Here is a 69,670-nt window from a genome sequence, read left to right on the forward strand (position 1 = left end):
TTTTTCCCCCAAAATTAATGAAGCCAGCTAGGTGTGTGGTACACACCTCTAATCCTAGTGGCTCAGAAGGCTGAGGCAGGAGGATCACAAGTTTGAAGGCCAGCTTCAGTGACTTAGCAAGGTCCTAAGAAACTTAGTAAGACCCTGTATCTAAATATACAAAAAATGGTTGGGTCCAGGGGTGATGGCACACACCTGTAACCCCAGCAACTTGGGAGGCTGAGGCAGGAGGATCGCAAGTCAAAGCCAGCCTCAGCAATGGCAAGGCTGGAGATGTGGCTCAGTGGTTAAGTGTCCTTGAGTACAATCCCTGGTACAAAAAAAAAAAAAAAAAAAAAATGAAGCCAGCCATCTGCTGGAAAGAAGTGGCAGCTTGTCCACAGGCAGTTAGTGGCAATCTCTCAGGGTGAGGCTTGGATCTTCCCTCCCAGGCAAGGCTAACCTACAGCACCAGTCCAAGGTTATTGATGGTGATTTTGTTCTGAATGGGGCAGGCAGCCTCAGGCATGTGCAGATGGTGCTTTAGAAGACATGTCCCTCTACATCCCCCATCTCCTACCCACCCAGCTCAGATGGATTGGCGGCTCCACACCAAGTAGAGTAAGGACCACAGAGAAACCTAGCCTAGCCCAGCTTCAGCTGAGCACGAAGCTGCCTCACCAAGAAATCTTCCTCCACCTCTCTGGTCCTCTGTTTCTGTCCCCTAGCATCCCTGCCCGTCTTCAGGCCCCCAGTAAGAAACTCATTCCCTCCCTAGTATAAGGGATCATCCCCGGAAAACAAGTATCTCTACAAAAGGGTTAAGGAAGTGCCCACCCCACCTACAGAGGCAACCCTCTTTCCCCTCCATCACCCCACCTCATCCTGCACCCTGGCAGTGGGGTGGGCAGAGGGGGAATGGGAACACAGAGGTAAATACACACTGTCTACCCAGTAGCAAGGAACAGCTCCTACCCAAGGGCAGGGGAAAAAAAATGGGCATCTGCGTTTGTCCGTGTTTATATGTTTATAGAGCTCATATGTCAAAACTCTGCACAGTGAATACCGTCAGCCTCTGACCCACCCCTGTCCTAGACACTGTGCCCCACCCTGTGCACAAATGCATCAAACACAGTGGCCACTTCAGCCCGTGGCACAGGACCAGTCCTGCAGGGGGAAGGCCAGGGAGGGTGGGGCTGCCCTTAGTGCCCATAGTCCGAATCGAGTCCCAGCCCTTGACCTCACCCAGCGAGGACAAAGGGGGCTTGGGCTCCCCAAATTAGTTCATTTAAAAGCCACCACCCACCATCACCTCATCCCTGCCAACTTGCTCTGGGCACAGCCATGTCCAGAAACGTAATAAGTGGAGCTGGGCTAAGCACCGCAGGGTTCAGGCCCGAGAGCTCAGGGTGGTGGGCGCCGCGTAGCGCTGGCGGGCATGCTTCTCACAGTACAGCTCGTCGCCCACCCAGAAGTGGCCTCGCATCTTCAAGTTCAGCCCACAGTCTGCGCAGGTGTAGCAGCTGGGGTGGCGATAGCGCCCCTCCTGGATGCGCACTGCCTGGTTCCTGCAGGGTAAGGAGAACGTCAGGACAGGGACAGGATGGATGGAGACAGGGTCAGGCATAAGGTCACGTATCCCAAGGAGCAGAGTCGAGACCTGGGGCAAGTCAGAAGCTTAGATTTTTTTATTTTTATTTTTTGGACTTGGGATTGAACCCAGGAGCCCTTCATTACCACTAAGCTCTATACCCAGCCCTTTTAATTTTTTTTATTTTGAGACAGGGTCTCATCAAGTTGCTGAAGTTGGCCTCCAACTTGCAAACCTCCTTCCTTAGTCTTCCTAGTAGCTGGGATTACAGGCATGTACCACTGTGCCTAGCAGAAATTTGGAAATTATGGAAGAGAAACCCAAAGCGGTAGCATTTCTCATTCCTCCAGGGAGAAAGGAGGAAATGGGGAGGAGGAAAAGAGGAGGAGAAAAGGAGGTGCTCAGGAAGAAGCCAGCGCAGTGGTTCATTGTGAGAAGACTGCAGACAGTCTGACTCGAAGCCACGGAGACCATAGCCAGGGCTTCCCTTCAGAGCCCTTGACTGTTGCCCAGCCCTGCCCGAGGGCACCCCTGCCCGGCCCCCCCAGCTGCACCCCACCTCCATGGCCCTCCCACACTCACGCGATGCTGGTGCTGCACTTCTCACAGGTGTGGAGCTTGGGTGGGGTGGCCAGAGCCCGGGACGGGGACAGGGATGTCTGAGGGCTCAGTGAGCTGGGCAGGAAGGCAGGCGTCCCACCTGGGAGTGGGGAGGGACAGAAATTTGAGAGTTCACCACCTACAGCAGCAGCTGTGTTTAGTGAAACTGCTGTGATTTGCTCCGGGCTGGGCTGTAGCTCAGTGGCAGAGCACTTGCCCAGGGTGTGTGAGACCCCGAGTTCCATCTCCAACACCACAATGTTAAAAAAAGAAAAAAACTGCTCCAACTCTCACGCAGCCTCCAGGTATCTGTAAACACTCCTAGGAGCTACACATCAGAGCTGGAACCAGCCACCAGGGACTGGTCATTCTGTACCTCCAAATCCTCTCCTGCCTGTTCCATCATCTCTCTCTTCCTCTCTCCCCTTGGATGAGGCAGTCTCTCTCTGTCTCTGCTATTCCAAAGTGCATTCCTCCTGACCGCCTGAAACACTGATCCTACAGCATCCGCTTCCTTGAGAGCTGGCCAGGCCTGTTTGCCCCAGTACAAAGAGCTGTTCAGGAGCAGAGGGTCACATCTGCACATCAGTGTTCATCAAATGAATAATAAAAGGCTGGATGGAGCCCACACGGTCCTGTTTGCTCCTGGTGGCACCTCACCAGGCAAGGGGACCTCCCTGACTCTCCTGGTTAGAGTGCTCCTCAGCCTAGCTCCAGAGGCCCTCATCACAGGGACCTTCCTCCCTGCTGCCAGGCCAGGCTATTCTCTCGTGCCACGCCCATCAGCCCTCTGGCTGTAGGCCTCCACATTCCAGTGTTCCCAGGCCACCTTCTTAAGGCTGTTGATTGACATCTCGGTCTCCTTTCAGGGCCAAGTTGAATCCCTCTTCCTCCAAGAAGCCCTCATAGAGACCCAGGCCCCAGTGCCCAACTGCCCACTCCCTTGGCACTTTCCTGGTCCCAGCCAGCACAGCCTGCCACCTTCTGTGTGCATACTTGGTAACTCTGAGATGATTGTGAGCTCTTTAAGGACAGGGACTGTGGCTTGGCATGTGCTCCCCTGGCCCCAGTCCTGTGATGAGCACTTAATAGACACTTAAGAAACACCACTTCCTTCGCCTGTGAAGTCGGATCCCCAGAGGCCCAGGGCATCACCTTCCCACGGAGCCCTGCGGCCTCACCTCTCTCCTCAGCCTCCAGAGCTTCCTGCAGGAGCTTAAAGGAGCTGGACTGCCTCGGGGCCACCCGCGATTCACGGTTTTCCTGCAGCATCTTGAACACTTCTGAGTCCTCTTCCAGGAGGCAGCTCCCTGCCTCCGAGTCCACACTGCAGGGTGGGGCAGCCAGGAATGAGGGTCCCAGGCCGGGGTGTTCAGACCACCCTCCGGTCAGAAGAGCATGGGGGAGGGTGTTCTGGGAACTGGAGGAGAGCCCACCAGGCTTTGGGGGGGCGGGGACCCCATCCCAGTTTCCCACCTGTCCTTCTCAGGTCCTCCAGGTGCCCATCCCACCCTGCAAGGTCTGCTGGTACCTGAACCTGGGGCTTGAGGACCGGGGGTCCGGAGAAGGCGGCAGCACCCGCACAGCCGAGTCGCCAGCACGGCCGAGACCAGCCTGTGGGAGGAGAGCAGCGGGAGGAGTCAGAGCCGGGCCCTGGCCGACGCGCCCACGGGCGCTGCCAGATGCTGCTCCCCGGACCAACGCCAGGGGGCGCCCGGTCCCCACAGAGCAGCAGGACCCTTGCAAGCAACAGGCACCCTGCCCCACCCTCAGGGCCAGGGCACCAGGGCTGCTGGGTTCCAGCACCCAAGGGAGGCCAGTGACCAGCTACTGAGGCATGTGGCTTCTGCTAGGGGACTGAGCAAGAGGCAGAGATAGATGCCAAGCGACCAAATCCTGACACCCCTCTAGGCAGCACACCCCTCTCTGTTAGGTCAAGCTACCTGTTAGGGCTCTGCTCCCACAGAAAAGCAGAGGAAGCCAGCTGTGGTTCTGCAGTGAGGCCATGGAAACAAAGGGGTGGAGCCAAGGAGACAGGACGGGGCTGGGCAGGCCTCCTGCCACACATGCTGCGCTGCCCTGCTGCTCCTTCTCAGGAGAGGGCCAGGCTCTGGGCTGCCTGGGCCTCGCCCATCTGCCCTGGGAGGTCTGATCCTGCCCCACAGAACTTCAGGAGCCAAGCCCATTCGGAGTCCACACCCTGGCCCCAGGGATACCCATCCATCCAGTCTCCAGAATTTCCTCACCTTCAACCTCCTTGTCAACCCTTGAGGCTGGTTTCTGGCCAGCACTTCAGTATCCTCTCCCATTCTGTCCCCTTCCTTGCCAACCCCATCCAGAGGCCACTAAGTGGAAGACGGGGTACCAGCTAATGAAGAGGAGATAACCAAGCAGGCCAGGGAGACCTGGTCCCAGGGCAGAGATCCTGACAAGCCCGGTTCCCGCACTTTACTACTCAAAGTCAAGGACGCATTATGAAGTCAAAATTTAAAACGGCACGAATCTTTCCTTAAGCCGGAAGAACTTCAGAGTCTTCAGAAAGACAGCCCAAGACCTTCAGCCACTGGTCTGCTTTCGGCAGTTCCATTCCTGCTCCTGGGTCTTTCTGTATGCTTTTTTGTACTAGGAATTGAACCCAGGGGCACTTTACAACTGAGTTACACATTCTCAGCCCTTTTTATTTTATTTTAAGACAGGGTTTTGCTTAGTTGCTGAGGGTCTCCCTAAGTTGCTGAGGCTGGATTCAAACTTGCAGTCCTCCTGCTTCACCTCCATAGTAACTGGAATTACAGCATTTACCACCATGGTCAGCTGCTTCTAGGGTTCTTACCCACAATGCTCCATAGGTAAAGGGACTGAGGGTCAGGAGGGAACAGTAACTGGTTCAATCCACCTGGGTGTCAGAAGCAGAACTGGGACTTCACACTCAAGTGCCTAGATACAGCCCAGCTCTGTGTGGTTGATTGAAGAACTGGGCCTGGGGTCCTTAAGGACAGTGTCTCAGGCTGTGGTTTAACTGGGTGGTAGAGCACTTGCCTATTCTCAAAGGACTGAGTATTCTAAAGCCTTGGGTTCCCTCACCAGCACCACAAACAATAACAATAACATCATCTCTCCAGACAGAACAGCACATGCCCTCCACTGGGCACCAGCCTGCAGCAGATGAAGGGCTAACATCCAGCTCAGGTCCCCTCAGGAGCCAAGCCCTCATTCCCAGACAGAGGGAGGGAGGGAGCCTTGGCATTGGCTCCCCAAGGCATGTGCTTGCCCACAGGGGTCAATTTGCAGTTTCCAGAAGGGCTACGGTGTCCTACACCCTAGATTCTCGACATCTCCAGCCAGTCAGGAGCCACGGCCAGGTCAAGGTACCTCCACATCCTCCATCTCCCAGCCCTTTCTGGGGGGCCAATACTCTCATTTGGAGAGGGCCTGCCTTGCCTCCTCCCCTCCCTTCCCAGAATGACCCTTTATCTCCAAGACCAGGAAGGCTTCTCCCTCCTCACCTGCCTAAAAGCACGTCTGCGGCCAATGCCCCTCTAGTTCTGGGGAACTTGAGTGGCAGGTATGGGGTAGGGGAGGGATGCCAGGAGAAATTCTGTGGTTCAACAAATTTTGGAAATTAATCAGATCACATGTGCTTCTTTCTCATAAACTTTGAGCCTTGAAGACACTGAAGTGCAATGACACTCAAGAGGAAGCTGTGGGACCCTGTGACTCCTTGCCCAGAGGCAAAGTCTGTGGGTTATAGGAATTTCTGGTTTTCTACAACAAACCATCCTCAGAGCCCAGAGGGTGCCTGACACTAAGCAGCTGCTCCATGAATATTTGTCACAGGAGTGACAGGAATCCTCAGGGTCAAAAAAGGGAACTCAGACCATCTAGTCTGGCTGAGGCCAAGAGAGGAAGAGGGTCTATGGCAGAATTTACAACAGAGGTGAGACTGATCAGGGTCCCCCTGCCACCCCAGCCCTGGGCTCCCCTTTAATATGGGGACTTGTTGAAGTGCAGATCGCTGTCCCACACCCACCCGTGTCCCATTCAGCAGGTCTAGACTGGAACTGAGAACGTGCAATTCTAACAAGTTCCCAGGTACTGCTAGTTTGAAACCCACTCCCCCAGGCCACCCACATCCCTTCCTTGCTCGTGGCTAGGGACATGAAGGAAGGAGACCAGGAAGGCCTGTCCATGAGTACCAGAGTCCTACAGAGATGACAGTCCCCAGGAGAATCAGACAGAAAGCAGCCAGGAGGGACATGCCCTCCTCGAACCCTAAGCCAAGGTCATTCCCAGCTTGTCTGGGACAAAAACTCAAGATTCCCCCACCCCCAAACATACCAGGTCTCTCCTGGGTCCCCATGTCCCCCACTCCCAGAGTGCCTATTGCCCATCATCCTATAAAGCCCATCCTGTGTTCCCTCCAGTGACCAGAAAAATTCCTAATGAAGCTTTTTCTGCCGCCCCCCCACATTTGTCTCTCCCCTTCCAGAACACCTCCTTCTTTTGTAATTAATATCACACTGTCTAGTGCTTAATTGTTCCCAAACTGCTCTGCATATTTGTCTTATCTGGACAACTGCGTCTTAAATTCTTTAAAGACTGGGATTTCATGGAGCACCTCTCTACTCCCATAGTAGCCTCAGGCTGACAATGAGGCAGGCACAGGGCTGGTTACCAAGGAACCCCCACTGGGCAGCCCCAGAGGACCCTTCCCATTCCTTCTCCAAAGCTCCCAGTTCCTAGAGCCCTCCCCAGCCCCAGCCCCATCCCCACCCCCAGGCTCTGCTTTCTGGAAGGAAGAATCAAGCCGGAGGTAAGATTTCAGCAGCTGGGCCTCATCCCCTTCACCCTAAAGGCTGGACATGCCCCCACCCATGCTGCCCCCAGCAGCTGTGGCCCAAGACTCTCGCTGCCTCACTCCCTCACCCCTGTCCTTGGGGAGGAGAAATGCCACCAGCGGGCATGGGACCTGGGTGGAGGAGGAATCCAGCAAAGAAGGGAGGCAGACAGAGAGCAAGCCAAGGGCAGCCTGGGGCAGAACCACAGTCCTGAGGGGGTCATCAACAGTGACCTGACCAAGAGCAGAGCGGGAAGGAGGAGGGGGATGGGAGCTGGGGGCTTGGGGAGGGGAGGAATGTGTTCGAGAGATGCAGCCAGAGCCAAAGGGATTTATCCCAACAACAGCAGCAAAACTATGTCAGCCCCAGCCCAAGAGAAACACACCGAGGAGGGGAAGCCAGAGGAAGGGGGGGAGGGTGGCCCAGCAGGGAGCAGGGGGGAGGGGTGCCAGCAGGACTGGGGTGGACGGGGAGGCAGGTCTCAGGCACTCCATGTGGCCCACCAGAAGCAACAGCCTCTGTCACTAGGAGATGGCCCCACAGGCTGCCCAGGTGGCACCAGCTGCCTGCAGCCCCGGGCCACCTAGGCTGCCAGGGGGAAAAGGAAGGCGCTCCTCCTCCGCCTGGCCTCCTCACCTGTCGGCCTGCGGGGCGGCCCCCATAGGAGAGTCGGTCAGCAGCAGCGAGGCCGGGTGAGTGCGTCAGACTCTGGAAACTGAAAAGGAAGGAATGGAGAGTGGGCACAGGGGTCCGCGCAGCCTGCCCCGGGATGAGGAGGGGCCTTCAGGGTCCCCAAATGTAGCTACTGAACTCTGAGGGGCCTGGCCCAGGTCCTGTGGCCAGGAGGTCAGGGTACCTACCCACCAGCTGCACCCACCTGTGGGCAGTCACTACCTCTCCAGCCGGGGCCAGCGGGCTGGCGGGAGGCGGGGTGGAGAAGGGGCTGCCTGGCCGGGGGCTTAGGGAGGCTGGGCTGGAGTAGGCAGACCTCAGGGAAGACTGGCTGTCAAGGTGTGTCCTCAGAGACCCCTGTGGAGAGAAGAGCGGCTCCCTCAGGCCTCATCCCTGGTGTGGTCAGGTGACAGGGCTCCTGGTTCCATGGCTCTGGCTTACCTGGAAGCGAGTTGCCAGCACTTCCAAGGAACCCTCCCCGTTGGTCTGCCCAGGAGAGGCAGCCCCAGACCTGAAGGAACAAGAGGAAAAACAGTGTCACAGGAGTCCTGGCCTCCAACCCCCTACAGCTTGTGACTATGCTGTCCCCAGAATCTGGTTCTCAAGACTTGCAGGACATCCAGGACACTCGGACATCAGGCAGTCAGCTGTAGACTTTGCCAAATTCAAAACAAACAATGTCATCAAAGACCACCATCGTTTTTTAAAAGGACAGAACAGCTCCAAAATATAGAAAAGATGTGATTTTAGCAAAATATTCAATAAATTCAATTCCATTAGAAACTCCTTACATGATCCCACTCCTTTTCCTTTTTCCCCACTCCACCCGGCCTTTTCACTGGTCTACATCAGTTTGTAGGTCAATGCTGGGGAAGATGACTGAATTCACAGAAATAATCCTTTAAGTTTGTTTGTTTTTTGGTATCGGAGATTGAACCCAGGGGCACTCTGAACCACTGAACCACTTCCCCAGCCCTTTTTGTATTTTATTTAGAGATGAGATAGGGTCTCTTTGAGTTGCTTAGGGCCTCACTGAATTGCTGACTCTGGGTTTGAACTCACCAGCCTCCTATCTCAGCCTCCCAAGCAGTTGGGATTACAGGCCTGTGCCACGGCGCCTGGCAATCCTGTAAGTTTTAACCCATGGAGAAACTAAAGCTGAGAGACGGAAAATGAACGGCTGAAAGTCCCCAAGCCCATCAGTGACAGGGCCAGATGCTCACTTTCCCCCACCACTGGTGGCCTGAATGCCTCTGAAAGGTCCCTCAGGGTCCCTTCTTCAGGATTCACCCTGAAGGGGTGGCCCTCCTCTCCCTCTCTGGCAGGTAGCTGAAGGGCCTGGAGAACCAGGAAACAAGTAGATCCTCTCCCCACCAACAGTGGCAGCCGGCGAGAGGGCTTCCCTGCTCCAGGGGCCCTCTTCCAAGCCCCTACCAGGGTGGCCAGCTGAGACCTTAAATGGGAGGTGACCAGAGCCCCCACTTCCCATCCCTGCCACCCCAGGACTGCATGCTCCATAGTTCCCGGACTTCTAGCCATTGCTGAAGAAGTCAGTCAGCAGGAACCTCTGCCTCCTTGTGAGGAATGGAGACCCTGCTTCCTGCCCCAGAGCTTCTGAAGGCCAGTGGGAGGGGTGAAGAGGGGGTTCAGCAAAGGAAGCACAAGACCTGGAGCTGTGGCTTGCCTGGGGTGGCGCTGGAGGCCGGGGTACGTGGTCCCCAGAGGGACCTGAGAGGGAATGATGGCGTCAGCAGCTCCCATCCCTCCCCTGTCGCAAGCTGCCACCTCCTGTAGATTTTGATTCCATCCCCAGGTGCCATTAGGTACTCTCCCCCCTCCTTCCCTGGGTCCCACTCCCCAGAGTGGCACGAAGGGAGCCAGCTTCTGCAGCACCTCAGGGCAGGGCCCTTGGGTGAGGAGGGGGCAGGCAGAGAGGGCCTGGCAGGAGGAGTGATGGCAGAGAGGAGGGAGGTATCTGACTCAGGTTCCAGGCCTGCCCAGAGGGCTCTCCTGACTGTGGAATCTCCCAGCATTCCTGATCCCTGACTCACTGTGCTGTCCCACCCCAGGAAGCCACCTGTTCCCCCACAACCCTGGCCTCCAGGTTCAAAATCCCATAAGCCCAGGAATCGTCCTTCCCCAGCAAGGGCCCAGATTGGTGATGGGGAAGGATGCATGAGCTCCATGAGAGGCCCAAATTCCTTTCCTCCACCTGGATCTGAATAAAAGGCACCTCCTCTTATAGGCAGGGGTCCTGGAGACCGTAGGACACACCTTCCTTAGAAGTTTCCCCTCTTCAATCCACTTCATGCCCACACCCTGCACCCTCTCGGGAACCTGTCAAACCCGGGCTTCCAGGTAGCTGGTGCCAGCTTACCCTGCCCAGCCTGTGGCTGCACGCCCAGCCTGGCGCCCACCTTTCCCAGCTGGCCAAAGGGACACCCTTCAGCTCACCCAGCTTCCCTCTCCCTCTGCTGTGGGCCTGGAGCCTTCTCAGACATGTGCCAAAGGAGAACAGGAAGGCCAGGTGGAGTGAGGCAGCTGCCTGGCAGTGGGCCTGCGGAGGGGCAGGGGAGGCCCACAGGCCTGGGGAAGTGGAGAGGCCTACCTGTCCAGCTGTAGTCTCAGGGGTGAGGCACTCTGACGGATCTTGCTCTGCGCCTCAGCATGAAGCATGCCCTCTGCACTCTCCCCATTAATGGCCAAGATGATGTCGCCAGGCCGGAGGTCAGCGGCCTCTGCCTTGCCCCGTTCAGTTACCTGCCAGGGATAAGGAGCAGGTGAGTCTCCAGTACCCACACTGAGCCCATGGAGCACTTGGGGGAGAAATAGAGCAGAAGAAGACTCCCCTCTGCTGCTCAAGAAGCACAGAAGAAGCTGGGCTGAACCTTTGACACCCACACCCCTCTCTGTGCCCTTCACTGTCTGTCCAGCTAACCAGTTAGTTAATCCCCTCCAAAAGCTCCAGTGGCAGCCCTCTCCTCTCAGGCTCAGCACACCACTCAGCTCACCAGGGCTTCAAACCAAGGCCTCCCAGGAATGTGTGGTGGCAGACTTTCAGGACCTGAGCTGGGAAATACTTTCGGATAAAGAGCTCTGCCTGTGCAAATCACACCTTGCAGGTGGCGGCCTGCACACCACCCTCTGTGGGAAAGCTCCCGGCCTGGGTCAAGAGGAGACTGTCAAGAGCTCAGGAGGCCTCTTGTCCTATAACCACCCAAAATGACTGTCAGCAGGTGTAGGATTAGTAACCAAGGAGAAAAGGGCAAGCCCTCTCCTTGGCCCACTCCCTTTCACCCCCTAGAAGCTAGTTCCTACAGTGGCCCCAAGTCCCCACGGCAACAGTGCCAGCCTTCCCCTGCCCACACTGCCAGTGGCAGGGCTCAGACTCCAGTACAAAACAAGAGAGGCATTTGTGGGGCCCCGGGTAGACAGGGCAGAGCGACTCTGGGGGGTAGCTCCTTATCTCCCCAAACCAGTCCTTACCTTGGTCACCCTGATGGGCGTGTGGAAATCCCTGCCCCCGGTGATGCGGAAGCCCCAGGGTGCTGGCCCCAGCACATCCACTGTCAGTGCCATGCTTGAGGAAGAGAGGACTGGAAGGTGGGGTTCACTCCCCGCAACCTACTGGAAGTAAAAGGGAGAAGAGGGTGACAGGTCCCCAAGCAGAACGTCAGGGGCTAGGGGTGGGTAGGGTGGGTAGAGGAAATGACTAAGTCCCTCCCTCACCCCAAAGTTTCACTTCCCCCCACCCTGGGAAACTGTGACTCCGAGTTCCCCCTTCCGAGGTCTTCAGCCCAGGAGCTCCCAAGAGGCTGCTGTCTCCAGGCCACACAGGGCCTTGCTGGAAAATGGGTGGGCAGTGACTGGCAAGTGGTAGAAGATGTCTGCATTTCCTCCCTGTCCCCTCCTCCACCATCAGAACTTAGTCCCTCAAGTGCTTGCTTCCTGTCCCCAAAACCGACAGCACAAGGTACTTCCTCCCCACTCTGGGGGAGGGCAGGAGGGTGGCCTGGGTAGAGCCAGGCTCTGGCACAGGAGGGACAGCAAAGAATGGGGTGGCCCCACCAGACTATGTAAAAATCTGACCAGGTTGGGGGCTGGCTTGGGTCAGGTCAGGTCTTCAGAAGGGCCTCCTGGCTGCCTGCCCAGGCCCTGACAATGTGATTCAGATGGACAAGATCCACTTTCCACCGCCCCCAGGGGCCTGCTGCCCTCTGAACAGCCCCAGCAAGGAGGCCAAGGCTCATCTGCAGAGCGGGGCACACCCACCCCCGCTACTGGCCAGCAGGGAGAGAGGGCTGATGCTGCCTGCCAGCTGGGGCCACAGGCCTCCCATCCACTGCCCCCTCTGCTGGGCAAGGGAGTGTCCTTGCAGACCAGGCCCTTGTGGGATTTCCTGAGCCTCTAGGTCTGGAGCCAGGAGCCAACCCTGGCAGGAAGCTGCAATGCCAGGCTGAGCACCACCCAGCCCAGCACCCATCCTGAGGCTGCCCCTGGGGAGGTCCAGAGCCTGCAAGGGCTGCCTGATCTCTCATGAACACGGGGCCCCTGGGGAGGGGGATACTCTGGCTGGCGAGTCTGTCTGCCCCTCCCCTATCAGTTGGCTTCCCTTTTGCCCAAGCGTGGGCTCTATCCCTCCCCAAGTCCCCAGGTTCGCAGGCCCTCAGTCCCCAAGGCCTGGTGCTGGTGGCTCGCAAATGCCCTGAGATTCCCAGACCTTTGCGCCGGCCAGTGGACTCCGGCTGTCCGCGCTGTTGGTGCCGCAGGGAGGAGCCCAGCCTGTCGGCCCGGCTCTCCCAGTTCTGGAGCTTTCTTCCCTCTAAGGCCAAAGTACCCCCGCGGGCAGGGGGCTGGAGGTGGAGCACAGGCCACGGGGTGGGGGGCACGCCGAGGACTGGCCGCGGGGAAAGGGGCTGTGGGCCGAGGACGGGCCGGGCCCGGGCGAGCCGGCGCTGGCCGCGGAGGGTGCGCAGGTGGGCGCGCGCTCACCTGGCTGCCGCTCACCTGTCGGCCAGGGCAGCCAGGCCGGGGAGGGGAGGGAAGGAGGCAGGCAGGAAAGGAGGGCGAGGACCCGCCGCCGCTCCGCCGCGCTGTCCGCCCGACTCTGGGGAGAGCCCGCCCGGGGCTCCGGGACCTGCCTCCGCCCATGTGATCCCGGGGCCGCCCCTGCCGCCGCCCCTGGCCCGGGAAGCCGCCTCCTCCGCGCCGCTGAGCCCAGGCGCTGCCACCTGGCCGGCGCCCCGCTGGAGAGATGGAGGCAGACTCTCCCCAGAGACCCCTCAAGGCTGCCGTCGTCCTCCCGAGGTGCCCGCATCCTCCCGAACGCCCCTGAATGCAGCGGAGCTGTTCAAGTGACAACCCCTCTCCCCCTCTGCAGACAGCTCCCTCGGGCAGGTCCCATGCCCCTTCTACAAAAAGGGCCCTCGAGCCCCCCAGCCCGGGCCTGGAGCGGGAGAGGGCTGGCCGGTCTGTTGCGGTCTTCCAGGCTCCTGCGCCACCCCAGCTCCCACGCTGGCGCAGATGCGGTCTCGACACCCACAAATCCCAAGCCAGGGCCACCCTTCCGCCCTCCCTTCCTGGACGGCCAAGCCAGCCGACTTGCTGGCTTGGCATGGCCCGCGGTCGTCCCTTCTCTGCAGCTTCCCTGCTTGAGATACCCCATAAGCCTGCTTTGCGCAGGGTGGCCTGGAGAAGATGAAGTGGGACTCATGACTGGGGGTCACCAGCGCCTCTCCTTTCCTGCTGACCTGGCTGGGGTGGACCATTGTGAACAACCACCCCGGGTTCTGCCTGCCCCTTCTCCTCTACCAACCATTTACAATCCCAGCTCTAGGGATCAGGACAGGACAGCCAAGAAGGAGCCTCAGGTGTCAGCTTAAGCAGGAGGAGCCATCTGGCCAATGGTTTCCCCGGAGTCATACCTGGCAATCCTCACCCTGGAGAACTCTGGGCCCTGGGAGCCTCCTCCTGCACCCCCGGCTGGTCTCCCAACTTGGCTCTCTGGGGAACGCACCTGTGGGCACAGCTGTAACCTGCCTGCCTCAGGTGTGAGTCATTCCTCTGAGTTCCTCTGTGAGGAGTGCCCTCGGCACCTCCTCACTTACCCTGTCCCCATCTCATCCTCCTGTACTCTGTCCAGCCACCTCTGCCCTGCCACCTCCCTGGCCCCACCTCCCACAGCCTCTGTCTGGGTGTGTAAACCACTCTCCTGTGGAGTAATCCTGGGCCTCCTGGTGGGGCACTTTGCCTGCTGCACCTGCTCTACCTCCCCGGCTAGATTGGAAGCATCCACCACCTTTTTGTGTGTGTGTCCTGAGCATGGAAGCTGGGGCCTCCTGGATGCTAAGCACATGCTTTCCCACTGAGGGACACCTCCAGCCCCTGGAAGCCCCTTGAGGGAGGCAGAAATCCAAGCAGGGCAACCACAGCCTTGGGGGTCACACAAATCTAGCCTCAAATGCCTCTTACTGTGTGACCATGGGCACAGTTCCCGGCTCTCCCAGGCCTCAGTTTCCCCACGTAGTAATGCCTAGCTTACCCTCCCATCGTGTAGATTACTCTTCATAGGCAAAGTCCAGGGATTACAAAGAGGTGTAAAAACAGAGTGCTTGCCACAAATGAGAGGGTGGAGGAGGTGGGGGGGGGGGAGAACAAAGGAAGGGACATTTATCTATTCAACTCAATGATTCAAAGATTCAAGCCAGGTGTGGTAGTTTTCACCTGTATTCCCAGCTATTTAGGCTGAGGAAGGAAGATGGCAAGTAAATTCAATTTAGTGAGCCCCTGTCTCAAAAAAAAAAAAAAAAAAAAAAAAAAAAAGGCTGAGGTTCAATCCCCAGTAACACACACACACACACACATTCATTCATTCAACAAATATCTTGAGTGTCCACTGTGTGCCAGGCACTGAGTCACGTGGTCCTTAAGGGGCTCGTCCTCCAGTGTGCTTTGGACAGTCTATAAACATCTACAGGTTCATCTGCAGCGTTTCCTGCTCTGTGAGTTGTGCATTCACAAAACCCACCACAAGGACAAGTCAGCTGACCTGGGTCATGACTGTGACACAGAAGAGATCTGTCCTGCTCTAAGTGACCCTCTGCCCCGGGTACAAGTCACTGTCATCACCTGATGGGGTAAACCATCCCCAGAAATCTCTGACCCTCCCTTCACCTACGCCCTCATGCCAGCCACAAAAGTGACTTTCTTACAGACTAGAGTGGTGGCAGCCTGCGGGGAGGGGAGTAGAGGGTTCCTTTGCTGCCTGGAAGTTTCCAGGGTCCCATACAAAAAAGCAAGGGTATGGATTTGGCTCCTAAAGGAAAAGGAGTCTCAACCCTATGATGTTTCATGAGGGCTTCAGGGAATGTAAATAGAGCCAGGATGGGGGATCCAACACAGACTAGCAGGTTCCTAAAGAGTGGTCACTTCTAGTCAAGGACAGGAACTGCCAACTTGGAGTCAGGTGGAGGTAAGTGTTGGGTGGAGGAAATGGATGGAGAGCAAGCTGCCCCACCCAGGCTTAAGCAACCTGCAGGGCCAGGCCACTGCCCTGTGGGCCCAGGCCCTCCCCTCTGTCCTGACAAAACCAGGCATCTCCACCCTTCACTTCAGCCACCAGCTTTCCCCACCCTGGGGTGGGGGCATCTTAAATGACAGACCAGAACATAAAAGCAGCCTGAACCTGGGCCACCCCAAGGCAGTCCCTGAATTCCTGGGTGACCCACCTCAGAACCTCTGGAAAAGCATTACCTGGGCATTACATCAATTGTGCCAGCATTTAAGACTGATGTGCCCCAGACACCTGACAATCTCAGAGCCTCAGTCTCTCCTGTAAAAAGGAAGCATGAGGGCTGGGGCTGGGACTCAGTGGCAGAGCGCTTGCCTAGCGTGTGTGAGGCACTGGGTTTCATCCTTAGCACCATATAAAAATAAAATAAAAAAGCTCCACCGACAACTAAAAAATACATATAAAAAAGGAATCGTGACCTGCCAGCTATTATGCTTACAGCACTCCCTGATCCACTCTCAGCAGCAGCTCAAGAATGGAACTTTCCTTTCTTGGAGGAGCAGTTAGACCAGGGCTGTGCCATCATTGATGGTCCCCAGGAGCCACCCAGCCTCAGGACTCTAAAACTGAGGACAAAAAGAGTTGCTTTGCCTGGCTGTGCCCCACCACTCCCAGCTTCCTGAAACCAATTGCTCAAAAACTTGATCCCAAAGAATAAACACACAAGGGCATCAGTGTGGAAATGGAGTGCACAGAAGGAAAACATTAGCAGAACAGTTAGAATGTCATCTAGTCCAGCAACCCCACAGTGGCCATTCCAGAATCAAAACAGTCTACAAACAAGGCCACATTCAGTTCCTGGCTCTGGCGACTTCCACAGACCTTGTCCTGGCCCCTGTGACGTTGGTTCTCAGCACTTCTTGTCAATCAGCTGCCCAGTCCTGGGGGCTGCCCATCCCCCACACCCTGAGGGCTGAGAACTCACGCACACCTACCTGCACAGCCCATTGCAGAAGGAATCCACACAATCCCAAGCAGGAGGCCTCTCCCACCCCAGAGGAAAAAGACTCAAGAGACAAGGGCCCTGGTATCCAGATTTATTTTACATCATCTTCCAGAGGGACTTTGAACATGGAGGAGAGCTGGGAGGCAAGAGCGCAGCAAAGTCTCCCTGTGGATTGTCTGGGAGAAGCCAGTGGTGCTGGAAACAGTGGCCACAGGAGGATGTGCAGAACCCAGGCCCAGACCTCGCAGCCTCTGGGAAGCAGAGGCCTTGAGGCGAGACCTCTCGCTAGTGCTTGAAGGCTAAGAAGGGGCTGCATCTGTCCCCCACCTCGCTCCCAGGCCCAGCTGGAGGCCATAAGGCAAAGGGGCAGCAGGCTAGCTGGCGAGAAAGGGGAGGAAGTCCTGCAGGCGCTGGAGGCCTTTGGTCTGCATCAGGTTAGGAGGCTGGTCCTTGTTAGAGGAACCCCAAGGGGGTGAAGCCCGGAGCCGGTCCCTGTTAGAGGAAAGGCAATGGCGGGTGGGGGTGGGAGGCTAGGAGTCTGGTCTTAATAAGGCCTGGAAACAGTCTCCACTTCAAAGCAGACCTCTGTATTTGGGGAGCGGGGGTGGGGGTGAAGGGGCTTTCAGAGGAATGCCTGTGAGTTGTGGGTGGGAATCAGTCCATGGGGCTTTGAAGGGGCTCCAAGGGAAGGCTGCTGGGGTCTCTGCAGATGCTGGGAGAGCAGGTCTGGAGGAAGATGATGTGGGGACCCTACTCCCTCCTGTAAGTGCTACTGCTCCCCACCCCATCCTGGCTGGCTCCAAGTTGCCATGGAGACCACTCACACCGGGGCTACATAATTTCCAGGGAATGTCCCAAATTTCTGGGTCCTCCGGGAGACACCTGAAAGAGGAAAGACAGAAAGAGCATCCCCCAGGCTCCTTCATGTAACAGCAAATGTAGGGGTGAGGGACGGGTCCCCTGCTGGCAGGGCCCAGAACTGCAGGGAGAGTCCCAGGGAGGCGTGGAATTGGTTTGCCTTCCTCATTCCTGCCCCCTAGTGGCAGAAGCTTAGGTGGGCGAAACTACACTCCCTAAATTCCACAATCAAAGAATCGGAGCAATTAACAAACGTGCACAGCTTTGCACAGAGCACTGCATACTCCACTGTTCTTCCGGGAAGCCGCAGGATGAATCACAGAACTTATATTGGGAGGAAACGCTCTGGTTTAGTATGGCACCCGCGTTTCAGAGATGGGCAGGTAGGGCCCAAGAGAAGGTCCAGGGAATTAATTCCCCCAAACCACTTGGCTGCTTAGGAATAGAGTTGGGACTGTCATCTAGGTCTCTGGTCTGCTGCAGTCTCAAGGAATCCTGTGTTCTGGGGTGAAAGTGGGATGCTAGAAACACAGGAGTACAGAAAGAAGTGAAAGGTACCCCAGAACTTGGGTGGACTCCCTTCCAGGCTGCCATCTGGACTTCCTGCCTCCTGAACTCTTGCTCCACCCAGAGTGCCTTGTTTTCCCATCAGCCTCCCCAAGTCAGTCCCCTGCCCATCCAGGCCCCGCTTCCTCCAGGACACCTCCCTGGCCTGCACTGTCCAAACATGACCACAGCTGCAGGTGGCAATAAGCACGTAAAATGTGCAGGTGCCACTCAAGAACTTTTTTATTTTCTTTCATTTCAACTAATTTAAACCCAAGCGGCTACACGTGGCTAGTGGCTGCCACACAGACAGAGCAGGTGCAAGCCATTCCTCTGGAGCACTGTGGCTTACACCACAAGAGCGCTGCTTTTTCTTCTTGACTATAGAAATGTGTAAAATCTTGTTAGTCGTGTTTAAAAAAAATAACTCAAAAGCATAAGTGTACAGAGTAAAATGAGAATGTGCTCAAGCCATCTCTCAGCAGAGAAGGACTCCTAACAAGTTAGTGCTTAATAATCCTGGGTGTCAGAAGCTTGGTCAGCACTGAGGTATCGGGATTCAGATCAGAAAGCGCAACCTGCCTAGTCAAGGGACTACACCCATGCCCCCCCCCCCAGGTAGTCCCCTAACCCTTTGGCTCCAGAGCCCATTTAGTGCAGGGGGTGGGGGGTGATTCTGGCTCTTCACTCTACTTGGCCCATACTTTGAAGCTGAGGCCTGGGGGGCAGGTCACTTTGAACCAGGCCAGAGCCAATTGAGGTTTCTTATATTATCCTCTGCCTGAACTGCCCTGGGACAGTTACTCCTTCCTCTCCTGAGGCTGGAGGAGCAGGCTGGGGCAGGGAGGTGGGGAATATGCCCCTGTGTGAGACCTGGTCCCCACCACCAGCCCTCCCCAGGAGTCTGCATGCCGTGAGAAGGAGCAGGGGCCGGGGCAGACACCTGCCCTGAGCAGACAGTGGCCTGTCGACGGTCCTGCACCGGGACCAGTTTCCTTTGGCCTCATCCCTCCTCAGGGCACCAGGAAGGCAGCTCAAAGAACACTGGCTTTGGGAAAGCTCCGGAGTCAGGTCAGATGCTGAGTGGAGGTGCTCAGGCCAAGCATCTTTGCTGAACCGGCGTGGACAGGCAGCAACAGCCCACAAATGCCCCTGGGGACCCGGAGACACCTTTTGTGGCCAGTCCCCAGCCCATTCCCCAGACCCACATACCCACAAACCAGCCATCATCACACTGCTGCATGACATCCACTCGGTCCCCCTCACGCAGCTCCAGCTCATCCTCATTCTGGGGCCTGTACTGGTACATGGCCCGGTACCTGCAGGAGACATCACTATGGCAGCCAGAGACTTCACCCCTTTGTCCCAGACCAGGTGGGCGGTTCTACCAGGAGTTGCCACTTCCTGAGTTTCCCAAGGCCCCTCGAGCTCTCCTGCCTTGCCCCCAAATCACCTATAAACTTTGCAAGGACAAGCCCCACCTAGTACAAGTTTCCCAAAGGTGGGGAAGGGTGAGGTATGGGTCAGTGTGCTCGGCACTGCCTGTTGGTGATCCCCACCCCTGGCCAAGAGCCCTCAGATGGTACTCACGGAGTCCAGTGTATCTGCATGGTGTTGGGGGAGGAGGCTCCCATGTCCAGGGGACGGCTGGACCCTCGAGAGTGGGACAGGGATGGCCCAGAGGTGCTGAGATTCTGGGGATCCACAGGAGGAAAGAAGGGTTCCAGAGAGGAAGAATGAGGGAAGAGAAATGGGTGGCCCGCCTCCCTGTTGAGCATCGTCCACACTGCCTCAGGTTGTCCCCCAAGTCCCCTGGTCCAGGTGGGGTCAGAGACTGGATTTTCAGGTGCCAGCATGGACAAAGCTGGGACCTAGGCAGAGTCCCTGCTCGTTATGTGTGCTCAGCCCCTGGCGAGTGGATGCACATGGGAGCCAGCACAGCCAGGAGCATGCCAGCTCAGGAGTGGCGCTGTCTTGCCCTGCAGCTAAGAGAAACCTCAGCCCACATCTCCCCTACCACCCACCACAGTGGGATCATTACCCCGCTTCACAGGGGGAAAACCCAAACCCACAGAGCACAAGTCACCTGCCCAGGTCACACAGCAGGCAAATGACAGAGCTCTGACTCCCTGCACCTCCTTCCCAGAGATGAACACTGGCATCAGGACAGAGTGGTCTGGTGTGACACAGTGGGTGGCTTTGGGGGACCTACCTAGAACTGGCTGGTTGCCCTCGTTTCCCTGGGCTGGAGCTCACGGGCCACCCTTAACTTAAGGGGCCTGGAGTTCCCAAGGTGGGAGTGGGGCTGCAATGCTAGGTTTGGCCCAGCTGCCTCACTCCCAGTGTCAGATGGGGGACAGGGTGGGGGACAGGCCACCTCACCTGGGTCTGGGGTCTGGACTCCTGGATGGGGAAGGAGAAGCCGGTGCGGCGGGGGGAGGTCCGGCCCCCCCAGTCGGTGGGGTCAGCTGGGTTGCACGGTACGGAGGGAGAGGTGGGGTGCCGGGCCAGATGGGCAGTGGTGGTCAGGCGGGGAGATGCAGGGAGCTGGGAGCTGTCTTCACAGACCCGGAGCCGGGGCTCGCGGGACACCTGCACGTAGCTAGCAGGGAAGATGCCCTGGCGCCCCGTGCCTGAGATGCGCCCCTCGTACCAGTTCTCGTTCACCTTGCGGATCAGGCAGATGCGCTCCCCCTGGGGGACAGGGAGGAGTCAGTGTCCCCAGGGTCCACCTGACATGCACCCGAGGATGCTTACCTGAGCCGCATCATTCAAGACTAACACCCGGAACACAGCACAGACCAGACTCGGAGGGGGTCAGCAGGTCATCCGAGATCCCACAGATAGAAGAACAGAACGGGAGCCAAACCCACACCCCCCGGGGGAGCAAGCAGAAGTCCAAGCTCTTCCTCCATCGGGCAGCACTGGGCTCCAGTCAGGGCCTGCCTCCTTGGGAAGCACATCTGGCTTAAGTGTCCCCCCTCCACACACTGAGCTCAGAGCACTGTCCCCTCCTAGAGCTCCAATCATAGGGGAGCCTGTGACCGATTACACAGATGCAAACCTGGCTCTGCCAAGCTGTGTGGCCTTGGGCAAGCCGATTTGCCTCTCTGAGCCTCAACTCCTCGTGTGTTCAGTGGGGTAAACATGCTGCTGCTGTGAGATGCAAGAACACTTACAAGAAGCACTGGACAGGTGTTAGCCACCACTGCCACGGCTCAGTCCTGTCCCTGCCTCACCCTCTGGGTAATCCTGTCATGAGTGCATCAGAAAACAACCCCCTCAGAGCAGGTGGTTTCCTGCAGCCCCCAGGCGGACAGGGTTAGAGCCCCACCACCTTGGTGGGCTGTCCCCAGGGAGGATGGGCCCCAGCCCTCAGCTTACCTACCCTCTGTCCCCTCCCCTCCCCATGCGGCCCCTCCTTTCCTCTCTGTGCCTGGGGCTGGCTGGCTGGGTGGCACTGACTACAGGTACTGATGGCCTCTGCCCCCCAAAAATACCAACCAAAGGGAGACCAGGCCTTGCTTTCCAGGACAGCATTTTTCAGACTTTTTTTTTTTTTTTTTTAAACCACAGTCCACATTTTAAAAATGTCTTTTTAGGGGCTACAGTTATGGCTTAGTGGTAGAACACTCGCTGAGCACGTGTGAGGCCCTGGATTCGATCCTTGGCTCCACATAAATAAGGGTATTGTGTCCACCTCCAACTAAAACATATATATTTTTAAAATGTCTTTTTATTCACACCCACAGCTGCCTATAGTTGGGAACATACCCTTTCTTTCTCCACACAGTGCAGTCTAATATTTCTATCTATTCCTTTAAAAATGCAGATTATAGCCAGGCCTGGTGACAGGAGCCTATAATCTCAGCCACTCTAGAGGCTGAGGCAGGGGGACAGCAAGTTCCAGTCTGCCTCAGCAACCTGGGGAGACCCCATCTCAAAAGAGAAAATACCAAGGGCCAGAAATATGATTTAGTGGTTGAACGTTCTTCCCCAGTACAGAAAGAAGGAAAGAAGAAAGTGGAGATTCTGATCCTCGTCATCTATCAACATGCAGTTGAAAAACACACTTCTAGAAGTTTATAACAATCTTTTAAAAATGGATTAAATTAAGGGGAACAAAATTCTAAGAGTTTTGGAAAAACGTGAAATACGGGGTGCAGATGGGTGTGCCTGACTAAATAAAACCTTTTAGGGTTTGGGCTGGAGATGTGGTTCAGTGGTACAGGGCTTGCTTAGCATGCATGAGGCCCTGGGTTCAATCTCCAGCATTGGGGGAAAAAAGAGTTTATCTGTCTTCATCTGTCCCCACCCCACCCCACTTCTTCCCTCTTGGTCCCACCTTGCGGAAGGATAGCTCCACCTCCAGGTCTCCCTTGAAGTTGTACTGGGCCACAGCTTCTCCGTACTCCACCACCTGGTAGGTGGGGGGTTTGATGGGCTTGGGGATCTCATCTGCAGGCAGCACCTGTGGAAAGAAAGGTAATGAGAAAGATCTGGCCCGGCATCTACTGGGTGTACCCCTGGGGCTGATGGGAGGGCGAGGCACCAAAAAGAAGGTGGTAACACGCAAGAGCTGCCCTGGACAGAGAGAAGACATTGGCTGTGGACACTGACCCCAGACAGAAGCCCCAGGGGTGGCCAGGGTGAGCCAGCCAAGCAGGTGAGGGGGTTAGTCCAAGAAGGCTTCCTTGAAGAATTTCCAACAGAGGTCTGTGGAGGAAGCGTTAGTGGAGGGGGTATGACAAGTGCCAGGTGTAAGATAGGCCAGTTGGAAAGCGAGGCTGGACTGCAGAAGGAAATGGAGTGTTTGGAGTTGTAGGGAACAGATGACAACCTCTTTGAAAACTGAGGATTTAACTTTTTACCACTAATGGGAACCAGGTGTTCCTTGGTTCAAGTGTCTCGGTTCCCCCTCCCTTTCTACCCCATCAGGTGCCCAGAATCCCCATGCGGCCTTTGCTTCACCCTACTCATAAAAGTCAAGAAGCCATCTGGGCATAGGTTGGTGGTACAACCTATGATCCTAATGACCTGGGAGGCTGAGGCAGGAGGATCACAAGTTTGAGGCCAGCCTCAGTAACTTATAGAGACCCTGTCTCAAAATAAAATAAGAAGAGCTAGAATTGTAGGTCAGTAGTAAGAGTGCCCCTGGGTTCAATCCCCAATACTGGAAAAAAAAAATCAAGAAGCTAATCAACAATTTCACACTAAGACATAAATAATTGGGGGGATGGAATATTGTATACACTTGTGAAATTTCAGGATCAGAGAAGTTAACCTGTAGGTAGGGGATGCCTTATGATGGCTATCAAATCAAGAACCTGAATGAAATAACAATCCAACCCATGAGTCAAAGAGGAAGTCACAAAAGGAAATGATAAAATAGTTCAAGTTGAAAAAAAAAATTTAAATGGTCAGATGCAGCTAAAGCAGTATTTAAAGGAAAAGTTATAACATCAAATATTCATATCAGGAAAAGTTTCAAATCAACAACATAAACTAAGAAATTACAAAGGTTAGAGCAAATTAAACCTTGTTATTATATATTATTAAAATAAGTAAAAAGACAGAAATAGACGGGCGTGGTGACACAGGCCTGTAACCCCAGTGGTTCGGGAGGCTGAGGCAGGAGAATCACAAATTCAAAATCAGTGTCAGCAACTTAGAGAAGTACTTATCAACTCAGCGAGACCATGTCTCTAATAAAATATTTTTAAAAGGGCTAGGGATGTGGCTCAGTGGTTGAGCACCCCTGAGTTTAATTCCCAGTAGCAAAAAGAAAAAGAAAAAAAAAAGAAAAAGGAAAAAATAATAAAAAAGCATAAATCAATAAAATTAGAAACAAAACCAATAGAGAAAAATTAATGAAATAAGTTCTTTAAAAGGATCAAGAAAATAAATAAAAGGCTGGAACTGAAGCTCAGGGCTGGAATGCTTGCCTCACACATGAGGCACTGGGTTCAATCCACAGCACCACATAAAAATTTAAAAAAAAAGTAAGGGCACTGCGTCCATCTACAACTAAAAATATTTTTAAAAGAAAATAAAAATAAATAAATCTCTAACCAGAAGAAAACATAAATTGTCAATATTGGTCATTAGAGGGAGGTCATCACTACAGATTTTACTGACATTAAAAGGATACTAAAGGCTTGGTGCAGTGGCACACACCTGTAATCCCAGCAGCTTGGGAAGCTGAGGCAGGAGGATTGTAGTTCAAAGCCAAGTTCAGCAATTTATCAAAGCCCTAAGCAACTTAGCGAGACCCTGTCTCAAAAAGCTAAAAGGGAAAGCGAAAAGGGTTGGGGATGTGGCTCAGTGGTTAAGCACCCTGTGTTCAATCCATAAACAAAAAAAAAAAAAAAAAAAAAGATACTAAGGGAATAATATGAACAACTTTATGCCAATAACTTGACATTCCTCAAAAGACACAAATACCAAAGATAACTTATAGGCCTCTAGTAAGACCTGTCCCTGGAATGGAAAGATCACATTCAGATTCTAATCTTCTACTTTGTAATTTGTCGCTGAGCCCTATCAGTAAAATGGGGATTATCTGTCACTCCCCAGGCAGTGAGGAACAAAGGAGGTAATATATCTGAAAGAGGTAATGCATTTATATATAGCTCATAAATGGCCACACACTTCCAATTCTTGCTGGTTGCAATTAGGAGAGGGATTCTGAATGGTGGAAGTCCAAGACACTGATAGGGCTGTGGCTTCTGGTTGAGTAGCTGGACTACTTGGTCTCCCCTGGGCTGGCTCCACCCTCATTTAGCAACCCTTTCCTGGGTGAACGCAGAGCATCCAGCCAGGCTGGTGGTGGTGGGGGGCATTTGTGCCCCTCACAGTTTTACATATTAGGAAACCAGGTTTTTTCCAGCCCTGGGCCCTCCCAGCCTGGCTCCTACTTGCACCTGTTCCTCCCACTCACCTCCACATAATTAGCAGGGAAGATACCCAGTCGGCCATGGTGTTCCCCCTCCAGCCAGTTCTTGTCCACCTCCTTATGGATATAGACAATGTCACCCTTCTGCAGAGTCAGCTCCCTGCAGGCCAGAGTAGAAATGTCACAGCAAGCTGGGCCTCCTTTTCCTCAGACCCTGCCGAGTACCCCAGGTCCCTTCCACCCTCTGGAGATGCATACTGAAAGCCCTGTCTCCCACCCAATAGTGTAGAGACTACCCAAAGTGGAAGGGAAAAGGTTGAGAAAAAGCCACTTACTTGGGGGACTGTGCCTGGAAGTCAAACTTGAGCCGGGCAGCCTTTCTCTGGGCAGGGGAAGAGAACAGTGGGCTACCTCAGTCAGGCAGGAAACCTGCTCCATGCACCTCCTCCTGCACCCTGACCCTGATGCACCCTCCTTACCTTCTTCTCTTCCTTTCTGGCTGGGCTGCAGCCTCGTTGGGAGGCACTAGGGTCTGTGGAGAAGCACCACCTCAACTTGGGGAGGTCATATCTGGGGGGGTGTCTGGGTTGGGATGGGTTATGCTCCCTCCACCCAGGACAGACACCGAGAAGCAAGGGGCTCTGTGATCTCCCTGCCTACCTGCATATCTGGTAGGTGCACATCTAGGTAATGGGGCCGCGGGGTCCTTACCTCGGGCTGAGGAAGGGTAGACAAAATCTCTCCGACCTAGAAAGGGGCTTCCTCCTCCATCCGCCATTCTGTGGGGGCTCAGGGGTTGGGTGGGACCCAGGTAAGGTGCATGCGGGGCGCTGAAGTTCCAGGCTGAGGCCGGGCTACACCGACACACAGAGTGAGCACCGGTTTGGGACTCCCCTCCAGACTTCCCTGATCTCCCAAATCTTCCCGCCACCCCCACCCGGGCCACCTCCTCCCAAGGCGTCTCCCAGGTCCCGAGTTCTCAACAGGATGTCCTACTTCCCTTGCAGCCACGGCCGGGAAAGGGTGAGGCCTTGGGCAGGGAGAGGCCGGAGACGGCCGGTGGCGACAGTGTGCGTGGGAAGTGGGGGTCCCACCGCCGCCACCCAAGTCCCCGGGTCGGGCAAGTGGCCCTCGGGACGCTGGAGGACGGCCCCTGCAGAGAGCGGCGGTCCCTCCCGGCCACTTTCCCACTCTCCAGGCCCCTCCTCCGCGCACTCCCCCGGGTCCGCGCGCGTCCCCCGCACTGGGCCGGGCCAGCGCCCCCGCGCCGCCGCCCCGCCCGCGCCACGTCCGTTCCCGTCCCCGGCCCCGGCCGGGACGGACCCCTCCTCCAGCCCGCGTCTCCGCACTCACCCGACCGGCGGCCGCTGCTCCGGGGCCCGTCGGGGCGCCTGCGCGCTCTGTGCGGGGAGACGGGCGCGATCAGGGCCTGGGGTCCCGGGGCCCAGGCAGCCGAGGCCGCCGCCTCCGGAAAAGTTCGTGGCTCGGGAGGGAAGGAGGGCGGGGAGGGGCGGCGGGACGCGGGGTCCTAGAGTCGGCCGCGCGCGGGAGCCGAGGAGCCGGAGGCGGCGAGCGGCGGAAGAGGGAGGCCGGGCCGGGAAACTAGGGCCGGTACGGGTCGGGGTCCCTGGGGCTGCGCTAGGACGGGGCGGAGTGGGGCGGGGACCCGGGTCCCAGACGACGGGCTGACGTGGAGTGGGCCAGGAAGGTTCCTAGGGGTCACTTGGAAAGTCAACGCCCTGAATAAGCAACAGGCTGAAGTTGCCCAAGGTGGCCGCAGCCAGAGTGCCCGCCCGTCCTCCACCCAGTCCCCGCCCCAGTGGCCACTGGCATCCCCCAGGAGGACCCCAGGAGACCAGTACCTTGGGGGACGCAGGCAGCCGGGTCTCAATCGCCCGCAGGTCCTTGTCCAGCTCAGCGCTCAGCTTGGCTAGCTCTCTCTCCAGCAGGACCTGGGGGTGGGGAAGGCTTAGGCAGTGGGGGGAGGGGTGGGAGGAGAGTAGCACAGTGTGCGTGAGTGTGTGTAGTGGGGCTGCTCAGAGGTCAGATGGGAGCAGCAGGGCAGGTCACACCGTGCTTGGGTCAAGGGCATGCCTCAGCCAGTGTCTGCTGTGGCTTGGGAGGGGTGTGGCTCCGGGTATATGGGAGGGCATTCCTGCCCCCTTTGCGCCTGCACTTCAGGGTGCTAAGATGGTAGTACTTCCTGATGGCACCTCCCTACCTTTTTAATTTTTATTTATTTATTTAATTTTTGCCATGTCAAGTCTCTGGTCAAGAGCCTGTGAGGTCCATGCCATCGTTTTCTATGGCTTTCCATGGTCTGGCTTCACTGTACCGATCCAGCCTTCCCCCTCAGTGCCCACTCTAGTAGACCAATTACACATGCACTCACACACATATGCATATTCCCCTCCTCCATACTTTCCACTTCAAGTCTCTGCTTACATTCATATATGTCTCCCCTAAGCAGCTCTCTTTTGGCTTGGCCAAGCTCTCTGATCTCCCTTTGCCCCTACTGAGGACCTAACCCAGCTAGATAAGTACTTTATTACTGAGCCCCATCCCCAGACCACCCTTTGATCTTTTTAGAGCTGAGTTTTAGTGCTTGGCATGATGGATGCCTGTAATCCCAGTGTCTTGGGAGACTGAGGCAGGAGGATCACAAGTTTGAGGACAGCCTCTGCAACTTAGGCCCTAAACAACTTCATGAGAAACTGTCTCAAAAAAATTAAAAGGGCTGGAGATGTAGCTCAGTGATAAAACACTGTACAAAAACAAAACAAAACAAACAACAACAACAACAACAAAAAAAATCCCTCAGTTCTGTGTCCAAGAATACTTCCTGGTAACTCCAGTCCATACTGGACACTCCCTCCTCTGCTCTTGCTTTGGTCAACACATGTTTATTGAGTACCTACTGTACACCAGGCACTGACCTGGGTGCTGTATGAGAGCGGAGAGTGTCTGGGCCTTTGGTCCATGACTTTTGCCCATGGTCATTGGGGCCCATATGACCCAGAATCTCTCTCCAGCCCCGATGCAACACTTACCTCGATGCGCTGCGAGGGTTTGTCAACAGGGTCATCCACCAGCGGTTTCTTGGGCTGAAGGATGGGAAGGGGAGTCAGGGGGTGAATGCACTTTCCAAATGCTCAAGCCGGGGGGTGCATCCACACCCAGAGGACCTGGTCCATACTCACCTTCTGCCCAGTCTCTAGTTCCTGCAGAAACTGGTTCCAAGAATCTTCTGTCCAGACATTTTCTGCTTTCTCTCGGCGTCTTTCTCTCGGCACCTGCACAGATGTGGATAGCCATTACCTTGAGTAGAGGGGCACTGGGGCTCTACCCAGGCTCAAAAGCAGGCTCTCAGGCCCTGCCCTGTCCTGTACCTATCCGCCCTCCTAAAGATTCAAGCTGTGAATTTCAGCAGAGAGACCTGGCCAGACCATGCCGCTGGGGTGAAAGGGGAGCATACTGGATGAGCTACCTGATGTGGGGGCTGGAGCTCTGAGGGCAGTTCTCCAGGATTATAGGTGAAGGTGCTTCTGGGTAACTCTTCAGAGTGGTCCCAGCTTCTCCTAAAGAAAGGGAAGAACATCAGTCTCCTTTTAGGGAAACTGAGGCACAAGTGAGAACACAGCCCTGGGAGAAGGTGTAGCATCACTTCTTTCTATTCCGGCCCCATCTGGCCAAGGGGCCTCTGCTGTCTCTGCCTGCCCCTCTTCCTTACTGCAGAAGCAGTGTTAAATAGTGCCAAGTGTGCAAGCTCCAAGTGCAAATCCCAGCTCCATCACCTTTTGGTAAGTTGTATGGAGCCTCAGGTGCAGCACCTGTGAAGTGGGAGTGATTGGGTAAGGGAATTCATACCAGGTGCTCAGGAGAAGGCCAGACATACACCTCTGCTGCAGGGCAGCTGGGCTTTTCCCATGGGCCTTAGGTATCCTGCATTTGCCCTGGTATATGTCTGTGCAGCTTCCATGAATCTGGTCTTTCCTGCTGCCACAGCTGAGTGGACTTACACACATCCCAAGAGAACAGTCTGCATCCTATTCCAGGAAAAACCTCCTGGAGGTCTGGGCAAGTTATTTCTGTTCCATGGAGGTACTGGTTAGATTCAGTGACCACCCCAGCTACTGAGGCATCCTGCTGTCTTCCCTCCAAGGGTCCTTTCCTGGCTGGCTTTAATGTCCCAGCCTCTGTTTTTAGTTTGAAAGTTTGTACCAAGGAAAACCACTGTATCAAGCTTATCAAATGATGGAATGTCTGCCCGGAGGGTCAGGATTTCTTGGCTATAATTATGATTCTATTCTGATTTTAGGAATAACAAAAATGATCATGAGAATGGAATGTGTCGTGGCTAATCAAAGGAAGCTCTAGTCATAATTGAGCTTGTATATTACTAATGTTTGTGTAGACATGCTGTGTGCCAGTCGTGATGAGGATGCCAATGTGATCTCATTCCGTCCTCACTGAATGGTCCCCGCTTACAAGACACGGACACCCAGGCTCAGAGTGGGTAAGTGGCCAAGGTCACATGGCTAGTAGCAGAGCACTGGCTTCAACCCCAACTCTGGGTCCAATCTGGAGCTCTTCAGTCTCTATTGATGGTGCCCAAGAGCCACAGGCTGGTCATGGCCATGCTAGTGAGCAGGATCCCTCCATGTAAAGGCACAAGAAGCTCTTGGATTTAACTCTGAGAGCAAAGCTCCAGGTTCCCATGGGCCTGAGCAGTCTGCAGAGAGGAAGGCATTTCCTCCCTCCGCTGTCTGCAGTGTGTCTCACAGCTGCATGTGGATGGGAACCTGGGTTCATCCACAATGATTGCTTTTTCTCAGGCTTCAAAGTGGAGGGCCCCAGGACCAAGCTGCCCTCAACAGCTCTATCTGTGGGTGCCTGGGAAACCCCACCAGGCACACATGACCCATGGGTTTTTGCAGGGGATGAGTTCCTCCTGGCCACCGTGAACACAGGGCAGGTGTTCCTGACCAGAAATGGATGCCGGGCCCATTCCTGGCCACCTTTCCCCTTTTATCTTGGATGGATGGAAAAATGTGACAGGATGGCGACAGGACAGAGCCCAGCTGAGGAGCTGACCCCATCCTGCGTGCTCTGAGGCTGTGCTGGACGTGGCCACGAGGGGGCACTGGTCCCTATAGGGAAGCTAAGGCCCACACAACCTCTGGCCCCAGCTCTGCCCCCAGCTCACCCGACAGAAGCTGCTGCAGGGCCCCCTGGCCTGGAGGATGTTCTTTGCGGTGGCCCTGGCTGCTTGGGGTTTGCAGAGGAGTTCCACGAGGAAATCACTGAAGGTGGAAGAAGAAAGGCAGGGGCTGGGGTTGGGTGACCCTGTGAAGCTCCAGCATCCACTTCCTCCCTAGCTTCTGGGTGGCTGGCTCACAGGGGACAGAGATGGTTCTTGAGGCCACTTAATGTGGACTTTTCCCCAAGAGTTTTACAGCTCCAGGGTAGGTGGTATCCCCATTTTACAGATGAGGAAAGGGAGGCAGCCCATTCAGCCAGGGTGTGGCAGAGTGAGGATTCCCAGGATGAGGAAGGAAGCTAAGACTCCCAATTACCACTACACCTCCCAGGGGCTTCGGAGTTTCCCAGAATGAAGTACAAAACCTCTCAGGTTGAACGAAGCCACCTGGGGAGCCCTGGAGTCAAGCTTGGGGCTGCTTTCCCTGCTTCAGGCAGCCGGCCAGGGTGGATGAGCCGGCCCTCACTCCCTCACCTTTGGGTGGGTCCTGGAAGGTCCAGTCAGGCTGCAGGTCTGGGGAGCAAAAAGGACCAGGTCACAGATAGGGCAGAAAGTGGGGATGGGACGCCCTGGCCACTCCCAGCCTCCCGCCAGCCTAGGGCTGAGCGCTGAGTCAGGGCCTGTGGAATGTCCCAGGGAGGGGAGGAATTAGGAGAGCAGCTCTTGGGAGGGCTTGAAATGCCTCTGGCAGGCTTATGGCCTGGGCGAGCTGAGCAGGCAGCCGCCTGGCCCAAACAGTCCTGTCCAGCTTCTCCCTCCGGGTTCCCACACACGCCCTCTCCTGACCTCTGCAGACCTACCCTGGCCATGTCAGGTTGGATTTCCCCATCGCTTTCTGCGTTCTCTTTAAATGCTTTGCTTTCCCCTTGCCCAGACTCACTCTTCTGGGGCTGGGAAGGCCCTGGAAGAGCTACTGACCAGCCTGCCCGCCTTTCCCTCAGCAAACCAAAGTTCCCCTCTCAGGAGCCCACCTTCCGCTGGCTGCTGACTGTTCTGCTTCTCTTCACAGCAAACCTTAACTAGCTGAGGATCACAACCTCCCCGGCTGCCCCTTCTCTAAATAGGCCTTCAGCCCACCACTCCTGCCCCCACCACTCCTGTCCAGGACCCCACTGATGGGGCTGAGGCAGGGGCTCAATGGTGAAGTGCCCCCTGGGTGGTTCATTCCCTGGTACCAAAAAAGAAAAAGTATATGGGAGGAAGGGTAAGTCATAGGCAAACACTATGTCATTTTAGCAGCGATTCAAATCACACCTAAGTAGTGGGTTCAGGCTGGTACGATGCCACTTCATTCAAGGGACTTGAGCATGAGGGGATTTTAGTATCTTCAGGGGGTCCTGGAACCAATCCTTATGGGATACTAAGGAATAATCATTTTTTTAATTTTTATTTTTTAGTTGTAGATGGACACAATACCTTTATTTTATTTATTTATGTGGTGCTGAGAATCGAACCCAGTGTCTCATGCATGCAAGGCAGGTGCTCTACCACTGAGCTCCCCCCCATCCACTGAGGAATAACCATTTTACCCTCTATTCTGGGACTCAGAACCTTGGCTGCACATGAGAATTACCTGGGGAACTTGAAATCAAAATCTCATTTTTCAGTGAGTCCCAGATATTTCTACCTGCATTTTACCTTTCCCCTAAACTACAGTCTTTACTCAACTGCCTACTCGACATCACTCAGATGTGACATGTACCAATTCTGAATGCTGCCGGGCACAGTGGTGCACGCCTGTAATCCCAGCTACTTGGGAGGCTGAGGCAGGAGGATCACAAGTTTAAGACCAGCCTGGGCAACTTATCAAGACCTTGTCTCAAAAAAAAAAAAAAAAAAAAAGGCCCTGCTCAATAAAGGGCCTGGGAATACTGCTCAGAGTAGAGTATCTCTGGGTTCATTCCCTAGTATGGTAAAATTGAATGCCTCTTAAACCTGCTCCTCCTTGAGTTCTCTCTGCTCCTATAAACGGCATCTCTTTCAGCCTGCTCAGTTTTGAATCATTCTCATGCCTCTCTTTCAGGTTGTGTTCAATCCACCAACAAATTCCAATGACTGATTGGGCCAGTGGCACAGGCCTATAATCCCAGTGGCTCAAGAGACTGAGGCAGGAAGATTGTGAGTTCAAAGCCAGCCTCAGGAACTTAGTGGGGGGGATGTTGTTCAGTGATTAAGTGCCCCTGGATTCAATCCCTGGTATAAAAAAAAAAAAATAGTCTAATGACGGTCCCTGGTTGTATTCAGAATCCCCAAAGGATTCTAGCAGGTTCACTGCTCCTGCCCTGGTCTAGGTCTCGTTAAAGCAGGGCTTTCATGGCAGCCATTTCCTTCCCAGCCTTACCAACCAGGGAACTGATCCCCTGCTCCCAACAACTCTTCTGCACCCAGCAGCCTCAGAGAGCCTCTTCAGCCATCACAGTCAGAACATATAACTCTTCTGCTCAGAACCTCTCTCTGGCTCCTGATCTCTTGCACAGTAAAAGCCAAAGTTCTCATAACAAAGCCCAAAGTACCTATGACTTCTCTGGCTCCATCTCCCAACAAAGGCCCCCCACTATGGTCCAAGAGCTCCTTGCTGGTCCCCAACATGCCACGCATGCTTTTCCTTCCAGGTCTTTGGAGTTCCCTCTGCTGGGTGACCTCCTTTATTCCCAGGGCTTTCTGCACCAGGGTCCATTCACAGGGGCCTTCCCTGACCATCCTGGGTGAAGTCACAGCCTTTTTGTACTGGTCACTTCCCTGGCCTTTATTTTTCTCCCTAGCCAGTTCTGCCATATGCCATCTAGAAGGTTCCTGTTTATTGTGTGTCTCCCTTTTAACTTCAGCACCTAGATTAGTGCTCAACACAGTGAAGTGCTCCACAGTCAGGGACTGATTGGATGAGTTGGCCTCATGTCCACTAATGTTGGAATGTCAGCCCTACAGAAAAGTCAAAAGAAGGATTTCAGGGAAGGACTGCCTTCGGGTACCCTCAGAGGACACTGAGGACATCAGTGGCTGCTGGAGGGTTCTCTGGAGGCCACTGCTAGCCCCCAATCCAGGGAGGGGACATGGAGATTCACTTCTTTGCTTAAGGACCACTGACTTTAAAGCCTTGGGGTTAGATAGGTGGAGTAAATCCCTGAGGAGGAAAGTCTCTTTTTCTCTCCTCCCTCCCCAGGCTTTGGATACCAAAATATACTCTGGCAGGAGAGGGTGTCTAACCTGGTATTTTCCGGTGAATCTGCTGGAACATTTTCCGATACCAGTCTCTGGGGCTGTCAACACTCTGGGATCAGAAGATATAAAGTCAGGCCTCTGTGCTCAGCCACCCCCCCTATAGCAAGTCACAAAAGGTTTTCCTTGGTGAGCCCTTTCTCTGGCCCCTGGTGACGGCCCTGTGGGTGGACTAGGGAATCTTCTGTGGTGTCTTTCCAGAGCAATAACTTCAGTAGCATGTCACATATGCAGGGCCTCCATCAGTATATACAACCACGATCCCTACACACTGTGGATTTGGGGTGATTTCCACGTTACCTTTTGCTTTTCTACATTTCTAATGCTTCTAGAAAAAAACATGAAAAATAAAAGTGATAATGGACAGGGGGGAGATGATATTTCCCAAACAGCCCTGGGAGGCAGGAAGGGTATGTTCACACCAGCTTCCTGGTGAAGAAGCATGTTGCCTCAAGATATGGAGGCAGATGGAAGAGGGAGGCTGTGGCAGTGCTGAAGGGGTCCTCAGGTCCTTCAATGCTTGCTGTGCTACGAGGCCTTCCCACTTGTACAACTCAGACTCACAAGGGTGCCCGTAACTTTATGGGGTTCATGATCCCCTGCAACTCATCATGGTTAGATCCCAGCTTAGTCTGGAATGGTCTGGGTACAGCCTTTATTGCCCATCTCTGATTTATCCAAACAATAGAGCTCTTTGTCGGTCCCATCTGTTGGTGACCCCCAGCCCTGACTCACAGATCGGGGGGCAATGGGCATGCCGCTCTCATCCACAGGCCCGATTCCCTCGTACTTGACCCAGCGCTTGTCCCGCTGCTTGTTGTCCTTGGTCCATGTGGCTGACCAGTTCTGGGCATCCTGTGGTGGAGAGGCCTTCGAGTTCTCAGAGGACCAGGGGCCAGGGCCTGGCCAGGTCTGATACCATGCAGGGTCTGTGGGGTATGTGCAGGAGAGCATTAGCTAAAGGCTGGGGCCTCTACCTGACCTTGTTTGTCGCTTAGATCCTCACAGCATTGATCCCTGTGGGTTCAAAGTTTCAACAGCTCCTTGTTTGTTTGAATGGATGACGCAGGCTCTTGATCCCTGGCAGCACCACAGGCTTCTGTTTGTTTTCTTCTTAAAGTGAATTAAAATGGATTTTGTTTTGAGAAATATGTGTCCGCACTCAACCCCTCCTGCTTTCCTGGGGCTGTCTTAAGAGTCTACAGAATGAGGGCTGGGAATCATTACTCAAGAGAATGCTGGGGATGGCTTAGCGGGGGTGTAGCAGAGAAGAGGCTGGGCTCCCAGGGAACAGTCCTGAATTCAGACCCCAGCTCTGCCACCTACTGGCTGTGTGAATTCAGGCACATCAGCAGGCCCTTAGCACCTCAGTTTCCACTTCCGTAAAAGGAGGGTACCGGTGGGAAGGATTCAGTGACATCTACTTTGTGAGGCCGTGCACACACAGCCAAGGACAGCGAAGACAGAAACTTGTTTCCTAGTCATGGTACTGTGTCAATTTCCCCAGGATTTTTAGCCCCTAAGTAGGCAGTGTAGCAGCTAAGGGCTTCAGGGCCAGACAGGCAAGGGTAAGAGTCTCAGCTCTGCCTTGGTTCCTGAACCTAGCTTTGCCAGAATATGGAGGGATTCAATAAGATGAGGCTTGTAAAATGTGTTTGCCTGGCTATGTGCTGCTCTAAGTGTTCAGTGATTACTTGTTGAACGACGGAAGTGCTTTACAATGTCTCCCTCAAGAGAGTGCTCAACAAAGATGCCACCTCCCTCAGGGCAGGCCTACATCCAGAGGTTCCCAGGATCTTGGGGACCCTGGGACCTAGGTGACAGGCTCTCAAACAGCCTCTCCAACCTCCTGCTGGGCTCTGTGAGTAGAGACCTGAACAGCCCAGTCCAGCCATTCCCTGGCCTGCTGACTGCACCCTTGAACCTGCACATTCCCTTCCCCAGGCACGAGGCAGGAGTGGGAGGGAAGGGGTACCTCAGCCTGCTCCCCCACCACAGCAGAGGGAGGGCCCTGATCTGAGCCCGCAGGCCCCTGGGTACCTCATGATCTTGAGACATCCATCCTCCTCTGCTGCCCCTGTCTCTTGACACAGTGGTGCCAAATGGCAGGGTCCAGGGGTTCAGACCCCCCACCTCCCACACAGGGCTCCTGGAGCAGCTTTTTCTGTGCAGACCCACCTGAGAGCTCGGAAGCTTCTCTCCTCTGTGGGATGTAGCCATTGCACACAGTCCTGGGCGCAGGGTCATGGAACTGGAAATTAAGGGTGTTGGAGCCACCATTCCGGATCACAGGCACCTGTAGGAGGGGCCAGGAGCTGCAGCTCAGGGCCCAGAAGGTTCCACAGGAGAAAGGGCGGGATGGCTACTTGGGCACAGCCTGCACCCCACAAAGAGGGTCCAAGGACCAGCCTTGCCTTTCTGTGGGCAGCTCTGCAGCCTCCCCAGAGCTCTCTTCAGACCCTCCCCCCTCCCCCTTCAATTCTCTGCTCCCCTGCCTGACCTGCAGTCCCTAATAACTGGACCCACAATGCACCTGCTTCCTTGCCGTCCCACTCACCCGTGTTCCCCGGGAGGATGACCCTACATGGGCCCGGAGGTGGCCAGGGATGAAGTCATCTAGGCTGAGCTCAGCAGGGAGGTTGCAGGGTGGGCCTTGCATGCTCAGGTCAAGGCTGGATGTCTCCGTGTGTACAGACTGGTCCTCTGCAAGTTCTCTGCAGAGAAGGGAGAAGGAAGGGAAAGGCACTGTCTATAGGCCCCTGGCCGGACCCTGGTGTGGGGGAGGAAGGCCAAACTATGGGAGGAGGTTGGGGCCAGCTGGGTGGGAGCTCAAGGACCCAGGAAACAGGCCACTCCAGGCACCCGCCTGCAGGCTGCCCGTGCCGGCTCCCAGAAGCACAATGGGCCCTTGTTAGGTCTGGGCAGGAGCTCCGGGTGGGATGGGGGATGGGGAGGCCCAGGCAAGGAGGGAGGGAGGGAAGGCTGGCCAGGAGTGGGGCTGTGGGCCTGCTGGCTAGGCCCTCCGGGGCTCTCCTTGCCAGCCCAGTCTGCTCCCCGGAGGGAAGGCACAGGGGATCTGGGGCAGCTGTTGGAGAGGGAGGCACACATGACTTTGTTTCAGTTCCTCTGCCTCCTCCAGGCTCTGTGCAGCATCTGCTTGCCCACAAGCACAAGGAGTCACTTGGGCCTAGGCCAGGGGAGAGGCCCTGACCAACAGCAAGGCCAGCCACCCACTGCCCACTGGGAAGTAGCCAGCAATGCCCTGATCCCTACCAGGGCCCAGGGGAACATTTCCAGGAAGCGGAACCACTCCTGAGCTCAGGGAGAATGGCTCCCTCTGGCCTCCTTCACAGGAGCCCTGGAGACCAGGGCTCAGGTGCCAGTGCTGGTGGGGCGGAGAGGGAAGCAGTGGGTGAGGGCAAAGGTGTGCATGGCCCTGAGTGCTCCTCTGTGCACACACATGCTCCCCTTTGTCCTGCACCTCCAGGCTGTGTTTTGCATGGAGGGTCCTCCCTGAAAGAACTGTGTCCAACTAGCCATGAAAAGCTGAGGTCAGGGGACGGGGGCTGCAGGCACCCAGGAAATGGAGGTACGCAAGAGGGGCTGGGATGTAGCTCAGTGGCAGAGCACTTGCCTAGCAGGTGTCAAGCCCTGGGTTCTATCCCCAGCACTGCAAAACAAACAAAAGGAGGGAGCCCAGAGACAGGTTTAAGAGAACACAGGGAGATCCTGGGTCGAGCTGTCTGAGGGGGCTTTGGTACCCAAAGAGCTCCATGGTCTGGAGTAGGCCCTCTCACCTTTGCTGCTGGATAGGCCAGGAGGGAGCCAACCTCCACCGCCTTATGGACTAGACTGAATCAGGCTTGTACGCACCTGTGGGGTCTGGGGGGCTTTCACCAGGGAGGCAGATGCCTAGAGGCGCCCTGCACTGTGTGTACACAGTGGAATATAGATGCAGTGCTACGATATGGCTCTTGGGGGATATCACTGGGGTCATGTGAGCCTCATGGGGTTTGTGGTTAGAGGGGTGTCAACTGAGTAGCAGTTGGGGGAGTATGCAGCGGACAGTCATATGAGCAGCATAAGAGTTGTGGGGACCCTGGGGGGATTGAAGCTACAAATAGGGGGGCTGTGATTCCTCATCTGTATCCAGTTTCTGCTCAGGTCTGGGGTGGAGGGGGTGACAAGGCTGGGTGGCAGACTATTTCCGGTCTGCATTTATGGGGATTCCTTCTGACATCAGAGTGGCCAACTGGGGACATAGATCTTCATGCCAAGCCCTGACTGGAGAGCTGAGGCTGGGGGAGAGGCAGCTCACCAGCTGGATCCAATTAGGATTCTTACCAAAGCAAAACATGCAGACACACCCCAGTTCCTGCTGCCCAGCCTCCCTTCATAAGAAAAGTGAGGCAGGCAAAGTAAAAGGTCAGAGGCCTGGGGCAGGCTAGTTCCTAGCAGCCACCTCTTCTTGCCCTGCTGACTGCCAGGAGCCAAGTTGCCAGATCAGCATCTGCAGTCCTGACCATCAGCTGACTGAGCCCTCCTCCTCTAGGGTCCCTTCCCACCCTTCCAGCTCAGAGAAGTACCCTCTTGTAGGAGGAGCAGGGCAGGAGGTTCTCCCAACAATATCCGTTCTCAGGGTCTGCTACCCATTGGTGCCCCAATGTGCTCCTTCCCCAAATCTGCTGCACGTGATACACCCCAGCAATATGCAGGGGTAGGTGGTCCTAGTTTTTCTCTTGGCGTCCCAGCCAGGAGACATTAGGAGGTGGAGCATGCTGGGGGAACTGGTCCCCTGCCTAGCTAAGGACAGAGGGTGTTGGAAACTCTGGAGTCCTCCCAGAATTCAGGCAGCCCCCCTCACCCGCGCAGCCAGCACCAAAAGGCTGGAAGTCAGGGCAGACTCCTTCTCTGAGTCCCTGACCTTGGGGACTTGGCCCTATGCTTCCCCAGTTACTTTCCAGCTACAAGTCCACGTGGGCAGGGACAAGTTTTCAAGGCTTTTGCCTTTTCTGGATAGAGGTGGAGGAACTGCTCACAACTCTTCCCACTTCGAGTTTGGGACAGGGACCCTGGGGGAGGGGCTTTGTGCCTTCTGTTAGGCTGGAATCACCCCCAGCTGGGGCCTCGCCTCCTCCCCGCCCCTCTCCTTCCCTGGGACCTACCTTCCCCAGCGAGCAGGTGGCAGGGCCTCAGGGCGCCTGGGTGGGTTGGAGCATCCCTGCCCAGCTCCTTTCTGGCGCGGCCGCGGCGGGCCCTTGGGGAGCGAGGGCAGGGAGAAGCGCGGGCCGTCACGGCCCTCGTGACCGGGTCAGGACGCCGGGGCCAGGCTGGGCGCCCGAGAAGGAAGAAGGAGGCCGAGGGGGCGCGCAGGGAGGCAGGACCGTGCGAGTGGTGCGGCGGGGGAGTTCGGGGCTCGGATCTGCACCGGGGGCCGGCCGGGGTGGGGCGGAGCAGGGGGTCGGCTCCCCTCCCAAGCTCCAGCGGGGCGTGCGAGTGCCCTCCGTCGGGGCGCGCCACAGGGACTCTGTCGGCCCTTCCAGAAGGGGCCGGGCCGGCAAGGAGGCGGCGCCGGGAGGGGCCACCAAGGGTCCCCGGGGAGCCCGCTCGGTTTCCCAGCTGCCTCCCCTGGCCCCCACCACGGGGCTGGCGTCGGGAAGGGGGCGGGCGGGCCAGCGAGGGCCACTCAGAGTTTCCAGCGACATTTCCAGGGTGTGGGAAGCGAGCTGCTGCGCGGCAGAGCCAGGACAGAGGGCAGGAGTGATTAACAAGAACACGCTGAGTCCCAGGGACCGGGTGGAGCTTTCAGCTGATACGCCTCCACCGCCCGGGAGAGGAGGGAGACAGGCCCGCAAGGCTGACAGGCGGGGACCGAGATAAAGGCGCCCCACAGGCAGGGTGGCCCAGGAGCCAAGGCCCCGCCGCCTCTCCGGCTCTTGGGGAGGAGGTTTGTGCACGCATAAGCGCGCGCCCGGAGTGGGCAAAGAAAACTTGCACGCGTGCACTCGCAAATGTGCGGATGCTCACACGTGCAAGCACTGGGAGGAAATCGGCTTCAGGCAGCGGCCCAGGGCATGCCGCGCCCCTAAAGAGGATGAGGGTGGGGTCCCTTGGGTGGGGATGAGGTTAGGAGGGTCTTGATGTTCCCATACACCGTATTTGTTTTGATCTTCCTGCTTCCCGCTGTTCCCGCTACTCTGACTCGAGTCCCCAGAGCCCCGCCTTGTTCCCTCTGGCCCTGGCTTTTCCCTCCTTCCCGCCAAGCTTGTATGTGGGTACAGGGCCTGTTACAAAAACATGAGGGTGCTTCATGACTGTTTACTGACAGTGGAAGTAAAGTCTAGAGTGCATCTAGCCTTTGGCTAACCTCTGGGATCCCCAAATCTCAACCAATCAACCATCAAATAGCTACTGATCTACTTCAGATACTGTTGGGAGTGATCAATAATAATTAGGGAAATATGATAGTATCTATTGGATACCTACTGAGTGTCTAATTAGCACCCAAGGCCACCATGCACTTCAGAGGGTTTTTCAAGTACAGCATTCAGCCCAAAATTTGAAAGGGAATGGAGCAAAGAGGAAGCAATTTCAACCCCTACCTCCCTGACTGCTGTTAGCTCTCTTTTCCCAGTTGGGGTAAAGAGCTATACTGGCAGCATTGGAACAAGATAATATGGGGCTGCTAAGGCTGAGGGGGAGGTCTACAAAGAGGCAGCCAGGGGCTTCCAGTGTCTGCCTGCTGCTGTGTGGTCACAGATCAGCAGCACTGGCAGAAAAGGGACCATCAGGCACAGGTCGCAGAAGCAGATCCTAGGCTTCCAAGAAAGATTTAAAAATGATTATGGGGCTCCAGGTCTGCCATTTGTGAGGTAATTTTACAGAGGCAACTATTGTACTGAGCAGGGGCTGAGCAAGATAACCTTTGAGGTCCCTTTCAATAATATCTGCCTCTCCTGATGAGGATGGGGTGGGTAACAGTGCCCTTAGAAGGTGGCTGCCCTGGGACACTCCTTGAAGGCAGGATACACCCACCCCTTAGCACCAGCCTTTTTCCTCCCTCAGGGATAAATTACCCTTGTCCCGAGATTTCCCACCTGTCAGGGTCCTTAGGTATAAGAAGGGCCACATCACTTTCATTATCTTCCTTGTTCTCCAAACATGGCGAAGCTGAAGATCTTCCAATTCCAGGAATCCTGGCCATATCCCTCACCAGCAGCGAGCTTCTCTATTCTCTAGGGCTCTGACCTGGACTCCAAGATAAATATTTAATGTAGAGGGTGCTGCTGAGCCGCCAAAGGTCCCAACTTCCGGCTTCTCACAGAGGGAGGTGGCAGCCATGGGCAAGGAGCTGGGGACTGGCCACCAGGTCCATCTCTATGGGAATGGGGAGTTAGGTAAACAGCTTTGGAGGAGTACGGGGAAGGCTGCTAGAGACCTTTCCTCAGCTCTGCCTGTCTACTTAGGCTTGGGCCTGTCTGGCCTCAACACCTGACCCTGCAGTTTTGAACCCACCCTGTTCCCTGGGGCTCAGCTGGCCCCACAGAAGACAGGATGGAGCAGAGCATGGTGGTGCAAGCCTGTAATCCCAGCGACTTGGGAGACTGAAGCAGGAGGATCACAAGTTCAAAACCAACCTCAGCAATTTAGGGAGGCCCTGAGCAACTTAGCCAGACCACCCCCCCCCTCCAAAAAAAGAGCTGGGGATGTGGCTCAGTGCTTAAGTGCCCCTGGGTTCAATCCCTGGTACCAAAGTGGTGGTGGGGGGGGGAGATGGAGATTGTTGGGACCCCTGGGCAAGAAAAACAAAGGAAACTTGAACATTTCCTCCTTTTCTGCCCATATTTAGGGAAAATTCCTCTTTGAAAAGTAGATTAAGTAGGAAAGTAGCAAGGTTCTGAGATTCAGCCAAGTATCTCAGGTGTCAGATTTCCTACCTCCCACCCCTGACTTCAGTTCCTTGTGGCTGGTCTGCCTCTGTGGCTGGAACAGCTTCCGGGCCAGGCTGAGCTGGTGAAGGTGTCCCAGATAACAGGCCCTGATCAGCTCCAGGGCAGATTCCTTTCATCCCCTGGGCATGGCCCACTTTCTTGTCTGGGGGGGACTGCCCTCCCTGTGAGCCTGCCACTTACCAACTCTGCTGCTGCCTTTGGTCAGGGGCTGCCTCAGCCTCCTCAGCCACCTGAGCCCTAGTAAACATAGTCTCAGTTATATAACTGCTCTGTTTTCTCAGATATCTGATTCCAGTCACCAGGATCCCCACCTGTGCCCAAGGCCACCAACTTTTAAAAATTCTTTTTCCTCTTGGTACTGCAGAATGATCCCAGGGCCTCGAACATGCCAGGCAAGTAGTCTAACACTGAGCAACATACCCAGTCCTTTTTATTTTATTTTGAGCAGGATCTTGCTAGTTGCCCAGGCTAGCCTCAAACTTGCAATCCTTTAATCTCAGCCTTCAGACTCACTGGGATCACAAGCATGTGCCACGGAACCCTGGCAGTTAACTTTTGTTTTGCCTGTATCCCCCCATAGCACTCTTGTCCTCAACCCCAATTTCAGGGCATCATGAGCCAAGCACCACCAATATCCTCATGTGGAGGGAGATGGGAGGATAAAAAGCAATTCATTCTGAAAAGCAACTTCTGTCACCAACAGGAAGTGTAAGTTACCCTTTCCTCTCACAGGGAAGACCAGGTGGGTAGGGGACAGAGAACTGGGATTCTCTTCCCAAGTAGGGAAAGAGAAGATAGAGATCACAGAAGACAGACACATAGTCACTCCATGTCTTTCTCTAGTGCTGGGAACTTGCCATTAGTTGCACTCAAATCTCTCCTGCACTGGGCCCCAATCTCCTCACATTAGATAAAAGAAGAGCATCTGCTGTCCCTTTTATTCTCCTGCCCAGGGATGACCTGGTACATTCTTCAAGTAGATTCTGAGCCCTTTTTTATTTGTGCTCTCACAAGAGTATTTTCCTGCAGACCAGAAGGGCTTAGTAAAGAAGTCCAGCAGATAGGACTTCTCTAAAGGGGTGACCACAGTGACACAACAGTGAGGAAGAGAAACCAAGTCACCTTGGACACATCAGGGGCTCTGGACTCTGTTTCATCCCCTGGGCCCCATCCTTTCTCCTGGGCCCTCTGCTGATTCCAGCTCCTGCAGTGCTGGCCAAGTTCTACTAATGGCCCTTGTCCATGCCAATCACTCACAGGAACAGGGTGGAGTAAGGGAGAAAAGTGAAAGTGACCCACTTTGAGGCTTCAAAGGCCCTCCTGTGCTAATAATGGCATGACCTGGCCCATCTGGAATCCAAGTTTTTTTGGGTCTAGTCACTGTGAAGTGACTGTGAGTGAAAAAGCACCCACCAGTACTGGCCAAGCAGGGTCATGTTGGGGCCATGGAACCCCACAGAAGTACAGAATGAGCTTCCCATAGCACACCCGTGATGTAACAGGAATCTATCTAGGGACCTCGGTCAGTCACATCCAAACTCCTAAGGCTGTGACAGAACTTAGCCTTTCATCCCGTTTATCCGGCCTGTCCCCAAAGGAAACCTTGACAATGACGTCACGTGATTTCTTTCTCCCTTTTCATGGACAAGCAAATGAGCACAATGTGCAGATGGGGTGTCTTTGAGAAGAACTAAGCTGGAGGAACCTCTTTTAGTTCCAAAAAAGGATGAAGAGCAAGTGGCTTCAGCTCTTTAGAAAGTCAGCTTTATAAGAGAAGGACAAATAAGCAGTGACCTCAGAGGGGAAACTATGCCAAGTCAAGCTGGCCACAGAGAAGGGCACAGAACCAAGAGCTGGAGAATGAGGTCTGCCTGAGCCTTTTTCCCACTAGGGTAAACTGAGACGGGGAGGATGATAAGGCTGACTGGCCAGGGGACACCATGAGGTAGTGCTCCGGCCTCCAGACAAAGGACAACCTTGTCTTCCTGCCTCTTTGAATTCTGTAATGAATTTTCTCCTGCATCGACATTAAAAGGCGACTTAATTTGCCATTAAATTGTCAACCCACTGTATCAACATTAAATAGATTTTCTTCCTAAGACCTGAAAGTTGTGATTTTAAAAAACAACCAATGCCAAAACAAAAAAAACTGTGCATTATTAGAGCAGTGGGGACTCCATCTAGATCTAGTGCAAGGTCCACATAAATTTGCATTGCAGCCCTTCATTCCCAGGATCTTAAAAAGCTCCCTACAACCCTGCAAATCAGGGCAAATATCACCTCATTTTCCTGAGGCTTTAGCTAAGGAACAGGATGCTGCTAATTCAGGATACCACTAGGATAACAGAACCCACCACACATACTTAGCTTTTGTGCCATTAGATATCTAGGTACTTTTTTCTGGCCTGTAAACTGCACCATGACCTTAATGTGGCTATATTTAACTTCATGATTGCTGTTTGGGTTTGTTAGGCCTGGATTTAGCCTTTCCACCCAACTGCCAGGATCTGTAGAGTTCCCTCTCCAGGCCCTGGTGCTTCCCATCCCCAGTCTCCCACCTGCCCAGAGAGCTTATTTGTCCTTGTGAATCCATAGCACCTTCAAGACATTTCTACTTTTCAGAGAAATTGAAAGGCTGTTCTTGCACTTCCTGTTCTTGGTAGTCCAGCTCAACTCCTCTCTGGCTTTGACTTCTTCCAAGTTGGAATTCATCCACATCTATTGTTAGGATCACATGCAGGGTTATTAAATTACTATAATAAAAGCCTATTTTTATCTTTTGTAAAGACTCGAGATTCTTGGGATGTCTTTCTTCCTTTTCTTCAAGTAGTAGCCTCTGTTGGAGAAGCCACAGGAGGAGAGGGTGTGGGGTTGAGCAGGACTTAGTGGTGGGCAAAAGACCAGGAGGCAGCTAGGAGCAAGGGAGTGGATTTCGAGTGGGAAAAACACAAAAATACAAAAGTACTTTAAAACGAGGGGTGAAGGAGAGAGATCCTCTATTGCTATGGGGAACTCCCTTGAGAGCATTGTCCAGAGAGTAAGCCAGATATCACAAGCCAGGCTTTCCCTTTCTCCTGGAATTATTAAATGAGTAAGAGCCAAATATCAACACCTCCACCAGGAAATAAAGACACAGGGAGCCAATAAATTATCACTCAATTATAAGGAAGTTTCCTTCTTCTTCTTTTTTTTTAATCTTAAAGACAACTTCCAATTTACAGTAAGAAAGGTCTAACAAAGCAATTTCTTGTTTACAAAAAAGACTTATTAACTGACTTCTGCCAACCTAACATTTCTGCCATTTTCTTTAACGTAACTGAAAGCAAGAAAAAGCAGGTCATCTCTAAGTGCTAGCAGATAAGCCATCATTCAGAAGAACCTTAAAAATTTACACCAGCAGCCAGCCTCAAACATCTGACCACTTCCCCACCCAGGAAGCAAAACCAGGGAACTTCCTAGCAAAAGTTGGCCGACTTTTCTATTAGGAAACACAGCCACTGGGTACAATGCACAGAGAAGGGGAAATACTGTATCCACCATAGCCTCTTCAAAAGATTCTGTGACAGAAAAAGCATGGCTTTATTGCCCCAAATCAAAAACCTATGGCTGCCTTGTTACTTGTGCTTCGTTTTAACATGCAAAAAAGGGTGCTCGGTGGGCAAGAGATGTGACAAGGGTATGAAGGGAACCTGGTCCAGAACTTACAGGCAGGCAGTGTGCACGGCCTTACTTCAGAGCAGCGCTGGGAAATGCGCTGAGTCCTGCTCTTGCTTCTTGATCTGAAGCCACCTTGACTTGTCATGAGGGCACTGAGGAGAAGCTGCATAACCCGTCTCAGACAAAGGTGTTATTTGGCAAGTCTTGCCACGGTTGCCAGGGCGTGAGGCCAAGGCCTCCCAAGAGGGAGTATATGCTCAGGATCATCTTCACCTTTGTGACTGCATAGATGAAGGCAGCTAACATGACCCCATTCACTTTGGCTGGATAGAGGCAGAGCAGGTCCCCAGTCCCAGCGTAACACAGGTTCTCACTCACACAGTCAATGGCCCAAAGCTCTAATATGGTTCTCTGCTGGCACCCCAGATACTAAGAGTAACAACCCTGTCCTTTGGCTACACAACTTTCTCCACTATACATATCTCCATTTTTTTTTTGTGGGGAGGGGGTACCAGAGATTGAACTCAGGGGCACTTGACCACTAAGCCACATCCCCAGCCCTATTTTGTATTTTTATTTAGAGACAGAGTCTCACTGACTTGCTTAGTGCCTCACTTTTGCTGAGGCTGGCTTTGAACTTGTGATCCTCCTGCCTCAGTCTCCTGAGCAGCTGGGATTACAGGTAGGTGACACCACACCCAGCAACATCTGCTCTTTCTTGAGGCTTTCCTCTGATCCTCTGATCATAGCAAGGCTCAAAGGGTCCATGGCAACACCAGGCTTCAGAACCATCTACCACGTAACCCAGACCCTTCTCAGTCTCTGAATAGCAAGTTGTAGATGGCCTTTTACTCCAGGTCTAGCAGATTTCAGAAAAGATGGGGCCAGGTACCAGACAAGATGGAACCCATGGTCTATAACCACAAATAACTTAGGAAACTGGAGCCTCATACCCATGACTGGGGCTCTGCTCTTTTCTGCCTAGGCAGGGAAAGCTGAGTGTCTTGAAAGAAACTTGGATTCCAGTGTTACTATAACAACTAGACTAAATATGGGGTATTCTAGAATGCCATCTCAACAAGTCTTTATGGGATAGAAAATAATTTTCAATGCAAAGATCGGGGAGAAATACAAAGGAAAACTAGGATCAGTCAATGTGGGGCAAGTTCTTCATAAATTAATTTAACTGACTGATCACCCAGGTTGGTAAGGACAAATTTTGAAGTGCTTGTATTTTTTAAAATGTTTTTTTAGTTGTAGATGGACACAATACCTTTATTTTTTGTTTATTTTTATGTGGTGCTGAGGATTGAACCCAGTACCTCACACGTGTGTGGCAAGAGCTCTGCCACTGACCAACAGTCCCAGCCCAGTGCTTGTATTTTTATTTAGAGATACAATACAGAAAAAAAAATCTAGAGATCAGCTACACTATTTATACAAAATAAGGGAGGATTGAGGGAATAGATTTCAGTCTTCCCTCTTCTGAGGCTAGAGTGACTCTGGAGTAGTGATCCTGAGCAACAAGCCCAGCTGTATTTCAGATGGTTATAATTTTTTTTCTGCCTATAGAGAGGTCAGTCGCCTCAAACTTCGTTTTAAAACCACTTAGGAGATCTAAGGGATAATGTCAATTCTGAAAGGCTCCAAAGCTATCTAATTTTCAGAAATCCTGTCCTTGCTCCTTAATGACATTAAATAAAAATATTCCAGTGGCCAAACAAATAATATCTTTCTCTTCCTATTTTGAGCAGGGTCAGGAAACCCTACCTAAGGTATCAGGATAAGAAAACAAGTCTTTGCCATTGAGAGAAACCTGCTTGGGTGGCAGCTGTTCACAGAAGACCAGAAAAGGTGATGTCAACACAGGTAAAAGGATATGAAAAAAAGTGGATATCCCAGACAGTGTGACACTGAGTCCCAGGCAAAGAGCCTAACAAATACATCAGTATGTGACAAGAAATATTTACTTTGCTGATCAAAATTTATGACAAAAGCCCAGCAAATCAACAATATCTGTACCCATAACCAAAATGTCATTTTGAGATTGTAAGGAAAAAGCAAAGCTGTAGCATTCCATTACACACACACGTATTTTTGGTACTAGGGGTTAAACCAGTAAATCTCCTGTTATCTGTATCACATGGATACACTTAGCACATGACTTTCTAAAATGTTGAAATACACACCTAGTTTCCTAGTTTTTTACAGAACAGAATCAGTATCTTCACTTTTAGAATCCAGCACAATTTTCCAACTTCCTCTTCCTCCACTTTTTCTTTGGTACTGGAGATTGAACCCAGGGGTGCTTCACTGAGACACATCCTCAGCCTTTTTTTTTTTTTGAGACAGGGTGTCGTTACATTGCTTAGGGCCTCACTAAATCACTGAGGCTGGCTTTGAACTTGTAATCCCCCACCTCAGAGCCACTGGGATTACAGGCATGTGCATGGTGCCCAGCCCCTAACTCCCTTTAAGAGCTAGCTGGTGGTGCTGTATCTGACACTCATGTTTTCTTAAATCAGAACTTTCTCTCTACTCTAGGACCCTCAGCAGCTCTGTGGGCACCAGTATAATAATACCCTTTTGTGATTTTCCATCAAAGAAACTTGCTTTTATCATCATACCACTTATTTTTGAGAAGGCAATTAACATATTCCTAAATAATAACCTTTTTAATCGGTAAAATATTTTTTGCTCATAAGCGTTTGCAGCTAGTATTTAGCTATAGGCTACTGATGGAGGCCTCAAGTGTGGTTTCTACCTGTGGACTGTACAGCCTTAATCCACACGGCAAAGAGAAAGGGGCAAGGGACTCCCTGCTCCATCATCTGTCATGTGGGCTGAACTTCACAGGAGAGATTGCTACTCCTGGGGGTGGGAGAGAGGGATGTAAGGGTGTACCAGAGCTTAATTCCCTCTCTGGGTATAAAGAAATGGCAATCAGGGAAGACAAGTTACTCAAGATTTTTCCCTCCCTTCTTTCACACGTTTTGCTCACAACCCAAGAGGAGATCCTTCATCCCTGTCCACAACATCCTTTCTATCTTTTTATTATGAACAGAGCAATTCATGCATACAGATTCTAATCCCCAAGAATGCGTTGATCTCTGTCATAGACAAACTGGGAACTGTTATGCATTAAATCTTCATTCTTCTAATAAAAATTATGTTTTTTTAAAAAATTATTTGTTTATTTTTTCTGGTTTTTGTTATACTGGTCAGTGGAGTCTCTTGAGGCTCCCAACATGAAGTCTTGCTGTCTGAGACACTTGCTCCAATGATAGCCTCCCACATCCCAGATGACGTTAAGGAAGTCTATCAATTTGCATTTCCCATGCTTCCATATTATATTTCCAGACATGCAAATTCATTAGAGAGCTCATTAATGAGTGCTGCAACATGGTACCTGTGATCAGGCTAAGCCAAAAATGGGGGCTTAAGTATCCCCCCCCCAAATTTCCTTCATTAGTTGGTTGTGACATGAAAAACAAACCAAGGGAAGAGTAGTCAAACACTACATCTGAACACTTGTTTCTGGGTTCCAAAATATGCTAATGAAGGTTGATATACAGTTCAATCTAATGAGTGTTGAAAGATGGAGAAACAACCCAGTAGTTAGGAGACAGATCTTCTAATTAGATCTAGGAGACAGGAAATCTTCACTCATCCAGTGCCCTTTAGCGAGACTTTCAGTTCACAAAGGGACCATGCCATCTTCAGCTTCCATTACCTCAGTTAGTTGCAGAATTACTGACACTAAAAAACAAAAGGGTGATGGGGACAGCAGAAGCGATAGCTGATGCAATGGTATACAAGGGCATACACACTTTTAGTTGTGGAAGGTTCTGCTAAGGGCATTTATAAAACATTTAGAAATGTGACTTCCTTTGCAGGTGGGGTAAATCTCCTGGTATTCAAAAATGAAAGTGAAAGAATCTGGCAACAGCTAAAGCTTTTTGAAAATCTTTTCCCTCCAAACTTCTAAGGGGAGTTCAAACCAATCATGCTTATGGTTAGATGGACAAATTTTAGGTAACTCTAAGAAAATCCCTCATTATTTTTTATTTGGCTTTAGTAGAATACATTAAAAGAATTTGAGAGTAAAGAAGAAACTACATTGGTATGGAAAACATTCTCCTTGGCCCTTAAAAAACAGTGTTTGAGTTTATTATGGTTTAGATGTGAGGTGTCCCCCAAAAGCTCATGTGTGAGACAGGGCATGAAGATTCAGAGAACAAATGATGGGGTTATGAGAATCTTAACCCTCTCAGTGAATTAATCCCCTGGTAGGGATCAACTGAATGGTAACTGAAGGCTGGTAGGGTGTGGCTGAAAGAGGTGGGTACTGAAGGCGTGGCTTTAGTATACATATTTATACTGGTCAGTGGAGTCTCTCTCTGCTTTCTGATCATCATGTGAGCCACTTCCCTTTGCTACACTCTTCTGCCACTGAATGTTCTGCCTCACCTCAAGCTCTGAGGAATGAAGCCTACTGTCTGTGGACTGAGACCTCTGAAACCGTGAGCCCCCAAATAAACTTTTTCTTCTGTACAATTGTTCTGGTCCAGTCTTTAGTCACAGCCTCGAAAAAGCTGACTAAATCAGAGTTATTTGCTTAGAAGTTCTAGAATAATCATGTTTTCTATCAGAAAAGAAGCAGTTTTAGCTACTAAAATCTAAGAGGCCTTTCTCCAATGGCACTACATAGAAAGGATAAGAATCTTGAGTTTGAAAAACTATTAATCTTAAATAAAAGATATTACCCTCCAAAAACAAGAGAAAAGGCTGTCTAGTTCAAGTCAGAAACCCAGGGTTGAGGTCTCCAAGGCCCTTTTATTAGGGGAAGGTCCCTTTATAGCACAAGACTTCACATATGTATTGACAACAAATTAGTTCCTAAAAATTGAGGAGGAAAAAGGGGAAAACAAAACAGATGTACTTTTTATATATTTAACATAAATTAAAAAAATTTATAAAACTGTCACCTTTCTTACAGAATAAATGCAGAATGAATTATGAATGCACCTCCAGGTTTAAGTTGTTTTGAGTTGTTTTTGTTTCATTTTCCAATAATAAATAAATAAGATTTGTTCGTGAGTTTGGGGTCCACCTGTGCAGCAGCAGGACTCTGACATCACAGGGGTTTCTTCCCTTGGTCGCTCTGGTGTGCGGGGTTTGGGCGTGCAGGGGATACTGAGTTCACTGGCCCATCATGTTTTGTGCCATCTTTTCGGGGTGGCATTCGCTCATTAATTCGGTCCAGACCTCGGGCTTCTTCAAAACTTCGAATCTTGTGCTGAAGTGAAAACCCACTGATGGCTATAGAAAAACAGGAAAGAGGGTGGAGAATACTCAGTTAGGCAGCAAACAACAGCTTAACAATTTTTGGCACACAGAACATCCTAGGAACACACTGAAAGGTGGCCAGGGAGCACATAACTGGTGAAGGGAAAGGCAACATTTGATTGAATCAATCTTGTCTAAAATTACTGCTTCCATGAGGAAGGGCAACAGAAATGGAAATGTTCATAAAAATCTCAATATGAATATTCATAAAATCTCAATGCAAATAATCATGGCAGAAGGAAACCTGGAATACAAGTAACAAGTTCTTAGCCCCCACACATTGGAGAAAGAGTTTTTTAATGGGCCAGAAACATGCTCAATGCCAGAAAAATGGCAACCCTAGGGTAACAAAACAAATTAAACAGAGAAATTGCTTCAAGCACAAATACCACATTGACCACAAAACAAAAAAGCAACAGAGAGCTATCTTTTTGTTTACAATAGCTTTTTATCTTGCACCACTGGGAACTGAATATAAGAACCATCAACACAGCTTCTAGATATTTTCCTTCCCATTCAACTTTTGTTATCATTAAGAAAAGGAATTTCCATTTTGAACCACTTTATCTAAAAAACAAATTTATAACACAGGTTTAGCAGTTCCAACAGGTTCCATCCACTTAATATATGTCTCCACCAAAAGAATGATAATTTAGCTTGAGTGCCTTAGGGCAACCTCAGAAATGAATCAAACTAAATTCTACCCTACTTTTGCCTCTGTTCTTAATAACTTTTAGTGTCATTAGATAAAGAGGCTGGCCTGTCTGAGTCTCTTAATCAAATGGATGGCTCTTATATGTGGAGGGGATATATGATTAACCTCTTCACCTCTCACCACCAGTTGCTTAAGCTTAGGTCATTGCAATGACACTGACACAGTCCAGCAAGGACTTTAGTCGAGGTGAACGTCATTGAAATGAATAAAAATACAGGGCACACGAACATGGTAGGGTTATCTATTCCTTTCCTCATTGTTACAGTTCTAATGATACAATAAATAAAAGTTTTATAATGTTGAAAAAGTTTATAAAAAGTTGTAGACAGACACATGAGCACATCTATCAAGAGTAGTACGGCCATACCTTCCCGGGCCTCTACGGCTTCTACTGTGGCTGTAAGAGGGCAGGAGCAGTGGCATGCAAAAACGAAGACAGAAAAAGAATGAGTAAACCAACAGCGTCGTTGCCAGCACACACCCCAGGGGTGGGCTGCTAGCCTACCCCGTCCTGATTAGGTGCACTAGTCAGAGAAGCCAAGGGTTACTGAGAGGAACTAGACTGGGTTGAAATACGAGGTCTCCAGAGATTTTATAGATTGTAAACATTCCTGGTGGCATCAGAACGTTGTTCTCTTCATCTGAAATAGCCAATGCTGGTTTATGTCTGCATATCATATATGAAAATTATTTGTTGAATCAAACAAATTAACATCACAACTGTGTTTTAGTTTATTATATCTCAGATGATATTAAACGAGCTTCTGGGTCCCATTCAAAACACTTATTTAATACTACTTTTCTTTTTTTGCTCTCAAAGGACTTATGTGAGGGCCAAATGTCCTTTTTAATTACTTAGTTAAAAAAGAGTGGCCTTTGAAGAACAGACTGGCATTTGGAAGGAGAGAAAAATGAGTTAGAAGTGAGGGGTTATTTCTTGTCTGAGAATGGTCTACTAAACTGGCAAAGGCCTAGAACTATTCAATTCCCATACAAATTCAGGATTAGAGAATCTAATCTGGGATTAGAGATGTGGCAGAGGCTTCCATTCAGTGTGCAAGAGAGAAGACAAATTACCTTGGCCCTCCCTCAGTGATTGAAATGGAAGCAATCTAAAAATCAGTGCCTTCTCTGTTTCAGACAATAAAAAAATCTAATATATGACAAGGTGACAGGTTGTGGCAAGATCTTATAGGACAGCCCCATCATTCCCTTCAATAGCAATTTTCTTATCAAGGGCAGGGGGAAAAAAACAAGCAGCAAATTTGCTGTTCTTAAGGCTCTACAGTCACCACAAGAGGAGAAACAGAACTGCAGAGCTGACTTCCTACAGCAAAGTGAAAAATGGTGCACGGAATCAACTTACAAATGCCTTTGTTTGTCCATCAAACAATGCCACCCCTCTCTAATCGCCATAGAACAAATAAACTGCACAAGAAAATGACAGTGCTTTCTAATAGTACACCAGGATTGTGACTGTTTGGAGTGGGAGAATAAGCTTTTCCTAAAACTGTATGGTCTACTTAAGAGTTTAAAATCTCTGGGGTTGGGGATGTGGCTCAAGCGGTAGCGGGCTTGCCTGACATGCGCAGGGCGCTGGGTTCGATCCTCAGCACCACATAAAATAAAATAAAGATATTGTGTCCACCAAAAACTGAAAAATAAATATTAAAAAAACTCTCTCTCTCTGTCTCTCTCTCTTTAAAAAAAAGAGTTTAAAAATCTCCATGGTACTAGTGTGTACTAGTATCACATCACTGTGGGCTCTCCTAGAATTGCTTTTCATATGGACATTAAGACAACACCCCATTTTAAGGGACAGTATAAGAAACAGTTATATAAAACTAAATAGTTTTTTCTCTTTAACATCTTGTTGTTCTTTTTGTTTTTGGTGGTACTGGGGATTGAACCCAGGGCTTTGTGCATGCTAGGCAGGAGTTCTACCAACTGAATCACCTCACTACCCTCTTTTCTCTTTAACATCTTTACTGAAATAAAATTCATATACCATAAAATTCACTTGTTTAAAGTGTGTAAGCCAATGATTTTAAGATATCTAGGGTTGTAATTTGTTTCAAACATTTTCATCACCCCTCTCCCAAAAAATCATACTCAACTTCAGTCACTTCCCATTTTCCTCCCTCACCTCTCTTTCCCTTAACCCTCATCAACCACTCATCTATTTTCTGTATCTATTTGCCTTTCTGCATGTTTCATGTAGTGAAATCATATTATATGCTGACTCAGGTGACTGACTTCTTTCACCTGGCAGTGTTTTCAAGGTTCATGAATGTGGAAACATGTACCTGTATTTCATTCTTTTTTATGCTAAATAGCATTTACACACACACACACACACACACAACATTGCTCATGCAGTTGACGGACATTTGGGTTGTATCCACATTTGGACTATTATGAAGAATGCCACTTATGAACATTTGCAAGTAAGTTTTCGTGAGGATGTATTTCATTTCTTGGGGGATAGAGCAAAATAACTAGGACTGGAATTTCTGGATCATATAGTAACTCTGTTTATTTGAGGAACTTCCAGACTGTTTTCTCCAAATAAGCTGCAGCATTTTGTGTCCTACTAGCAGTGTACCAGGGACTCAATTTCTCCAGAATCTCACCTTTTTTTTTTTCTTTTCAGTGCTGGGAATGGAACCCAGGGCTTTGTACATGCTGAGCAAACATTCTACCACTGAGCACCTCCCAGCCCTCATCAACACTTTTTTTTTTTTAACTGTACCCATCGGAGTGACTGTGAAGTGGTATTTCATTGTGGTTTTGATTTGCATTTCCTGAATGTCTACTGATGTCAAAAATATTTTCATGTGCCATTTGTACATTTTCTTTGGAAAAACGTCAACTCAAATTCTTTATCCATTTTTTAAGTTGTGATGCCTTTTTTCACCATTCAATTGTAAAAGGTTTTTATCATTTCTAGATATCAGTCCCTTATGAAATAGTTTAGTAAACACTTTCACACATTCTGTGAGTTGTCTTTTCACTTTCTTGACAGTACCATTTGTAGTGTAAAGGTTTTTAGTGCTGTACCACTGAACCACAACCCTAGCCCTGCAGTCCAATTTTTAACTGATCTGATTTTTTTGTCTTACAGTTTTTGTGAATTTTGTTCAGTTTTGGCTTTCCTCTTTATTTTGGCTACTAGGAAGCTTTGTGTCAAATCTGTGGCTGACTGGTGGCTTTACTTTTGATTTCTTTTGTGCTTTAATGTCACTTCACTGTATGACAGGCATACTGTAGCTCACTCCAATCCCTCTTGGAACAAGATGGAGTATAAATGAACATATGTTTTAAGGCCATGGGATATTGTTGGTTAAAAACTCTTCAAGTAAAGTTGCATGAAGAGTAAAAGGTCTTTTCTAGCCAATGCTGCAATTTGCCAATGAACCTGCGGAACTGCCTCTGATATGAAAATGATAAACTCAGTTCCTGTCAATCAATAAGAGAGAAGAAAGTCTAAAAGTTGGCAGTAACTTTAGTCAAACACTTTTGGAGATTTCTATAGATTTCAGAAGGATCAAGAAATAATTCTAAATTGATTAAAACACTCATTCAGCCAGGGGGTGGCGCATGCCTGTAATCCCAGTGGCTCAGAAGGCTGAGGCAGGAGGACTGCAAGTTCAAAACCAGCCTCAGCACTAAGTGAGGTACTAAGCAACCCAGTGAGACCCTGTCTCTAAGTAAAATACAAAATAGGACTGGGGATATGGCTCAGTGGTTGAGTGCCCCTTAGTTCAATCCCTGGTATAAAAAAACAAAACAAAACAAAACAACAACAACAAAAAACACCCATTCAAATGAGAAATGAAGAAAACTGATAGGTGGGACCTGAGCACAAAAGGTGACCAAGAATTATAAACAAATTCCCAAATAACATATCTATAAAATTATTTTGTTGCTTGTTCTTAATTTTTTTGTTGCTTGTTCTTTCAAAATCTACAAAAAAATTGGCTTATATTAAAACATCTTTGTAGATTAACAAATTTTCAAAACTTTTTAAGTAAGAAAGCTATAGGACATTGCTTTTTTCATTACCCATCTTACTTTTTACTTCCTATTACTCTAAAATATCCTTATTACTCGACCACTGAGCCACATCCCCAGTCCTATTTTCTATTTTATTTAGAGACAGGGTCTCACTGGGTTGCTCAGTGCCTCACTTTTGCTGAGGCTGGCTTTGAACTCACGATCCTCCTGCCTCAGCTTCCTGAATAGCTGAGATTACAGGTATGCACCACCACACCTGACCCAGAATATCTTATATGACTAATTCCCATACAAATCAATAGTGGAAAAGCATTTTGCTTAAAAAAATCTGCACACCAGATACAGCACTAATCCCTAGGGTATATAAAGAACTCAAAAATCTTAACACCAAAAAAACCAAATAACCCAATCAAAAAGTGGGCCAAGGAAATGTACAGACACTTCTCAGAATGATATATAATCAATCAACAAATATATGAAAAAATGTTCAACATCTCTAGCAATTAGAGAAATGCAAATCAAAACTACTCTAAGATTTCATCTCACTCTAGTCAGAATGGCAGCTATTAAGAGTACAAACAACAATAAATGTTGGCGAGGATGTGGGGAGAAGGGCACATTCATACATTGCTGGTGGAACTATAAATTGGTACAACCAATATGGAAAACAGTATGGAGATATCTTGGAAAACTGGGTATGGAACCATGGTTTGACCCAGCTATCCCACTCCTCCGTTTATACCCAAAGGACTTAAAAATACTACTAAAGGGACACAGCCACATCAATGTTTATAGCAGCACAATTCACAACAGCTAAATTGTGGAACCAACCTAGATGCCCTTCAGTAGATGAATGGATAAAGAAATGGAGATAGATAAACAGATAGATATAATATATATATATATATATATATATATATATATTAATTAAAAGAGAATAAAATCATGGCATTTGCAAGTAAATGAATGGAGTTGGAGAATATTATGCTAAGTAAATTAAGCCAACCTCAAAAAATCAAATGCCAAATGTTTTCTCTGATAAAAGGATGATGATCCATAATAGGGATGGGGGCGGAGTATGAGAGGAATGGAGGAACTTTAGATACAGCAAAGGGGAGGGAGGGGAAGAGAGGAGGCGGGGGGGGGGGCGGGTTGGTAAGATGGTGAAATGAGATGAACATCCATTACCCCAAGTACATGTATGAAGACACGAATGGTATTACGTATAACCAGAGATATGAAAAATGGGCTCTATATGTGTACTATGAATTGAAATGCATTCTGTTGTCATCTTTAACAAATTAGAATAAATAAATTACTAAAAATCTGCACATTTATTCGAGGGGAAAAAACCTGCAATCTAAAATAGTTTACTGATTCTTTCTGTGAAACTAAGGGAAATAAGAAAATAAATTAAGCTGGGCATGGTGGCATAAGAGTGTAGTCCCAGTTAATCAGGAGGCTGAGACAAGAGGATCTCTTGAGCCCAGGAGTTCCAGTTGCCCCAGGCAACATATAGAGACCCTGTCTCTTAAAAAATAAAAGACAAGGAAAAAATGTTCAGTCTTCCTTTTAAAGAGCTAAATTCTAATATTTTAGCATTCAATTTGAAAGAGAAAGAATAAGAGGAATCCTATCCCATAAAAAAGAAAAAATGAGGGAGATTATTCCTTCAAGTCCACAGCAGTAAAATTTCCACAGGAGGAAAAGGACTCCTGTATGTGGCAGGAGACAAGAGGAAAAACAAAGCCAAAGAAATTTCAGAAAGAGCTCCACAAAACAAAGGGAGGAAAAAAAAAAAAAAAAGCAGTGAAACTTTAAGATGTAATGCTTCTGACAGTTTTCAGGCCTAGAATTAAAATTCCAGGATGTGATGTTGTCCCTTCCCTGTTTGACCAAATCTATGTTCATCCTGAAAGCATCAATTTTTTCATTCTAGGAATACACCAAGCCTTCTGCTTTGAAGTTAGCTCCCATATAGGTTTTAGAAGTAATATTCTAATAGAAGAGGTAACCATGGTACTAGAGGCTGCAGGCAAAGAGGTAAACACCTTCTGTGACTGAGAAACTCTAACCTCTCACAACTGTCCTCATTAAGGTATAAACTACTCATGAAATATATCATATGGACCCAAATCAGAAGTGTATAGCTCAATTCCTTTTTAAAATATTTTATTTTGGTACTAGCAATTGAATCCAGGGGCTCTCCAGCAGTCAGTCACATCCCCAATCCTTTTTAGTTTTTTATTTTGAGAGAGGGTCCTGCCAAACTGTCAAGGTTGGCCTAGAATTTGCAATCCTCCTGCCTCAGCCTCCCAAGTAACTGGGACTACAGGTGTGCATCCAGCTCAACTCTTTTTTATTTATGCTTACACATGTGTAACTCCACAGACAAGTGATACAGATCATGCTCAACACTCCAGAAGTCCCAGGGTTCCTCTGGGTCAATATTCCCTCACCAGAGCAAGCACCACTCTGACTTCTCTTATGAATGAGTAGTAAACATCATATGCATCAGACAGTCTGTGCTCTTTTGTGTCTGGCTTCTTAAATTTACAATGTGATCCGCATAAGTACAATGCCATTTATTTACCAATTCTACCATCAGTGGACATTTGGGTTGTTTCTAGCTTGGGGCTATTTTATTTTTAACATGTTGATGAACCTTTATTTTGTTCACTTATTTATATATGATGCTGAGAATCTAATCCAGTGTCTCACACATGCTAAACAAGTGCTCCCTCACAGAGCCACAACACCAGCCCCAAGCTTTTAATAAAGCTACAGTGGCATCCTTTCGTGCATTCTTTGGTGAAATAATGTGCTAATTTCTTAGGGATATATACCAGGCGTGGAACTGCTAGGTTATGGGGTAGACATGTTTAGCGTTACTACCTAACAGTTTGCCAAAGTGGCTGAACCAATTTCCAAACCCACCAGGATATCTAGTTCTAATTCTCCATAAATACTTGGTATTGTCATATTTAAAAATTTTAGCCATTCTAGTGTGTATGTAGTGGTATCTCACTGTGGTCTTAATATCCAGTTCCCAGAACAACTATATTCAGCATCTTTTCTAAGTTTATTGGCCATTCTGATATCCTCCTTTGTGAAATGCCTATTAAAACCATTTGACCAGGGGCTGGGATTATAGTTTAGTGGTAGAGCACTTGCCTAGCATATTATGTGAGGCACTGGGTTCGATCCTCAGCACCACACAAAAATAAATAAATAAAATGAAGGTATTTTGTCCACCTACAACTATTTTTTTTTAAAAAATCATTTGACCATATTTTAATTTTCTTATTATTTGTGGTTCTTTGTGTACCCAGAACACAAGTCCTTTGTAAGACATATGCATTGCAAAAATCTCTCAGTTTGTGCCTTGTCTTTTCTCTTTTTTTTGGTACTGGGGATTGAATCCAGGAAAGCTTAACCATTGAGCCATATCCCCAGCCCTTTTTGTATTTCATTTAGAGATAAGGTCTCACTGAGTTACTTAGGGCCTTGTTAAGTTGCTGAGTCTGGTTTTGAACTAGTGATCCTCCCTGCCCCAGCCTCCTGAGCTGCTGGGATTATAGGCGTGCATCACCACACCTGGCTTTCTTCTCTTAATTATGCATTTTCATTAAGAAAAATTTTTTAAAAAAATTTTAAGACAGTCTTGCTATGTTGCCCAGGCTGGTCTTGAACTCATGGGCTCAAGTGAACTTTCTGCCTCAGTCTTCTGAGTAGCTGAGACTATAGGCACGTGCCTCTGTGCCTGGCTAAGAGAAATTATTATTATTATTTTTGTACTAGGGATTCAACCCAAGGGCTTTACCACTAAGCCACATCCCTAGCCCTTTTTTATGTTTTAGAGACAGGAATGGTCTCACAGTTGCTTAGGGCCTCACTAAGTTGCTAAGGCTGGCTTTGAACTTGTGATCCCACTGCCTCACCTCCCCAGTTAATGTAATTACAGGAATGCACCACTGCACCTGGTGATAAATTGATTTTAATGAAATTCAATTTATATTTTTCTTTTAAGATTAGTACTTGTGTCCTGCTTACAGAATCTGCCTACCCTGATGCCTATTCTCCATACTTCCTTCTAGGAGTTTTATCTTTTACATAAGTTAAAATCCATTGGGAATTAGTGTTGTCACAGAGGGAAGTAGGAGTCTAGATTCATTTTCCTGCAGACGGATATCCAATTGCTCTAGCACTATTTACTGAACAATGCCTTACTTTTAATTTTACCTTGACTGCTAGGTAAGGGGCGGGCACACGTTGCATAAGAAAGGCATCATGTAAGGTGTACTGAGTACTCACCGGTCTGAATGGTCTGCTTTCCTCCTGAGAGGACACCCAGAGGGAGGGTGCCTGTGGGAGTGAGGCCCTTGAGAGTCAGCACACTCTCACTCTCTTCCCTGCAAAGGAACATCGAAGTCCGGGTTAATGCCAGGGAGCCATCATTCAGCAAAGTCAACAGCACTCACGGGCACAGAGATGGAAAGCAGGTTCCACTACTTCTGACCCAGTCCCTAACTCAAAGAAAGGGATATTTTCCTTAAATATTTCAATTTTAAACAATCAGCCAGGTCTTGTTTTTTAATCAAGGCATTTACAGCCAGGCACTATGCCCCATACATCATTTAACTCAATCGACTTAACAACCTGTGAACCTGGTCCAATTATTATTTTCATTTTATGTACAGGAAACTGAGGCACAGAGATTAAATCCAAGACTGCACAACTAAGAGATAGAGCCAGGCTTTGAACACAGGTAATCTGGCTCCAAAATTCCCCACTAAACCACTATTTATACCACATCTAAGCTAGAACCAAGTGAATGTTTGCCTTAAGTCTAGTTCCACCTGTACTCAACATGAAGACTTGCAGTTCCAATACCAAATCCCAATTATAAAAAAAAACTAAATTAACTCCTAATTTACTTTCAAAATGACTTTATCCCACACTGTTGTGCCAGACTGATCCTCACCGAAGGATTGAAAAGACTCGGGCCATCTTCCCAATGGCTCTGATCTTATTCCTGATGATCTCTTTTCGAACTGAAGTACCTCCTTAGAGAATACAAAGGAAAAGTGGGTTAAAAAAATGTGTTAACAGGTTGGCTTTTTTTTTTTTAAATAGAGAGAGAGAGAGAGAGAGAGAGAGAGAGAGAGAATTTTAATATTTATTTTTTAGTTTTTGGTGGACACAACATCTTTGTTTGTATGTGGCGCTGAGGATCGAACCCGGGCCGCACGCATGCCAGGCAAGCACGCTACCACTTGAGCCACATCCCCAGCCCCAACAGGTTGGCTTTTAAAAAATTCTTATTTAAGAGAAACTTTTTCTTTTATAGAAATCAAGGCCTGAGTTTGTTTAAACAAAGAAACAAACAAACAAACAAAAATAACCTGGAGGAGGGAAAGTGAAGTAGAGAAGGAAAGGGCCACAAAAGACAGAGTAGATCTACAGGGGTGGAAACTCCTGTGATTCTGAAATGTAAACACAGTGAAGGGTGAGACACATGCTCATGAACCTCAAAGACAGGTGCCACAGCAAAGGTCTCTTTTCAGAATTCTGTGGGTCACCTTAGGGTTGGTGCAGGGTTGGGCTGCCAAAGGGCAGGCAGATGATCATCCAAGAAACTGTCGTCTGCATGTGAACACAAGGTCCAGCCAGCTCCCCTGAACAACCTAGTGAGGGTTGCACTCATTTTATAAGTTTCTTTTCTTTTCTTTTTTTTTAATATTTTTTTTTTTTTTTTTTTTTAGTTCTCGGCGGACACAACATCTTTGTTGGTATGTGGTGCTGAGGATCGAACCCGGGCCGCACGCATGCCAGGCGAGCGCGCTACCGCTTGAGCCACATCCCCAGCCCCTCATTTTATAAGTTTCCCTTGCTCACACAGGTGAGTTATTTCCTCACAGCACTACTGACAAGTATGCAGTACAAATTACAAGGATGGGTATTTTAGAAAGCAACATAGACAAAGTTAATGCAAGACTTCATGGCTTTTTCTCATCTAATATCTAGGAAATAGTCCACCCATGAAAGGCCAACGTCCAGGGATGCACCAGATGATGGCATTAAAAAAAAAAAAAAAAGAAAAAAGAAAAGAAAGCTCAACCTTTCCTTCCTCACCTCCAGTCCTACTGGATGGAGCAGCAGGTCTAGAGAAAACCCAGACATTACTGCTCAAAGAGAGGATGGAGGGCTGTGTGAAATTGTTCAACTACCAATTGAAAACATTTAACTAATAGATCATGTTTGGACAGACAGCAAGTATTAAGCTCTTAGTATATTTTAGTTGGGTACCTTTCTGATAGCTTTAAATATACTGATCTTTGAGAGAAGAGACACCAAGAAACAAAGAAATGAAAACAGAAATATGAAAAGAAATGTGAGTGTTCACAGAAGAGGAAAAAATCAAAGTAAACTGCACTGAGGGAAGCAGGCTGTAACTTTTGATATCTTAGTGCCAGAATAGAACATTAAACACAGTCATGTCTCAGTCATTTCTTCCATTTCTTAAAAGCTTAATGGCTTTGCATGAATTCTCATTTATTTTTACCAAATATTTTCTACCTCTCATATATCATGAAAATAACATTAGACAAAGAAAAAGATGACATTTGTGGAACAAAACAAATAACAAAAATACAGGAAAGAACAGTTTACAAATCTAATGAGAACTTCATGATTTTGTTTAATGGAATCAATATCTTCTGTTATTTTCAGAGGATAGTTTCCTTTTTTAAGTTTTAGATCTTCAAAATTTCAAGTTGACTCAAGATGCTTTTTGCATTTTCTTCTGTGTCTCCTAGAGACTCTATTTAGGTGTTTGATAGTTCTTATTATTTGCTCATGACTCAGGGTGTGGGCTGCTGACTTTGAGCTTTATTTTGAGGGATCAGGGTAGGCCTCAGTTAGAGAACTGAGCATGCATTTGGTAATTTATTTCACTTGTTTTTATTCCCAGTTCAGAAATCTTTGGCTTACACTTTAAAAAAGAGATTAGCCTCCAGACTTGGAGAAGTGGCAGCTGCTCAGTGGCAATGAGGACTTTAACTTCTTTCATCCAATCTACTTATGTTAGCCCATCACACTCCCCCAGTTCCCAATTCTAGCAACTGATGCTGGGACTCAGCATTCCCTATTGCTAACTTGGGCTTTAGATTTCCTGAATCAGCTGAGTCAATAATACTAAGGAGCTTGTTCTTCCAGCTTCCAAAAATTTCTATAATAATCTCCTCATTTTTGTGGGTATGTAACTTTTTAAATCTTTTTATTATACAGTATAAGAAATATACAGAAAATTACAAAAAACAAATATATAACTTAATGATTTATTAAAAAGCAAATGCCTATAAAACCACACTACTCAGATTAATAAACAGAACAATGCTTGTGTCCCAGAAGCTCCCCACAGGCCCCTCCCCAAAGGAAATCATTCTTTTTACTTTCACTGGAATTGTTTTCTTGCCATCTTTATATAGTTTTACTGTGCAAACATGCATCCATACCTGCTACAGTTGCCTCTCAAGCAGCTGGGATTCCAAGTGTGTGACACTATGCCTAGCTTTTTTATATCTTTCACAAATGGACCTTTTGTTAGCTGTTTTGCAAAATCCTCTACCACTTTGTAGCTTTCTTTTCATTTGTTTAATAAAATAAATACTTTTTTTGAATAAAATATTTCTTACTTTTAATGTTGCCCAATTTATTAATAGTTTCCTATATGGTTAGTCCTTTTAAGAAATTTTTTTCTTCTCCAAGGATATGAAGATATTTTACATTATCAATATTATAAGCTATTGTTTTTCCTTTTTTCTTTTTTGGTAGTGCTGGAGATTGAACCCAAGGACTCACTCTAGGCAAACCCTCTCCCACTGACCTATAACCCCAGCCCTTTTGCCTTTCATGTTTGAATGTGAAAATCCACCTGGAATTTATTTTTGTGTTTGGAATATGATAGGGATAAGGTTTAATTTTTCAAAAATGGATGTAAACTAAATATTAAACATACCATTATTTTCAGGACTGCGGCTGTAGCTCAGTGGCAGATTGCTTACCTTGCACTTGTGAGGCACTGGGTTTGATCCTCAGCACCACATAAAAATAAACAAATAAAATAAAGGCATGCTGTCCATCTACAACTATAAATTTAAAAAAATACAGTTATTTTCTTATATGCTGATAATATTTTGAATATCAAATCTCCAAGTATGTCTGGAATAAATCAACTTGACTGGGAGGTATCACCCTTTTTATGTATACTGCTGGTTTTAGTTTCCTAGTGTTTTGCTTACAATCATCATATCTAAATTAACATCCTTGTCAAGTTTTAGTATCATAATTATACTAGCCTCATTAAATAAGTTGGACAGCATTTCTTCTTTATTCTCAGGAATAATCTGTATAAGACTGGTGTTATTCCTTAAATGTTTGGTAGAATTTGCTGGTGATGCTATCTGCGCCTAGTATTTTCTTTGTAGGAAGACTTTAAATGAGAGATTTTGACCTGTGGTTATGTGTTCTGAGTATTGGAACTGGTTATTTTTGTCTTCTTTTTTTTTTAATATACATATATTTTTAGTTGTAAATGGACACAATACCTTTATTTTATTTGTTTTTATGTGGTGCCAGGGATTGAACCCAATGCCTCATGCATGCTAGGCAAGTGCTCTACCATTGAGCCACAACCCTGGCCCACCATCTTCTTCTGTTTTAAACTGTTAAGGACTGAGCCCAGGGCCTTTGCATACTAGGCAAATGCTATACCACTGAGCTACATTCCCATTCTTTGTCTTCTTTTTTACCCATTCAACGTTACTAGGGGCTCATTAATTGTATTAATGTTTTCAAAAGAACACACTTTGGTTTTGCTGTTCCTTTGTGCTATATTTTGTTTTATATTTTGGTAATACTACTCTTAATGTTTTATTTTATTCTGTCTACTGTCTTTAGATTTAATGTGCTATCTGTCCTTTGATGATTTCTTGATGAGGGCAGATTTTTTTGCCTTTCTTATTTTCTATATTAAGGCTATAAATTTTCCTCTAAGCATAGCTTTAGCTGTACACCACAAGTTTCAACAGGTAATGCTCTTAATTTTCATTTAGTTTGAAATATTGTACTGAAATTTTCATTGTGATTTCTTATTTGACCCACAGATAAGTATATTTTAAAAATCTCCTAAAATATGGGAATATTTTACTTATTTTTTGTTACAGATGATTATACTTAATTTCATATAATCAAAGAACATAGTCATTAGATTTTAAACCTTTGAAATCTGAAAAGTTGATCAGAATATGGCCAACTTTTGTAAATGTTCAAGTGTGTTTGAAAAGGATGTATATTCTACATGCATTGGACATGGTGTTTTTTAAATGTTCATCAGGTCAAGTTCATTGATTTGTGTTGTTTTAATTTTCTATAATCTTGCTGATTTTAATTACTTATTCTATTCGTTATTGAGAGATATTTGTTAGATTCTTGCACTATTATTGTGGATAGTTCTATCAACTTGTGCTTTACATATTATGAAGCCATGTTCACTGTATATAAACTTGAAACTGTCAATCATTTTTTTTTCAAGATCCACTTTACAGAATATCAATCTATCTATATCAGCTTTTCTTTGGTTAGTATTTATGTTACATATTTATTCCTGTCCTTTTGCTTCCATATACATTAAAGTATAAAAAGTATATTTATGGTTTAGCTCTATCTCTTATAAAACATCATAAAATCTTTTATCCTAACCTGACAATCTATCCTTTATCCATTTACATTTAATGAATCCACAGGCACTCTACCATTGAGCTATATGCCCGATCCTTAGTATTTTTTATTTTGAAACGGGGCTGGCTTTGAACTTGTAATCCTCCTGCAACAGCCTCCTGAGTATTTAGGATTACAGATATGTGCCACCATCATTCCATTTTTTTCTATAATTTGAAAGTTATATAATTGAAATAACTTTTCTGCAGGTTACCCTAGAGATTACATATATCTCTTACTTATCTAAGTATAATGTTAATGGGTACTTTTCTCTCCTTTCCAGATGGGAAGTCCTCATACATTTTAACTGTATTTGTTCTACTATTTTTGTCATGTATTTTAATTCTTCTAAATTTAACAAAATCTTACTATTATCATTTAATAAAATCTGATATACCCACATATCGTCTACTACTTTACTCTTCATTCCTTCCTGAATCTTCAAACTTCCATCTGGTATTTTCCTTATGCTTGAATAATAATCTGTAGAATTTCATTAGTGTATATCTCCTGATAATTCTCTTAGTAAAAATATTAAGGGAAAGGGAGGGGGCGTGTCTGAAAAATGCTTACTGCATCTTATTCCTAAAGGGTATTTCTACTAGGTACAAAATTCTAGGTTATCAGTTTTTATCTTTCAGTACTTGGAAAATGTTACCCTATTCTTTTCTGCTTCCACTGTTTCCACAAAGCATCTATTGTCAGTTCCACTGTTCTCTTTTGAAGGTAATCTTTTCTTGTGGGGTGTGGGGGGTGATGGCTGCTTTAAGATTTCCTCTGGACTGGGGGTATAGCTCAGGGTTAAGATCAGAACACATGCTTAGCATTCACAAGGCCCTGAGTTTGATTCCCAGCACCAAAAAAGAAAAGAAAACAAAGTGGTATTTATTTTAAGTACTTTTTCTATGATGTGTTTAGGTGTTGTTTTCTTTGTATTTATTCTGTTTACTGGACTTCTTCAATCTGTAGCTAAATGTCTTGTCATTTTGGTAAAATTTTATACATTATCTTTTCTTTTTAATTTTTTTTAGTTATACATGAACACAATATCTTTATTTTGTTTATTTATTTTTATGTGGTGCTGAGGACTGAACCCAGTGCCTCACATTTGTGAAGCAAGCGCTCTGCCACTGAGCCACAACCCTAGCCCCCATTATCTTTTCAAATATTACTTCTACCCCATTCTCTAAAATGCCAAACACATATGTGTTAGGGCTATTCACAGTATTTTCTATGTCTCTTATGCACTTTTTATGCACTTTCCTTTTTTCTTTTCATATCTCATTCTAGATTGCATCTGCTGACCTATCTTCCATTTTACATTTTCCTCAAACTTTTTTTTTTTTTTGTAACAGGGATGGAACTCAGGGGCGCTTGACCACTGAGCCACACCCCAGCCCTATTTTGTTTAGAGACAGAATCTCGCTGAGTTGCTTAGGGCCTTGCTAAGTTGCTGAGGCTGGCTTTGAACTTGTGATCCTTCTGCCTCAGCCTCCTGAGCTGCTAGGATTACAAGCATGTGCCACTGTGCCTGGATCCTCAATCTAGTCTTTTACATCCTTAAATGAAGTAAGCATAATTTTGTTTTGTTTCTTAGCATAGTTACTTTATTTTTTAAAATCAAACTTTTTTTTGGTTCTACTGAGAATTGAATCCAGGACCTCACATGTGCTAGGCAAGCACTGAGCAACATCTATATCCCTTTTTAATTTTTATTGTGATATGGGGTCTCACTAAATTGCCCAGATAGCCTCAAATGTGTGATCCTTCTGACTCAGTCTTCAGAATACCTGGTATTATAGGAGAGTACCACCACACCCAGCTTGAGATATAAAATTTTATATACTAATTTATACAAATGCAATTTCCAAAAATTTCCAAAAATCTTGGTAAACAACCAAGAAAATGTTATTCTTTTTCCTTTTCTTTTTTTTTCTTCCTTTTTTTTTTTTTTTTTGCAATGCTAGGGATCAAACTTTGGGCCTTGCACATACTAGGCAAGCACTCTACCACTGAGTTACACTCCAGTTATTCTTGATTTTCTTTTTTTTTATATATTTATTTTTAGTTTTTTGGTGGACATAATCTTTATTTTATTTTTTTATGTGGTGCTGAGAATTGAACCCAGCACCCTGCACATGCCAGGCGAGCGCACTACTGCTTGAGCCACATCCCCAGCTCCTATTCTTGATTTTCTAATACTGCTTTACTTTCTTACATAGCGTATGTCACCATCTGAGTTATATTTATTTCTTGTTTGTCTGTCCTACACTGGAATCTAAGATTTTTGAGATCAAGGATCTAAACATGTACCTGGCACATATTAGGCATGTAATAAACACTGGTTGTTGACAGTATGTGGAAAGATTTATCTGAACAAAATTTCAGAACAGTAGAGGTCTTAAAAGCAAAAAATTGGAAAAAAATCTAATATCCAACAACATGGGATTGTTTAATACAAAAATGATTGACATGAACAACTATGTAACCATTAGAAATTAATCTACAAAAAAGTACCATTACATAACCTAATTTTTGTGACTAAGAAAAATGAGAGAGAAGAATATATGCGAAGATAAAATCACAGTAGACATAAAGATGTGAACAGTGGACATCTATGCAATAGCATTACGGTGAGTGTTTTTTCAATTTATGATTTCCTGTATTTTTCAAATTTTATTTTTCTATGATGAACATTAATAATCTTAATAGGACAAAAAATGATTCAAAATAAACTGAAATCCAACCTGAAATGTCTTAGGTTTATAATTCAAATGAGGAATAGCTTACCTTCTTCTTCCTCAATCAATTCATCTTTGGAGCATATGTTGAGGATGTTCACCAGCATCTCTGTGACTACATAAGACAAGAGTGTTACATAACTCACAAGCAACATTTTCTTAAGTATTATGGATATCTAAATAAATTCACATGTTCAATAAATATACACAACAATGTTTTAATATAATATTAAATAGCTTTAGTAGGGGCTGGGGTTGTGGCTCAGTGGTAGAGCACTTGCATAGCATGTGTGAGGCCCTGGGTTTGATTCTTAGCACCACAAATAAATAAATATAAAGGTCCATCGACAACTTAAAAAAATAGCTACAAAGTATTGGCATTAAATGTAGACCACTGGGTTTACAGAGAATTCAGGTAGACTGCTTGCTCCTGTAAGAGACTGCAGGCTTTAAGGATTTTGTGGCAGAGTTACTTGGTTTTATAAGAAATCTGTTTAGAGCCTTTTGTTCAGATATGCACATGAAAAAAAATGTCTTCCCATTTTACAAAGAACCTAGGTCCAACAGGCTTGTTTTATGTTTACATAACTTATTTGTGTAGCTGTACAAATAAATTCTAAGGACAATAAATCCTGTCTAAGGGGCTGGGGTTGTGGTTCAGAGGTAGAGCACTTGCCTAGCATACGTGAGGCCCTGGGTTCAATCTTTAGCACACATAAAAAAATAAAATATATTGTGTCGACCTATAAGTAAAAAAACCCAAATAATTAATTAATTTAAAAAATTCCCGTTTAAATCTCTTCAGTACTGAAAAAAAAATCACTGAGGAAATGGTACAGTGACTATTATTTTAACAACTTGACAACACTTGGACAACTACTTATTAGCAAACATTTCTGATGTACTTAAGAAAAACATTTGTGAACAGTCCAGGGGTCTCTTGCAAATACAACCTGTACTCAGTCACTAGACAATGGAGGGTCTTGAGGCATGCTTCAGTTCTCTTACCTTTTTCCCCCACAAAAGGTAAAGACCATGTAAAAACATCCATAAAGTTCGGAAGCCAGTAGGGATGTGGAGAACAGTTAAACTGTCTGATATTCATGACGTTGTTTTCATATTTCAACACTGCAGCTAAAAAAGAAAAAGCAAGAAAAGTTGATACAGAAGAACATGACATGGCAACTGGTGTGCTCTGTACAGCTGTGTACTCACTACAGAGAATCAGGGATTTAGTTTCCATATGGAGATTCAAGACTAGGTATAAAGCAGATGAAAAATTTTAGGCATTTTATATAGTTCATTCTCTTAAGAATTATTCCAAGGAAAAGTTACCTAAGAGCTCATATAATGAAAGCACAAAAGGGGGCTGGGGATGTGGCTCAAGTGGTAGCTCGCTTGCCTGGCATGCGTGCGGCCCAGGTTCGATCCTCACCACCACATACAAACAAAGATGTTGTGTCTGCCGAAAAAACTAAAAAAAATAAATATTAAAAATTCAAAAAAAAAAGCATAAAAGAAACTGAGCTCTGTATCTTCAAAGAGCTCATTGCATAGTAACTATAGAATCCTTGGTTCTACGTGAGAAAAATTTCCCCATAATTTTTTTTTTAATAGGCCAAAGGATTACCAGACACATGTCTCCTCTGAGGGCAAATATTGCTCATCAAATTGACACAGCCTGTTTTGCTAGTCCTTAGCCAGACCCAAAGCTTTTAAATAAACTCTCTTGAGAGTTTATAAACAGCAATTATCAATTCATTGTGGGGGATACAAATGGTAAACTTGGAGTAATTTGTAATTAATGGTCAAAAGTAGATTAAACCATCTCTGTACAATAGAGTGGGTTTTAAAAATGCCCATTACTCCTATTCACAGTATACTACCAGCAAGGTATAAATGTTTAATATTAACCAGTTCATACAGTTGTACATACACTCTGATGCCAAAATGATTTTCTTTCTATTTTAAATGTTTCTGTATCTAATTCCTTAGTCTGCATCACCTGCAATGCTATTTGTGCTATTCTTTTAATTATTTTTACTGTAGGCAGAAAATAGAATGAGGTGCAGTAGTTCTCCAGAAATGATTGCTATAGTCATTTCCTGGTGCCTATTTCTTTGTCATAGGATAGACAGCCTCGTGTCCCTAAAACTTGGGTTACTGAATGCCTAAAATGCACATCATTGACTAAAAAAAAAAAACAAAAAACACACAAATATAGGATTTCCAGTTCCTAAAAACTAACCCTAGCTGCTGAGTACACAACCTATTATTTTCACATACATGTATTTTATTTAGATTCAATGAATACAACATCATTCAACAAATCTCTCAATCTAAACCAGGAAAAGAAGTGGGAGGTGGATCTCAATGAGGGATGATTAGAAAGAAGAGCTTAAAAAATTGTGTTCAGGTATGTTTCAGGGGACAGGAAAAAAACAAAACAAAACAACAGCAACAACAAAAACAAACCTGGAATGAGAATCTT

General features: G+C 48.5%; 3 protein-coding genes across 9 annotated transcripts in view; all 3 read right to left on the bottom strand.

Annotated features, from left to right (window-relative positions):
- Positions 1-1,043: 1,043 nt before the first annotated feature.
- Positions 1,044-12,757, bottom strand: Pdlim2 (PDZ and LIM domain 2). Its single transcript, XM_026397526.2, has 10 exons — positions 12,685-12,757; positions 11,164-11,304; positions 10,286-10,437; positions 8,119-8,188; positions 7,883-8,034; positions 7,642-7,720; positions 3,702-3,784; positions 3,352-3,497; positions 2,153-2,270; positions 1,044-1,547 (listed from the first exon to the last, which is right to left on the bottom strand). The coding sequence occupies exons 2-10, from the start codon at positions 11,254-11,256 to the stop codon at positions 1,370-1,372; spliced, it is 1,071 nt and encodes a 356-aa protein (XP_026253311.1). The 5' UTR covers positions 11,257-11,304; positions 12,685-12,757; the 3' UTR covers positions 1,044-1,369.
- Positions 12,758-16,276: 3,519 nt separating this feature from the next.
- Sorbs3 (sorbin and SH3 domain containing 3) lies at positions 16,277-41,142 on the bottom strand. Of its 6 annotated transcripts, none has more exons than XM_077792425.1 (22): positions 41,101-41,142; positions 40,066-40,216; positions 35,526-35,682; positions 35,147-35,264; positions 33,704-33,897; positions 32,957-33,020; positions 30,227-30,265; positions 29,699-29,795; positions 27,980-28,070; positions 27,693-27,785; positions 27,543-27,596; positions 26,355-26,444; positions 25,846-25,892; positions 25,153-25,346; positions 24,972-25,024; positions 24,828-24,874; positions 24,538-24,652; positions 21,943-22,068; positions 19,980-20,291; positions 19,188-19,291; positions 18,810-18,916; positions 16,277-17,075 (listed from the first exon to the last, which is right to left on the bottom strand). In XM_077792425.1, the coding sequence occupies exons 2-22, from the start codon at positions 40,170-40,172 to the stop codon at positions 17,014-17,016; spliced, it is 2,271 nt and encodes a 756-aa protein (XP_077648551.1). In that variant the 5' UTR covers positions 40,173-40,216; positions 41,101-41,142; the 3' UTR covers positions 16,277-17,013. The 6 variants fall into 6 exon arrangements, with proteins under 6 accessions (XP_077648551.1, XP_077648554.1, XP_077648552.1 ...); XM_077792428.1 differs by lacking the exon at positions 41,101-41,142 and adding an exon at positions 40,906-41,078 and having other exon boundaries at positions 25,204-25,346; positions 35,147-35,219; XM_077792426.1 differs by lacking the exon at positions 41,101-41,142 and adding an exon at positions 40,906-41,078 and having other exon boundaries at positions 35,147-35,219.
- An 8,231-nt stretch (positions 41,143-49,373) lies between these two features.
- Positions 49,374-69,670, bottom strand: part of Ppp3cc (protein phosphatase 3 catalytic subunit gamma) — a 71,967-nt gene continuing 51,670 nt past the window's right edge. The window contains exons 9-14 of one of the 2 annotated variants that reach the window (XM_026397527.2): positions 68,188-68,313; positions 67,229-67,294; positions 59,643-59,724; positions 58,973-59,070; positions 51,009-51,038; positions 49,374-49,899 (exon numbers count right to left, since the gene is read on the bottom strand). In XM_026397527.2, the coding sequence (XP_026253312.1) occupies positions 49,715-49,899; positions 51,009-51,038; positions 58,973-59,070; positions 59,643-59,724; positions 67,229-67,294; positions 68,188-68,313 (587 nt within the window). In that variant the 3' untranslated portion in view covers positions 49,374-49,714. The remainder of the gene's footprint in view (positions 49,900-51,008; positions 51,039-58,972; positions 59,071-59,642; positions 59,725-67,228; positions 67,295-68,187; positions 68,314-69,670) is intronic. The other variant, XM_026397528.2, reaches the window with a different exon arrangement.

The sequence above is a fragment of the Urocitellus parryii genome, chromosome 14, assembly GCF_045843805.1.
Source record: "Urocitellus parryii isolate mUroPar1 chromosome 14, mUroPar1.hap1, whole genome shotgun sequence".
Taxonomy (NCBI): domain Eukaryota; kingdom Metazoa; phylum Chordata; class Mammalia; order Rodentia; family Sciuridae; genus Urocitellus; species Urocitellus parryii.

What these genes read in the sequence shown, in the direction of transcription:
- Pdlim2 (XM_026397526.2), bottom strand. Translation starts at nt 11,256, where the DNA reads ATGGCACTGACAGTGGATGTGCTGGGGCCAGCACCCTGGGGCTTCCGC. An exon ending in CTGAGACTACAGCTGGACAG is followed by an intron (nt 8,189 to 10,285) that starts GTAGGCCTCTCC and finishes TTGTTCCTTCAG; the next exon opens with GTCTGGGGCTGCCTCTCCTG. An exon ending in AAGTGCAGCACCAGCATCGC is followed by an intron (nt 1,548 to 2,152) that starts GTGAGTGTGGGA and finishes CTTACCCTGCAG; the next exon opens with GAACCAGGCAGTGCGCATCC.
- Sorbs3 (XM_077792425.1), bottom strand. Translation starts at nt 40,172, where the DNA reads ATGGCCAGGATTCCTGGAATTGGAAGATCTTCAGCTTCGCCATGTTTG. An exon ending in AACCCTCGCAGCGCATCGAG is followed by an intron (nt 26,445 to 27,542) that starts GTAAGTGTTGCA and finishes CCCCACCCCCAG; the next exon opens with GTCCTGCTGGAGAGAGAGCT. An exon ending in ATGCAGATACACTGGACTCC is followed by an intron (nt 18,917 to 19,187) that starts GTGAGTACCATC and finishes TGTCTCCTGCAG; the next exon opens with GTACCGGGCCATGTACCAGT.